The sequence below is a fragment of the Bidens hawaiensis genome, unplaced genomic scaffold (assembly GCF_021521415.1).
Source record: "Bidens hawaiensis isolate Kalapana, Puna unplaced genomic scaffold, B.hawaiensis_p1.1 tig00023156_1, whole genome shotgun sequence".
Lineage (NCBI taxonomy): Eukaryota > Viridiplantae > Streptophyta > Magnoliopsida > Asterales > Asteraceae > Bidens > Bidens hawaiensis.
The window spans coordinates 303,037-373,398 of record NW_027493623.1 but is presented as its reverse complement, the minus strand read 5'-3'; the positions used below and the strand labels follow the sequence as shown (position 1 = coordinate 373,398).

General features: G+C 36.7%; 2 protein-coding genes across 2 annotated transcripts; both read left to right on the top strand.

The window, feature by feature from the left end:
- Positions 1-486: 486 nt before the first annotated feature.
- LOC143566976 (lupeol synthase-like) lies at positions 487-8,551 on the top strand (the record flags this gene model as incomplete). The annotated part of the gene is made up of 4 exons (XM_077053514.1): positions 487-664; positions 750-830; positions 8,177-8,260; positions 8,372-8,551. Coding segments are annotated over 4 exons (454 nt in total), but the record flags the coding sequence as incomplete, so codon positions are not given.
- A 43,314-nt stretch (positions 8,552-51,865) lies between these two features.
- Positions 51,866-64,817, top strand: LOC143566975 (lupeol synthase-like). The gene is made up of 17 exons (XM_077053513.1): positions 51,866-51,964; positions 52,072-52,161; positions 52,252-52,452; positions 52,580-52,664; positions 53,567-53,733; positions 53,821-54,009; positions 54,089-54,202; positions 54,283-54,402; positions 54,486-54,608; positions 54,695-54,793; positions 54,892-54,948; positions 55,058-55,104; positions 55,206-55,349; positions 56,065-56,242; positions 56,328-56,408; positions 64,410-64,493; positions 64,605-64,817. Exons 2-17 carry the CDS (start codon positions 52,099-52,101, stop codon positions 64,713-64,715), a joined length of 1,863 nt encoding a protein of 620 aa, XP_076909628.1. The 5' UTR covers positions 51,866-51,964; positions 52,072-52,098; the 3' UTR covers positions 64,716-64,817.
- Positions 64,818-70,362: the final 5,545 nt, after the last annotated feature.

The following is a 70,362-nucleotide window of genomic DNA, read 5'->3' as shown; positions in this document are numbered from 1 at the left end:
CATGACTTAAAACCGGAGGCAAATCTTTAATGACAAATCGGAGCTGTAGATGATGGAATTTAAGTCTGATTGTTGCCGAACTGCCTATTGTCGTTTGTTATCCGGCTCCACAAGACCTTTCCGTCCACTACTTAATGATTGATTTGTAACTCCACTGCCCACTGGTAGCCCAAGTTATGTTTTTCTATATGTTGGGGCGCTTTCTGTCTAGTTTATCATTGTCTAGATTGTCCAAGTAGGGGTCGTCTAACCCTTTGTTCAACTCCGTATCAAATTATTTGACTATCCCTCACTCATTGGAAGTACAAGAAGTAATTAGGCCATATAGCCGTATACTCGTACTATATATTGCGTATGCATGGTGAGGTCGTTCTTATTGTTATATTAGTTTATCAACCCTTAATTTTTAGCTCAGTTAAGATTGGAAACTAGCTAATTTGCACATGAAGTTTAAAATATTGACATGTAAGCTTGAAATCTGTGTAGGTATGGTTGCTGGGGAATATGTTACACCTATGGTACATGGTTCGCTGTCGATGCACTAGTAGCTTGCGGTGAGACCCTTAATAACAGTCTCACCCTTCGAAAAGCGTGTGAATTTCTGCTATCCAAACAACTTCCTGATGGTGGATGGGGAGAGAGTTATCTTTCGAGTGCAAATAAGGTAAGAATGGGATGATAGAAACTTGTAGGCCGGGTTTATTTAACAAATAGTTGGTCTAATGTCTTGTATCTCTTGTTTGATATAGGAATATACAAATTTGGATGGAAATCGATCGAATTTAGTTCAGACATCATGGGCTTTAATATCACTTATAAAAGCCGGACAGGTTCGTTATGCTTATTTAATTATAAGGTCAACTCATCACAACTTGGCTACAAATCTAGATTTTTTTGGAGGGAATGTGTAGAAACTCTATTTAATTTACAATATTCTAGACATTTTCAAGTGGTTAACTTGCCTACCAGAAACCTTAAATGGAAGAAAAATTATTGGAAAATCGTTATTGTACATTAAAAATCCCTTATAAACTTAAAATTAGAATATTGGGAAAATCAGTTAAAACAACCAAAACCACAACATATATAATGACGGACTTTAATGAAATTTTATTGTTAATTGAGTAATGTATTAACTTGGGTTTTCTATCAAAATGGGTTCAAGTCAGCACAAGCCGTTTTAACACCTCGAAACCTGGACATGTTATAAACTGGTTTACACACAACAAACATTACGGAAGGCGTTTAATACCATCTCATAATTCGTGACCATTACAAATTCAAAACTTTACAAAAGAAAAAAACTGTGAATTTAATAAAAATACATTTAAAGCAATTCACTATTCGACAATGTCCTCTCTGGTCTTGTCAAATAGCCAGAGATGTATCCACACGGACTAGCTTACGGATAAGTTTAATATAAAATATAAAAGCTTTAAATTTCAATATTTGTAATTCTTCAAAACGCTTCATTATAAATATCGCACTTTTGCATCACCAAACTAAGTTTGTAAATGAACCGAACGAACACAAACAAGAGTTTTTACATGTTTGTTCATCTAACTTCAAATGAACATGGACACACACACAAACACAAACACTTAATCAAACAAATATTCGGTGTTCATGCTCATTTGTTTTGAAAATGAACATGCCCGTGTTCGTTTATGCCTGTTTATTTTAAAATGGAGTATTGGTTTTTAATACTCCCAACTTTAACTTGTTGGTAGATATCACTCCCAACTTTCGATTTGTTATCCAACACTCCCAACTTTTACCCTGTTTGTTTCTATCACTCTCGAACTTAACGAACTCTAACTCCGTTTGTTTTCTTGCTGATGTGGCATTGTTTCAGCTGATGACGTGGCATTTTCTAATGAAATTATAATAAAAAAGTGGGACCCACACCACTACCCAACCCCACTGGCCCTTATAACCTCCACCATGAACCTTTTTTTAATAAAGAACTTACAATAATCTTACCATCATCATCATCATCTAACATCACATCCCACCATAATCACCACCCTCCACCACTGTCTCCCTTTCTTTCCCATTTTTGTTGGTCACAAACTGAAAACAAATTAAAACAAAACTTCATCTTCTTCATGTATTAACCCTAGGAACCATCCCATTTTCCTTTAAATTAATTTCAGATATTCAAATTAACAGTCAAGACTTTAGGGCTTTTATTCGGTAAATGAAAACGACTAGAGTGATGGTATTATTACCTCGACTTGGTTACGAATCGATGATAATGGAGCTTGGCCGGAAGAATCGACGGCAGCGATGGCAAAATGATAGCATAGGTGACCGATTTTGAGTAAGGGAAAAGGACAGCGATGAAGGTTGATTTGAAAACAAGAGGAATTGTCGGATTCTACAGGGTTATGGTAGCGATTGTAATGAATTCGGGTGTATTTGGTTTTGATGGTGGTACTCCGGTGTTGAGTTGTTGACGACAGTGGTTCTGGCTATTAGCTAGTTGATTATGATTGCAGCTAAGTAGTGTGTTCTCTGAAGAGCAATAATGATGATAGAGGTGTGTTCTTGGTTTATATAGAGAATGGGATGTTTGTTTGAAGCTATGGAAATGGAGAAGTAAGATGGGTAGTGGTGGGTAGTAATGGTGGGTTGTGGTGGTGCAACAAAACACCTTTGGCAAAGACAAATCCACGTCACCAAGATCAATGCAATGTCAGCAAGAACAAAGCCACGTCAGCAAGAAAACTAACGGAGTTAGGGTCCGTTAAGTTTGGGAGTGTCAGAAACAAATAGAGTGAAAGTTGGGAGTGACGAGTAACAAATTAAAAGTTGGGAGTGGTATTAACCAACGGATGAAAGTCTGAAGTATTAAAAACAATTACCCCTTTAAAATCAAACCAATAGTTCACGAACATAAATTAGCATAATTGAACATATATGAACATGCTTAAATGAACACATACAAACATAAATGAACACAAACAATCATATAAGAACATAAATGAACATATGTGAACAAACACAAGTGAAACATGAATGAACAAACATATACGAACGTTCACGAATATAAATGAACAAACGGAACCTTTGTTCATATTGGTTCGTTTATTATATAAACGAAATCTCTTCTGAACAGTTCACTAAACGCTCGGTTCAATTATAGGTCTACATCAAACTATACACCTGGCATTTTTTATCAACACGAGATAAAAACCACCCAAGTTATTGCCAGTAATCCTATTACATACCTTTTCCTATCCTCTTATCAAAACGAATCCATTTAAAGAAGGAAATTTGGATTTTAATAATCTCAACCTAAAGCAGTTGGCCGATAATAATCCCAACTTTGAAAAGAACTGTTACTGGTCCCAACTTTCACACCGTTCGTTTTCATTGGACCCCTGTTAAAAAAATTAACGACGTTAAGCTTTTCTCAAATTTCAAATTGATGTTTTAGGGCTTTTGATCGAAATGAGAATACTAATTGATTGTTGCAAATCTTAACTTGAAACGATGCTTCAAACAACTTGATTTTTGTTAATTTTAAAAGTTTAAACACCAGAATTTAACCATCCTATAGTCATTTGGACCACTGCTTGGAGGTAACTTTTACAACAATCGACTCGTATCCTCATTCTGATCAAAAACCCTAAAATATCAGTTTGAAATTTGGAAAAAACTTAGCGTCGTTAAGTTTTTTTTACCGGATGTTCAATGAAAACAAATAGTGTGAAAGTTGGGACTGGTAACAACTATTTTCAAAGTTGGGATTATTATCGACCAACTTCATTAAGTTAGGATTATAATCCAGCTTGCCTTTAAAGAATTGTGAACCTATATCATTCATAAAACTTCTTTCATTTTACAAAGCTCTTTTCAGCTCGAATTATACATGCCAAAAAAAAGTTAGTTTAAATTTCTATCATTTAGGTTACTCAAGTTTGTCCTACACATATATACTATTAACCAAAATGCTTGCCTAACTTATGACTTATGAGAAGTCCATACTATTATGCATGGAGGCAGTGACGAAGCTTAGACTAAATCATAGGGGTGACTGATGGGAATGAGCTATGATAGAAAAGTAATTAATATATATGCATTCTTAAGGGGGCAAAGGGAAAATATTACAAGTGACTGAAGTGTAATACGGGGAAGGGGTAGTATGATGAATGGCTTGTGGGGGTTAGGATTGGGTTTGTTTATATCATTAAGGCTCCCGTGTGATGCATGTAGAGACGGCATAGCCCTGGAATATCTTGTAACTTTCCCTTTACATGTCATTAATACAATCATTCGGTCTATTTTGTTCTTATTATCTTCCCTAGTTCCAATCTATCACAATCAATACATATCAATTCCTATCATTGGTCCGACCTGCTCTTGATCTGCCGAGATCATGGTGAATCAGAATTCTCGATTGGATGCTCATGAACAATATATTCAACAATTACAATCTCATGTTTATGAGACTAAAAGCTACACTAAAAGCATTGGAGGTTGATCGTGGTGAATCTAGCGAATTTCGAAACGTGGTGATGAATTGGATGATACAACAAGAGAAAAAGACTGGTTTGGGGAGGTAATTTCAGTGAGGTACTTCCCTATTCTCATCCCAAATATGTTTCCAATATGGATATGATCCAATATCTGCTTTTGACGGGGATTTGGTTGGTGCTCTTCCGTCTCTAGTAGCTCAACTGGAGGCGCACGCTTCCAGGTCTAAAGAGCTCTTGCATAGCTATGGACATTTGATGTCGACTAATCATACAGATTCACGTTCTTTAGGTTATGATTCTAAACTGCTGAATCCATGTACTCTAGTTTCTTTTGTCAAATATCCGTTAAACCAATTGAAGACTATGGCTATAATCTCAAGATCTAGCTCCGGTATGACTATTAAATCATTACGCAGGGTGGAGGACATTCCATTCTGATCCTAGTGCTTCTAACTGTATTTCCATCTGTTGATTTAGGGTTGCTATCGAAGTCAAATTTATTTAAGGGCATGCCCACCCAATTTGTTAGGGGTGTTCACGGTCTGGTTTTCGTGGTTTTTAGGTCAAACCGTGAACCAAACTGTTTCTAACGGATTTTATTTTTGTAAACCAAAACCAAACCATAGCACTCTTAAACCGAACCGAACTAAACCGTTAGTAACGGTTTGGTTTCACGGTTTAGAGTTGGGTTTATATACAAGAAACCCAAATCAACATATGATATATCTCCGGTAGAGTTGTCAAAATTTCGAAGAATTTAACACGTTTAAACATAAGTTGTCCATATATAAGAAAAACACAAATCTAGCAACATGCCCACAAGGTGTCCAGTAAATTATTTGTATACATTTGGGCTTCACTCATCTTTTACTTAACTGTTACTGTTAAGTATTTAGTAATATATCTAATATACATTTAAAAATTTTAATATAAATATGTGTAGTAATATATTTGAATACATACATATATAAATATATAATTTGAATTTTAAAAAATTTAAATAACTAAATCACACGGCCCGATCCAGTTTTATGCGGTTGGTTTTTGGTTTAAACGTAAACAAAACTGTTCGTTACGGTTTGAAAATTTAAAAACCGACCGACCAATAGCTATAAAAAAAACCAACCGTGAAACCAAACTGGTGACCGGTTTGGGTGGTTTTACGATTTCGAACAGAACCGTGAACACCCCTACAATTTGCTGGTCGATTCGGGGTTCCAATAGGGATGGCAAAAAAGCCCGAGCCCGACGGGTTTAGCCGAAACCCGAAACAAATGGGACGGGTATACCCGAAACCCGATGGGTATGGGCCGGGTAGGAGATTAGGATTTAAAAATTTTCGTGGGTACGGGCCGGGTATGAGATTAGATGATACCTGGCCTGATTACCCGAAAACACATACCCGTTTACCCGAACTATATACCCGAAAAATTCTTCGTATTTCATAGGTTGTGAAGCATACATATAAAAATACATATAAACAGTATAATGATATTATATATGTATTGTCACACATATATATATGCAGTGTATTATATTTAAAGTTGTAATAATTGTTGTATGAATAAAAGGTATAAATTAATTTTAATACTAAAAACAATGTACTTGAAATTCCCAACGGGTATGCCCGATACCCGACGGGTAATTACCCAACAAATACCCGACGGGTAATGAGCCGGTTATGGGACACGATTTTACAATCGGGTATGGGCATGGGATTACCAATACCCGGCCCAAACCCGACCCATTGCCATCCCTAGGTTCCAAGAACTTCTTAATCACTGTAATTTTGTTTTAGTAACCTCCATCGCTGACAAAATAACTTCTGATGGAAACAGTGGTGTTCGATGTTCAAAATCAACGATCGACGTCTGTGTCCCAAAGGAGGGATTGCACCCTACATCTTGAATCTGGATGCCACATATCACAAACCTCCTATAAACATATGTTGGACTTTTTATTGTAGTTTAGGTATCACCTCCTATACCCTCCATTCCCTTTGTGATTGTGTCCCAACTAATAACCCAGGGTTCTGTTGCAATCATGGCACTCTGTAATTTGATTTTGGGTCTACATCTAACTATTACAGTCTCCATCATGAAATATTCTAGACCCCCAAAGATTATGGTCGGTTACATTCCACCTTTTAGAGTAGGTTTTAAGGGAATAGCACACTGTTTGGTTGTTATTTCAATCCTCATCGCCAACCTTCACTGTTATACCTTGATTTTGGTCAATTACCGTGTTATTACGGCCCCGATTATATGAATTTCTTCTTTTTCCCATGGTTCAATTGCATGTTCTTGTACACCACATCCCTTGTCACTCAACATCATGGTCACTTCCCTCCTAAGTTTAAGTTTTGCATTGTTAGCCAAAACCATCAGATCCTTATATCCCTCAAACTTCATATCTTGTCCAAACTCTTCGGCTAGTTTCCTTTCTTGAAGTTACCTTGAGAACAACGTGGACCTCCACTTGGATTTGGAGTTAGTTAACTAATCCGAGTCTTGAGGATAAGACTGTTTTGAATTGGATTTGGAGTTAGTTAAGATATCCGAGTCTTGAGGATAAGACTGTTTTGAATGGAGGAGTAGTGATGGGAATGAGCTATGATGGAAAACTAACGTATACGTATTCTCAAGGAGGCAAAGGAAAAATAATACAAGTGGCTAAAGTGTAATATGGGGTAGTACAAGTATTATATGGATGGTAAGGATTGTGAGGTTAGGATTGAGTTTGTGTATATCGTTAAGGCTCATGTGTGACGCATGGAGAAAGGGCATAGCCCAAGATTATCTTGTAACTTTCCTTTTACATTTCAGTATTACAATCGTTATGTATATTTTGTTCCTATTATCTTCCCTAAATCCATTATATCACAATCAAGCCATATCAATTCCTATCAGTTACTGAAGTTATTGAGAGGTGACCGGGCTCAATATCTAAAAAAGGTTTCGGACAAAATACCAAAAATTTGCCCGACGAAGCGAAAAAACGACCGTAACCGGGAACACCCTACCCTTCTTTAAAGTTACGCCGCTGCGTGAAGGCCTTTCTATCTTACGAGGACTTTTCCATGCCATATTACCCGCCTGAAGACCCTTTAATAATGTTGAAAGAATACTTTAACCACATAGTGACATATAAGTTTTAATACAATTAATATACATTAACAATTTTTAATCAATTACTTGTCTGTTACTACCTAACCATGTCATTAGACTCAAAGTCATAGCGATATCTTTTCTAAAATTTGGTTAATAAATTTTTTATCCGTCAAAAATATGTTGGAAAAGATCACTTGGCTGAAGAAGTGACGTTGATACTTGGTGGAGTGGCATAGACGTGTAGCAGGAGACAAGGTTGTTATTTTTTTATTTACTTTTGAACAGTTCCTAAACTACACCTGTTAAATATACTGAAAACCCCTATTATATTAATAGAATCCTCATACCTAAATACAAAGGGGGTACTTGTATCATTAGGCTAGATCCCTTCAGTTATTGTAACATTTAGTACGATCATGTTGTGATTTTCATTTGTAAGGTTATTGTGCACCTTGATAACAACTGAATGTTAAAGAGATATATAGTTCATATATAAGAATTGAATTTTGGGGTTTATTGTTTTATTCTCTCTTTCGTGTATAGTCGAAACCAAATACAATCGGTTTTATTTATTTTGGCCAGTCTAAAGTTGATCATACACCTATAAAACGTGGAATCCGGCTCCTCATAAATTCACAAATGGAAGACGGGGACTTCCCTCAGCAGGTTTATCAATGATGTTTTTTAGTTATTCCTCAATTTTGTAAACATTTTGCAATTGATCATATGCCTAAATATCATTTTATGATCCGAAAACATCTTATCTTTGAATTACAGGAAATCACAGGAGTTTTTATGAAGAATTGCACCCTCAATTACTCATCATATCGAAACATATTCCCAATATGGGCTCTTGGGGAATACCGCCGCATCGTCAACAATGCATGAAACTCTTTATATTACTTATGTTCTCTTTTTATGGACATTGATCTTGTATTTGACGGGACTTTATGAATAGCACTAGCATACATGTAAAATAATGAGATTAAGAGCAACACTTTAAAAGTATTATGGTTTGAATTTTTGAATAATATCATTAACCCAAAAAAAACTGTAGGGCTCCATTACCGGTGCCTTACTTTAACGTTGGATTTACTCATAAACACAGTTCACAATATCAGAGTTAATAAAAACATTCGCGGAATATTAAAACATTCAAACCATTATATTACATACCCATCCATTCTTGTCTTAACGGGCATTCAAAACATTTAATCATAAAATATTGTCTTTAAAATTACATAACTTTTCTTGAGATGCCAGCTTCTTAAAGATCATGTCATGTGCTCCCCCTTAAGCAAGCTGTCTCAATCTACTCACCTGCGTGCATACTAAAAGTCAGCTACGCTGAATGAGTTTTAGTTAATCACACGACATACAATCTGTTCACATACTTGCGCACATGCCCGAAGGTGTGTACATTATTCATACTTTATTTTACTTGCATAAATATCCATACTATATAAAGAGCCTTCTGCCTTATAACCTCACAGATATTATAAGGGTCTGGTCCCCAACATCACAGATATTATTAGGGTCTGGTCCCTACCATCACAAATATTATAAGGGTCTGGTCCCTATCCTCACAGATATTATTAGGGTCCGGTCCCTATCCTCACATATATTATTAGGGTCTGGTCCCTATCCTCACTGATATTATTAGGGTCTGGTCCCTTTATATTGTGCTACTGTAACATACTTGTCCTTTACATACTTGCCTTAATAACACGTGCAATATCCATACATATATCATTCATACATCATATCATACATATAACACGTGCAATATCCAACATACCATACATATATCATTCATACATCATACATGATTCATACATACATCATTCATACATCGTATATATCATTCATATCTTTAGCTACCACCTGACGGCCCATGCAATATCCGAAGATCGTTCATGCACCGTCAAGCAATCATCATACATAATTCATATAAGGCATACACTTACCACTTAAGGTAAATGTATTAACTATCACATCGAGTATGCACACAGCCCCGAAAACATAACAAAGAAGTGGGACTAGAAACTCACCTAAACGCGATTACGTTCACCGGTTATAGTTAATCCTTTCCTGAGCTGAGCACGACTAACTGTATAATCATACATGTTTTAAATACGGCTCTAGCTCTTCTTATCATTTACTTAATTGATCTCATATATCTAAGCCGGTTTTACTTCATTGGATCATTACCGATTAGTTAATCGTTACTCGATAACCTTTAAAGGTATCTTTTGTATATTATCAAAGTCCAACGGTTATTGTGTAATTATTTCATTCTTTACTAAGTCTAGGGACTGTTCTTATCATTTATCAAACTTCTAATTCGTTACTGGTTCATAACGAATTGGCTTATCTTAGCGAACTGGTTCTTGTAACGAATTGAACCCTTTAACGAACTGGTTTATAAACGAATCAGTTCATATGACGAATAAGTCCAAGTAACGAATTGGACCTTCCAATTTGTTATCTCCTTTAATGAATGATCACATCTAGTTCTTCCTCTTATCCTTAACGAATCGCTTGACGAATTGCGTTTAATTCGTTAACTTCACCGCTAACGAATTACCTCTAATTCGTCAACTTCCCGTTAACGAATAGGGTTAGGTCAAAGAATGTCAGAACATTCTCTGACATCTCTTAACCTCGTATTGCCTTTTCCGGCGCCGCCTTTCCGGCGTTGTCGCCGGAAAACCGCGGATTCGCCGGAAAAACGAGTTTTGACTCGTTTTTCGCAGTTTTTCATCCCGTTCGATCCAGATATGAGCTAGGGTGATCCCTAAGCTCATCTTAGGTTCGGTTTATACCCGATTCCACCGGATCTCAAGACTTAAACGGTTTAACGGTATCGGCTCGTCGTTTCGTGACCATATCTAACGGGTTTAAGCTCATACAATATCATACTATCATTACCTTGGATCAGGATCGGTTTCTATCTTGGATCGGCTAGAGAAAGGAGAGAAATTAGAGAGAGAGCTTAAGTGTGTGTTTTGGTGGTGTATGGAATAGGTGTGAAATGAAATTAAATGGGTGATTAAAGGTTTATATATTTATGGATCATGGGCTTAACCCCATGGTCTTTCCTTCTTTTCTTCATAACCCAAGTCCATAACCTATATCCATTTACCCAACACTAGCCCGACTCATAATAACTCGTATTATCATTTATTAACCGAAACTAGAAAACGGGATGTTACAAAAACCCAATATATAGGGTAAATATTACAACTAATGGGCCAAGAATAAAGGACTGAGATGAATACAAATAAATAAAATCTACACAAATATATTCTTATAATCTTCCCTGTTTGAGTGGTAATAGTACAAACATTCAAACTAGATATGAAGCCCTGGAACAAATGTTAAGGGAGCATGTTAGTGAAGATACTTGCATATCTTCACGAACACAATGGATGTGCATCTCGGCATGCTAGATCCACCAATCTTCAAATGTTTTCTTTGAAGGTACACTTCATACATGTTATCGTACATAGTAAATGATGGTAGCTTTGAGAATGGAAATAAAAGGCTCAAGGAGTAGATTTCGTGATCAATTAGCTTTAGCGATCTTATTTTAAAAAACAATAAAACACAACCATAATAGTATTAATCAGAACATAAGAAGCTTAGCCTCGACGGTCCAAAAGAAAGGCACCATCACTTGGTTTAATCATACTTTTTGACACTCGACATATGATGAAACGTTTTGGAACTATTGAAACTCGATCAATATAATGTGAGGTGAGGAGTGGAATCAATGAGAAATTAGGAAATGATATCCTCTATTATTAAGAAAATTTTAGTCAAGCATGGCCTACCAACATGTGCCACTCAGGCCATTATCTATGTTCACATAGATTATTGTACCACATGACAGTTTCTTTTAGCACAAGTGTACCTTTATTCGAGCACTAGCGTGACTTCCAATAATCGTGTCGACCCAACCATGTCATAACGAGGCAAAATCATAAAAACTCAACCATGCAAATGCAAAGGCACAGTCATCCATATTTTATAATTGTGTCGACAAAGTCAAGCTCTTGGTCGGCGCAATTGTGCTTTTTTAAAAATCATGTTGTTCAAACCATGTTCCTATGTCATCACAGTCGTGCTAATCTGTTTGGTCAATGTTTTGATGACGCACAACTCGTGTTTCGTTCCAGTATCTTGGAGTAGCATGATTGATCGATGTCGAAAGGTTAATCAAAAATATTTATAAAATACATTTACCAGTAAGGGCAAGTAAGGTGTCGAATCTATAGAGAATTAGTTGAAAGTGATAACAAGAGAAATTGTTTACTAATTATTCAACTAAGGGTATACAAACGATTTCAACCATTTTAAAGATTTGATTATGAGAATACTTTGATCAAAATCTTCAATATAACTTTTGAAATCAATGAGTGAACTAGTGACCAAACTTTAGGTTCAAGTTACGCATGAACTGACTAATTATAACTTTTACCAATTGGAAAATCACATGGATGTGATTTTGTTCATTAGAACTAATATATAATTACCAAACGTTGTAATTTGGATATGATGATTTGCATAAGTTAACCCAATGAATTGACACAACTCAACAAGGTTTACCTAATTACTAGCACGTTTGTATAAAACCTAACAACTATCAATTCATTGTTGATAAATGGTTCAATGATAAAAAGAACTTAATCCTATATGTTGATGACCTCAAACAAAATAACTGATATAATTATAAACCCCAGACAAAAAGTTGATTAATCAATTAAAAATAGCATAAATTCAATTAACTAGAAGACTAATCAAAACATAATACAAATGCATGTATAAATCACAAAATAATCAGTTCTTAGCACAAACCCCACACCCGAGTGGGTCACGGATGGTTTGGCCTTTCTTTTGCATCAACATTACCTCTATTGTTAGTTGGAATCTTGAAAGCATGGAAGAATTGATTATTGGGAAGTGTAAAAATGATGAAGAATTGATCCAAAATTGTCCCAGATGACTGACGTATCAAGAGCATACAACTTAATGTGAAAATAGACCTTACTCTTGAAAATCATGAATATCCAATTTTGCGCGTCCAGAAGGTCGTAAGCTATGGCACGATCGTAGCTTACGTTGGTTAGCCCTACCTTACGACCATCACAGACTGCCTTATGGCCTTCCCTTATGCCCAATCAGGGCCTTAAGCTACCAGCCATTAGTCATACGTCCCATTTTTCATTTTATTGATGCTCTTGATTTGTTCAAATCCTCCGGTTGCTTTCCTTTTTCTATTTGATTATTCAACATCTTGAACACTCCAAATTAGCTCATTTAAGCTCCAAACACCTATACACATAAAATCAATCAAAGTAATCATGTTCGATATAAATAAACAACTAAAATACACGATATCAAACACTGGAAACATATTCTTTTAACCACTTATCACATCACCACACTTAGCCTTTTTCATCCCAAAAAAGAATTGCAATGTAAGAATAATCAGATATTGGCTTTCAAAACATTTAGGTTACTTGATTAATAACAGATTAACACAAAAGTTGCGAATGCCGGTATTTTTGTCCAATTAAACCCAGTCACTGATTTATCAAGCTCAAATTGCAGTAGAATTTAAGCTTTGACTAGATCATTAAATATATGTGTCTCTCACTTAAAGAATCACAGCTCCCCCAACCCCATCTCACGCATGTCTTAGCTAGGATAAAAGCAGACTGGCTCAACCTATCACCGTAAGAAAATAACTCTTGAATGATATGAACCAATTGAACTTTGCTGGTTTTAGGATGAATGAATGGTCATATGCAGGTGTCACACCCTGTCATGGGGGCCTGGTAGTATCATGGACAAATTGCTACCAAATGTAAGCAGCGGAATATTATTGATGAAAATAATCAACGTTTGCATTATGTACATAATACAAGGTGTAACTATACAACTATCTAATCTCTGACACTGCTTCGATCTCGTGTTAGGTTATGCTAATCTTCTTGGCATCTAATCTCCATTGTTCATATTCGACATACGCCTCTATCCTTATGCATACGCATTACAGTGCTAATCCAAATTTCTATCCACAAGGTACCTGAATACATGCTAAAATGTATCAACTAAAAGGTTGGTGAGTTCGTGAGTTTAGCTCACATACACATAATACAGTTTAGTTATAAAAGCGTAAAAGTTTGCGTGTATGTAAGTATAAATCATGGTGCACATTAATCAAGTCCCATTCAATCCTACATCTGATCATAAGTCCCCCTATACATACAAACGAGCGTCACCCGCCCCCGATTATTAACCTGCCAATCAATAATCAAATGTTTAGGTCATATGCTACAACGATCCGTTTAACCCAACTTTAGATCAATGTGTATGGGGATCTCCCAAATAGTACTACCCATACGAGCCTTAGGTTCACACCCTGAGTTAATTATTATGTAATTTAAAGTGGCATAAAATCATGGTAGAAAACAGTTCTTGATAATCATCACACCATAAGTAAAATAGTTAAAAATATGTATCCAACCCAAAACGTTTAACTAAAAAGGGCAGCACGAAACTCACGTGAGTCCGTATGCAATATTTGTAAATGAAAGACAATTTATGAGCTTGTAACTACGCTAAGAACCACCAAGTACGCCTTGTATATATATTAATAAATAGTAAGCTATGGACAACAACATAAAATGTATGCGTATTGTGTACTAGTTAATTCTAAGTGCTAGCCAGTTTGTTGGGTGCCTGGTGAATAAAGTTTCCTTTATTGAAAGTTTACACTTAAATAATTTTATAATATTGGTGTTGTGTGTTTAGGTATTATAGTTCAACTTTTGAGAGTTTTAGTTAGCTCAATTCAGTTGTTGGGTTTCGATAAAGTTTTCATTTTCGGAAAGTTCTGGCCTTCGGTTGGCTTTTGAGTTACCATATGACCATCAAAGCTATAAAATTAATTTAATATTTCAAACAAAAATACCACATATCTTCTCCAAAGATACATTTGAAAATGAATCATAGAGACAACCTGAACCAACCATTCTTTTGTTTCGGGCAATACCATACTCCGCAAAACCTACAAACTAATTCCCCGAACAGCCGGAACTAACTGAATCTAAATTATCCATGGCTCGGTTTCGGGCAACACCCAACTCTGCAAAACCAACGAACCAACTTCCAGAACACCGGAAACCAACCGAACCTAAGCTACTCATTTCCTTTCCCCGGCCCGAACTTAAGCATGTATGCCAACTTGCTCAACCCCCAAAACCCCACGCCGGTGTTACGGTCTAGCCAGCCGGAGCCGGTGTAACATTCATTAATTTTCAAACCCAAAAACCCGACCCATTTTAAAATTCAGATTGTTGTTTATTAACAAAGTTGAATATTTATTGAGTACTTATGCATGTTATGTTTTGGGAATGTTATGTAATTATTTACAAGTTGAATTTCATGTATTTTGAACCATTAATAAGTTTAAAACAAAGTTTAGGGACGTGCCGTGTAGCGCGACAGAGTCAGAAATCTCAACGGATACATTGTATCGCGCTACACGACGGAGCCACCCCCCGGTTCATCACGATACGCGACCAAAGTCGTCGTTAGGAATTTTTGTTTGAAAACGAGCATTCAATCCAAGTCATGGACAATTTAATTAGTTTTCTATTTTGATTGCCTTTGTTATGAATCCATAACATCCATTGATCATATCTTTTTTATTACAATTACAAAGTGATGATTACATTCAAAACTTTTAAAAACTTTTAATCCAATTTAATTCCTTGACCAACTCAATCAAGTTGTAACATCTTTGGCTCAGTTTTCCTATAGTTTGAACTCATTATGTGTCTCTTACCTTTCTACATCAAAATTTACTAAATTTCCTGGTTCTTGAGCTCTCTTTGGTGTTTAGCATAAGTTTGACTTCAAAAAGACAACCCGACCCAAGTTCTAAGTTTTATCTATGTCTTGTGTTCTTTACTCGGGTTAGTCTGTTAATTTTTTATGAAAGTTTAATTTGTTTAGGGCGTTATGACTTTTTAAAATATCCGTCAACGACTTTCGACAAACCGAAAACGAACTCAACTCGCTTATGTTTATTTAGGATAAAGTTTGGTTTTTTTTTTCTACATATAACTTTAAAATCATAAACCACTAAAGTTTTAACCAAAGAATAACATTCTAATTATGATGGAAACGAACCCTACATAAAAACCGGGTTCAAGTCCGACTAAAAACGAACCACTCTCTTAAACCGTTTTCTTACTTTTTAGGCCCGTTTGACTTTCTTGAACAAATACCGCAACCCAATTCTTAAATAAAATTTACCACTCGGTTGACGAGAATGGTGGTATCACTATATTCTCGAAAGGTAAATCGACAAACGTGTCACACGCACACACCCCCCAATATACGTAAAACTTATAAAAAGTTCACCAACATGTGTTGTTGACAAAAATATATTATTTTAAATGTATTGCAGGTTGAATTCAATGATGTGCTACGGACAAAGATCATTAGTCGACCTTAGGATATTTAAATAAAGAATAAAATGTTGTTTTATTAGGATGTAATGATATTTGTCTTATTATCATTAGTCGACCTTGTACCGTCAAGTGATAGTTAAAGGCATGATTGATGTATATATATGATAAGTGAAAGATGTATGTATGTTATGATGATAGTACATGAACGATCTTCGGATATTGCATGTGCTGCCGGGAGATAGTCAACGATATGATTATATATATATATATAATATGTAAATGAGGTATGTATGTTATGATGATGGTCCATGAACGATCTTTGGATATTGTATGTAATATTAAGAAAGGTATGTAAAGACAGGTATGATACAATGTACTAAATATAAGGAACCGACCCTAATAATGTCGGCGAATGTAGGGAACCGACCCTAATAATGTCGACGAATGCAGAGAACTGACCCTAATAATGTCGGCGAATGCAGGGATCCGACCCTAATAATATCGGCGAAGTTTATAGGGCAAAATGCTCTTTAAACGTATATGTATGAATGAAAGTATTTATGTAAGTATGAAAGAAAGAATGAAAGTATATGTGTATGTAAGTATGTAAGTAAATATGGAGGTATGTACCTTCGGGTGCATATGTAATATGTGATTGTATTGTATGTCATCGGATTTACTAGAACTCAATCAGCGTAGTTGACTTTAATATGCACGCTGGTGAGTAGATTGAGGCAGCTCGCTTGAGGGGATACACATGGCATGGGGTTGAAGGCACTGGTATCTCCGTGAAATGTTATGTTATTTAAAAGACATGTTTTATGTTTAAACGATTTAAATGTTAGTTAAGACAAGAAATGATGGTTATGTAATATAATGGTTGAAGGTTTTATATTCCGCGTAAAGTTTTAAATAACTCTGATATTTAGAACTGTGTTTATGAGTAAATCCAACGTTAAAGTAGGGCTACCGGGTTCGGGGTCTTACAACTTGCAACACCTTCCGATGCTCATAACTTCCACCTCGCTAACGAAGACGAGGTTAATTTAGGGAACGACGACATACAAGAGTTGCGTCGACCCTCTGGGAGAGGAAGAAAAGAATAGAAAAAATGTGGAGGGATCGTCTTCGATACGAACCGATGTGGGAGCTCACGAATATTTGGACCGACTAAATGATATGCTTGGTCATTTCGAAACCCAAAACGTGAAACATTTTGCTAACTTCTATGCTAGCACCAAAGCCAACGATAAGTTTACCAGTGTATATGAATTCCGGCCAACGGAACGAAACCACGATTACCTCATCTCAAAGGGGCTTATCGAAGAGGCTGCATTATTGGAAGAACGACGATTACAAAAATACGTGAAGTTTACAACATATGAAAGTAGTTTTGGTTTTATGGTTTTTTTCTTTTATATTTTTTTTATTTCGGTATTTCTTTTTTAATTTAATTAATTTAATGATTTTTTTATTATTTAATTATAAAAAGAAAATAAAAAGAATGACGTGGCGATGTGATGGAGCTACAACACCACTACACCCTTAAAATAAAAATTGTTCTCCTCCTAACGTGACGCTATGTATCAAAAGTCCCTCTCATTTTGTAGACCTCCACCACACATAGTCTAACACTACACAAGTTAATTAGTTAATTGGTTATAAAATAGGAGAGCGTTTACTGTACATTAATCCCTTATTTCGTACAAACCGTACGCGACAAATTCAAGCGTCCGATCAAAAATTTAAAACACGCGCCTGTATTCTTCTATAAGGGTAAGATCGTCAAATAGTCTCCATTACTCTACCTAAAATCACTGGCAATAATCAACCTCTAATCAACTGATCCCGGCGACGATTTAACATACTCAGAAAACTACTGTAAATCAACTGAACTATACTACATTCAAGCATAACGAATATGGATAAAAAAAAAGAACCCTAACTCATCTGATTCGAGCAAGGAACGAATATCAAAGCAAAAACAAGATAAACCTCGGATTACTGATAAATTAGGTGTTTGTTTATTATTCCTGTAATCGTTTTAGGTTTTAGAGAGGTTTTAACCGTTGTTTTCGTAAGCGTTTGACAAAAATCTGTAGATGAAATCGTTTTAGGTTTTAATTGTTATTATGATTTGGCGTTTAATAAGAGTTTTGGGATGATTTGTTTTTTTATTATTGGTTATTTCATTGTCAATTAATCTGTGATTTTAAGCGTTTGATAAGCGTTTGGGATGATTGCAACATATGAATCTGGCCAACCAATGTGAATGTAATGTTAAACGTTTAGTAAGCGTGTTTGTGATGACTGGGCAACTGGATCTGTCCAATTCACCTGAATCTAGTCATATGCGTTTGATAAGCATTTTGGGATGATTGTAACATCTGAATCTGACCAATTAATGTTAAGCGTTTAGTAAGCGTGTTTGTCAATAATCTGTGATTTAGGTTTAAATTGTTAGTATGATTTGGCGATTGTGATAACTATAACAATTGAATCTGTCCAATTAACCTGAATCTGTCTTATGTGTTTCGTAAGCATTTTGGGATGCTTGAAACATATGAATCTGTCCAATTAATGTGAATGTAATGTTAAGCGTTTAGTATGTGTGTTTGTGATGACTGGGCAGCTCGATCTGTCCAATTAACCTGAATCTAGTCTTATGCGTTTGATAAGCGTTTTGGGATGATTGTAACATCCGAATCTGACAAATTAACGTTAAGCGTTTAGTAAGCGTGTTTGTGATGACTGAACAACTGGTTCTGTCCAGTTAACATGTATCTAGTCTTAGGCGTTTGATAAGCGTTTTGGGATGATTGTAACATCTGAAACTATGCAATTATTCTGAGATTTATGTGTGATTAAGTTAAGCGAAAGGTTAAAACAAAACAAGTTGATGCCGGAGTGAAAAAGATTAAAACAAAACATGTTGAAGCAAACTCTGTTTCGGACTTTGAAGTTTCAATAAATAAGTTTTTAACAAAGAAGAGGAAAGAGGTAGAAGGCTTTAGTTTTGACTCGGACTTTCAAAAACCAAGGAAGAAGGTTGTTAAAGAAAAGAAGTCAGCTGGGAGGATACAAAGGAAACCTTTTATTGAATTTATAGACATAAAGTTACGAGTTAGATGTGCACCATTTAACATTGTGGATGCAGTGAGTGCAATGAACTCTAACCAAAAAGTTTGTTTGGAAAAAATGGGATTTGGGTCAATATTAAGACTACAAGTAAATCAAACTCCATCAATGTTAGGGCATTGGTTGCTGATTAACTATGATCAGCGGTTTAATATATTGAACATCGGCAGCCATGTTATTAAGATAATAGCAACAAAAGTTCATGAAGTGTTGGGGATACCAATGGGTAAAATACTAGTTTTAGACAGAAGTAGACCAATATTGGGGGATGATGCAACTACAGATCTGTTCAAGAAACAATTCCCGACTATAAGAATAAGTATAAAGCATGTGAGAGAGAAGTTGACGGGAGATCAATGAGTTGGTGACTTGTTTAAGATTAATTTTCTTGTGTTGTTCAACACATGTATAGGATTTATAACAAAATCAACAACAATCAACCAACGATTCATCACCGCAATCGATGAAGTCATAGATATTCTAAATATGGACTAGTGTAGCTATGTAATTCAAAACCTGAAGATGACAAAGGAAGAATGGAAAGATGTCAATGAACAATACCACGGTCCAATCACCTTTCTTGCGATGCTTTACACACATGAGTACCAGAAGAGATAAGAGATATGGTCCATTTGGGGCTCCGGTCACAACACCTGCAGTCAACTACATAACAACAACAACTCTTGCAAAGATGGAGAGATACTTGTATAATAATGGACCTCCTTTAGTGATGATTCTGAAAACGAGGATTACGCTCCTGCGTATGAGAATGTTGAAACGGTTGGTGTGGAAGCTGATGTTGAAACTGCAAACAAAGGATTGATTGAGCCTACAACCGATACTACTGATGTTGGAACTACTGCTGGTAAATATGATGTTGCAGCTGCTGGTGAGATTGCATCTACTGGTGACAAGATAATTTCCAAGACTGCTGCTGATAATACAGTTGATATTGCTTCTGCTGATAAACTTGCAGATATAGTTGGTGAGGCAGCTGCTGGTGACAAAGTGATGCATTAGCCTGATGTAGATGGTGACAACCAAAAACATGGTAACAAAACTTGTTATTTTCATCTAAAAACTCTCTAATGTGTATTTCTTCTAATGATACATTTATAACACAGCATCTGTCGGGGACAGATGGGGGAAGTGAAACAGAAACAGATAATGTCGGTCACAATGCCGAAGGCGAATTTGATGATGATGATGATGATGATGATGATGATGATACGTATTCACATTTGAGTTTGAAAATGCCAATGGGAACACACACGCAAGAGCTGGTCGACTTTTATATAACCTCACTTCAGCTGTCTGGAATATCTACTTACATACCACCAAAAGAAACAAAGGAAGAAAAGGTGAGACATCCATCAAATCAGAATATCTTAAATTAATTAATAACTATATTTTCATTTACAGTCTTGGAATAATGCAATAGATAAAAAGTTGAAGAAATTTGAAATACTTTGCCCAGTAATCAATGAATTGGTCCATGAAGGAAAGGACAAACATCTATCAAATTGCAAGATCTTTGCCAGGTGTTGTGATTGGGAAGACAGATTCAATCCTAATGTGGTTCCCAAAACACAAGAAAGCGAAACCGTGAAAAAAAACTCACTCCTTAATTTAGGTGAGAAAACAATATAATTTTCTTTCAATTTTCAACCATATGCACTTCATTCAATATATATATATATATATATATATATATATATATATATATATATATATTTGAAAGTTCCCACTTCTTATACAACTGCCGCGATTGATTCAGTTCATTCAGATGTTGTAGTTGGTTATGCAGTAGTTGGTTCAGATACTGTAGTTAGTGAAGAAGGTAGTGGTACTATTCTATATTCTTATATAATAAACGCTCAACAAACTCTGATATTTAAATTTTTAATCCCATATATTCCTGAAGTTTATAATCTATCTGAAGAAAATAAAAAATCTGGGAAACTGTTGGTGATGCAGGGGTTAGTGATGCAGTGGTTACTAATGCAGGGGTTGGTGATGCAGGAGTTGGTGATGAAGTGGTAAATACAGGGGTTAAGGGGGCTCAAGAAGGTATATAAATTATATAACTTATTTTATACAACTTAAAAGCTCAAAAAACGCTCAGATTATTATTTAAAAGTTTATATGACAGACGCAGCTGTCATTGGTAATGAATCTGAAGTAAACAATGATGAAGTTATTATAGTAACAGAACTAGAAGGGAATAATAAACTTGATTTAGTTGTTACTACAGTACTTGCATGGGATAAGGAAAGTATTAATATGGTTAAATTTATCTTCATACAACTTGAACGCTCATCAAACGCTCGTGTTAATATGTTTATATTTTATATGAAAGATACACAAGTTGGATCGAAAGAGGACAAGATGGAACACACTGTTACAAATAGTCTAGTGTGTACTGAAATCCCAAAAGAAGCTGAAGGTATCAAATTTTTGTTAACATATTCATACATAAAACGCTTATTAAACACCCACACTTATTGCTTCACAGCTATCTCACTTGGAGCCGGTATGGTGCATGTTCATACAAATGCTCAGGAGTCTAGTGAACAAAAAGGATGTGAAACCAGAGATGATGTTAATCTCATAAACACTGATGAAACACTAGAAGATATCATAGGTAAGACACAGAAAAAAAATGCATTGGTTTATAAAAATAAATTTAGAAAACTGCTATAGTGAGTTGTCCTTATTGTTTTTCAATTAGTAAAGTAGAAGAGAAAAACCAAGAATCAAAGTTGACACTAGCTTTTCACCAAGTGAAAATTTCATAACACCGACATCAAATTCAAAGATGATGCCCAGAATTACATCTCCGGATCATTATTACAAGAAAATGAAGACAAAGAGTTGGTGAAAGAAGAAAGAAAGAGAAAGTTAGCTCCTGCGTTGAAATCACCATATCTTTTAAGAGAGGTTGACATAGGCAAAAATGTCATTTTTGAAGAAAAAATAATTTCAGAGTATATATTTTTTTTGCCTTAAAGACATATGGGAAGAGGTTTTCAACTCTACTTACACAGATTAATTTAAGGTGATTTTTGAGAGTTTTTTTCCGGTTTGTATTTAACAACAAATGCAATGGATGCATTCTGTGAACTGATGAATTATGAAGAAAATAAAATATCTACAAACTCACCATTCAGGCTCTCGGTACAAGCACACTGCTGGTATGCTTTAATCTACCTATTATCTTTAAACGCTTATTAAACGCTTGAACATATATTATGTATCTACGCTTATCAAAACACTTATTTGAATTCTTATGAAGACAAGTAACCATTATGATGAGGCATTTGGTCACACATACGAACAAAGACTCGAAGTGTTTATGGACGACATTGACACACAGATGATGAGGAGTGAGGTCAAAACAATGAAGGAAGTTGCTATATTCCTTGTGCCAATTCTACAAAAGGATCACTTCTAAGTGGTTGCTTTCAACCTTCAAACATGAGTGATAGATTTTCTTGACAACAGTGCACATCAGGAAGTACCGGCTGATAAAAAGTTTAAAAGGCCAGAGGACAAACAAAAAGCAATCAGAAGACTTTTTGAAGAAAGATACAACAAGAATCCTCAAATCCTGGTAAACTCTCAACAATATGTATTATAAATTTGTGAAATACTTAAGTGCTTTTAATTTGTTTTTAGAAATTTGTCTTTTACATGTATCTTAAGAAAATCAATCACCCAATTACTGATCAAATCCGAAAGGCTCCAATCACAAGATTAAGGATGGCATGGAGAACAACCGAAAATGTGGTAGACTGTGGGGTTTTTGCTATGAGACACATGGAGAAGTATGTAGGTTCCCAGCCGGATCTACACGGAATATCTCGTTCTACGTAGGTGCGGAATCCCTACGTAAGACGATACGAGCGTAGAAGACGATACACGTTAAACACAAGCAAACACACGTTACAATAAACAAAGAACACGTTGTATTGCAACTGATAACACGTGATATATCAATCACCGATTACACGAATTGAACAACTCTCACCAAACCTAGCCGCAGCTAAACATATATAACATATGACAACTTCGCCTAACATGTTTAGGCGAAGTTGTCACTAACTTCGCTTGTTCCACAAGTTCGCCCATATCAGGCAAACTTGTGAGACAACTTCGCTTAATCATAAATACAAAACATACTAACTCGATTACAGACACCAGATACTGAACTACTGACATCATGTACCAACAGACTCCCCCTTGGCAGTAGCTTCATATCTCTATCTTCAAACACGTGTCTCGTAATCCCAAAAATCTTGTATCTTCCATCTTCAAGCATGAACGCCTTCTCGTACACAAACTGAAACTACTCTTTGATATTTCTTTGCTTCTTCTTTCCAAGCAGGAATGTAAAATATCCTTTTCTCGTTCAGCACCTGCAGATCAGCTTGAGACAAATTCACTAAATGCATAGGATCTTATACTCTCATCAGCTCTTGTTCATCTTCATCCTCCATTACTGCTTCAGCTGTTTCACTATCAACGTACCACCATTTCAGATCTTTGAGCACATCCTTGGGCATTTGTTTCATCGGCACTTCTTTTAGACACCGGATCGGCTTATACTTCATTATCATCCAAGGCTTGCCATCTGCTCTCATTCCTCTGTCTTTGTCTTCAACGAGCTTTCCTTTCTGTGGTTTCAACAGCTCGAACTTTTTCTCCTTTATGCTTTCCTTCCAGACTATCTTTCCAATGATCCTAGCCATGTTATCATCACTCCTGTTGATCAACCTCAACCTGGCTAAGTCCTTCACTTCACATTCAGGCAACGTATTCAACGATCTCAACAACCTCTTGAAATACTGAACCCCATCATACCGTTTAATCACAAAAAGTCTCAACTGCTCATCATATAACCAACATATAATCCCCTTTTTCGATTCAGCATAACCCCTGATGTTGTAACTTTTCTTGAACATAGTAGGGACCGCCTGTTTCTTAGTCTTTACGAACCACTGAGCGTAGCCTTCTTTCCATCTTGGCTGCTCCTCCCATTCTGTCTCATCACATCCCGTATCTTGACCCAAATCTGACTTTTCAACTTCTGGAATTTCATTTTCAACGTTCTCTTCCACAATCTCTCCCTCTTCGACTTCACTATCAATCACGATCTCAGCCCCTATCTTCTCAATCTCTTCAAATGGTAACACATCATCATCACCATCTAACACCTCCTCAGCATCCACAACCACCACATCATCACCCCCTGAACCGCCAGCTGCACTCGTTGACTCCCCCTGAGATGTGGAAGTCCCAAGAGCTTGTTCAGTTCTTGGCAACTCTCCACCTGCACCTTTCGATGCATTGGGATCATCGTCTCGATCGTTGCTCTTTTTTGTCCTCAGCTCGTCACCCTTACAGCTCGTCTCCCCCTGAGATGCCAAGAACTGTTTCAAGGCATCAATTATTTTACCATGCTCGATCAGGAGGGACGACTGAATTTGATTCTCCGCAACGAGGCGCTGAATAGCATGAGTCTGGATAAGATTTACTCTTGATTGTTCTGCCACGACCCTTTCAAGCGCTGCTATTCTTTCCGAATCGGATAAGGTTGCATCGAAATCAAACCTCATAGGTGATATGTCTTGAGCGTACGGAGGAGGGATTCCCAATGTAACCGGCACCTCAGAAACAGGTGGAAACGTAACCGCAGGTGGTATCGTAACCGACAACCCTGCAGTGGCAACAACTGTCGACTCAACAAACCTTGCTACGACCTCCGATGGAGTAAGAGTTGGAGGTGGCAGGGACACAATCTCCAGAGCCGAGAGCTGGAATGTAGTAGGTGGTATGCCAAACGAAGATGAGGTAGTCACCACGGGAACATCCGTGGCGCTTGGCCCTGTAACTGGCAATGGTGTAGGGACAATAGTCATACCAGACAGTGCGGGTAGAGTGAAACGAACCACCCTTGAGCTCTCACCAGCTCCCGAACCTGCACCTGCCCTTTCCCTTCTCGATCTACGGACCAACTGATGTAAATCTTCCTCAAAGTCCGAATCACTGTCATCAGTGTCTCTCTTCCTCTTCCCATGAATTCTTTCTTGAGAGATCAAAATCTGTCTAGCCTCAGCCACATCATCATTCGAAGAATCAGAATCAGCCTCCGTCGTACCTGCCATAGCCACATCCACACTAGTAACCCGTGCAACCGAGACTTGCACCTCTTCCTCTGGATCAACACGTTCCATATCGAAGAAACCTTGACCGCCAAACGCAGCTTCAAGGTCTACATTTTCCTCCGGTGCCACAACAGGAGCAGTAGGTAAAGCTTGTTGTACCTCAGGTGGTGGTTGAGGTGCTCCAGCCTGTTGTGGTGCCGGATCCCGAAACTCGTCCCCACGAGCTGGAACATACTCTGGGTTGATCAAGTACCCAAATAATGGAGTATGTCGAGGACGGAGCTCAGGCTTACTTCTTGCACTTGATGATCTACACTGAGCGAAGATCCTCTTGCTTACACTCTCCACATATCTAATCGGGCGGCGCTGAGGTAACGTGGGAGCAACGTGATTCAAGCATTTGAAGGAATCTTGGATACATCAGGAATCTCTCACGCACCACCGCTCGTCTTTGACTGTCTATCTCGTAGAACACCATCTGACTAAAGCTATAACGCTTATTGTAAGTCAGTGATGTCATCGCCGACTGCATCGTCGCACCCATTCCATCCGTACCGGCCTTTCTCCCAGACATACACACGATCATCACGTGCATGAGAAAGCACCATTGGTCTAACAAGAACCCCTTTCGTTTTTGAGTATCCCCCAATGGACCAGAATAGCCCATTCTCAGAAAAGCACCATCTCTGAATGGAGCCACGAAGTCGGTAGGATCGTCTCTCGTTTCATCCCCAAACTGCAAAGCCACCCTGATCTGCTCAGACGAGAACTGTACTATCTGATTGTTAACCGTTGCACGCATAACTGGGGGCTCGACTCGACAGTCATATTCCACTGTCTGCCAGAAATCTTCGATGTTTGGCAAAGAGATGGGCAGCGTTGTAGTAATAGCGTGGAAGATACGCGAGCGGATAAGAAACGTGATGATCTCGCGGAAATCATCAACACCGCTCGCATCCGGGTCCAAATTTATGTACATGTTATGCCCCGGGAAAAACTGCCGATTGTTATCTCCTCCTTCGTCACCACCTGCACCACCTGCTCCAGCTACAGCTGCCATTTCTGCAACAAAAACAGTCTAAGTTAGAGAATCGTCAAGTCGAATCACAAGTTCGCCTTTTACCATGAGCGAAGTTATGATTTACTCTGTATAGGCGAAGTTAGGGGTGGGGCGAAGTTGGAAACAACTTCGCCTTAACTTTAACTTCGCCTAACAACATTTAATAATAAAAAAATTAAAAGGGCCAGGCGAAGTTAATGATAACTTCGCCTAACCACAACTTCGCCTCATATACTGTTAAATAATTAAATATCAGACGAAGTTAAACCTTAGGCGAAGTTAAGGATAACTTCGCCTAAACTGTAACTTCGCCTGAATCTGAAGCGGCAACAGTATAGACGGCCAAACGAGGTGAAATTGGATAATTTGTTGATTGTGGACTCTTAAACACATGATTTTATGGAGATCTAGACGATCAATATGATTACGACCACGTGAAAATAAGTGTGATAAGCGGGTGTTAAGGGTTTGAATGAACGGGGTCACAAAACGGACCAAAACGACCTTGATAAACACCATTGTCAGTGATTATACGATATGATGACACTACACACCTTTAAATCGGGTTGAAACGGATTAGAATTAAGGTTAGATTGAGTAGATAAGTTCACCGAAGATGATGGGTGAATAAGTTCGCTTGAATATGAACAGGTGTTTGACCAAAAAGCTCTTTATATATGTCTGACATTATACAGGCGAAGTTAGGGTTAACTTCGCTTACCCCATAACTTCGCCTGTTCGCATCTTTCCTCAACTTCGCTCAATATGAAACTTTACCAAACAGACCCTTATAAATTGAACTTAATGCCATTAACTTTTAAAACTTCCTTTAAAGAGTTAACTGATCCGATCAAGAACCAAGTAACCAGGTATAAAATCATAAAACGACGTAAGTAGAATAAATTTTAGAAATAAAGTACACGGGATCAAATTTCAGTCTAGTCGGGGACCAACATGTTTTAGAAAAGATCCGAACAGGAATCATACTAATTAAGTGACTGTCACATAGATCCATGTTTAGCTGTATTATGACATAAAGAAACAGGTTGTAAGCAGGTAAATAACTTAAAATGGTTTTCATCGTTTCTGTGATACGGGTTAGGTTCAATTAAGCTCAAAACTTAAATGGGCAACACATCAGAGATTGTGATGCCTCCTATCTATTTTCAAAGCGTATTTGGCTTTCCCCAAGTCACCCTGAGTTAACCTCGACCCGTAGTGTCTGATTAAATAGTAAGTACACGTCGATCTGTAGAGTCTTCTTCCCTATTCTCTTTCTTGCATCTTGATTGAGAAGTATTAACATTATAAACTCTAGAATGTCTCAATAACACATAATGATTTTTTTTTTAATAAATATTTACACAGTTTCAGAAGAGTAAACAACTGCAAGTCCCGAATCTGGATCACTGCAGTTTCTTGACACGCTATCTTCACAGGAATCAGAACACTCACGGGCTCGTGTATGACTGCGTAATCGCTTTTCTGCCTATCATTCGGAAAGATATATATGGAGACATGCACAACTCTTAAGGAGTTTCCACGTAAAATCGATGAGATTTAGTTAGTATCACTTCTACTTTTACGCACCATAAAAAGCTACCATGACATACAATGACTGTTCTAAAGTCTTTTAGGCCTAATAACTTCACTAGTTAAGCACACAGAATCAGTTTGTTCATCACTTTCCAAGGTTGGATCAATTTTCTTTATCACATTGTATAGATACTTCTTACGAAGCAGTAGACTTGAAAAATTATTTCATCTCCCCCTTAAAAAAATTTAACTTCTATCGCCCCGATCAAGTCGAAGTCTTCAGGTAAACGGCTATCCTGAAGATCCAATAGATCAGCTGGACCGACCACATACGAGTATGTGTCCTTCTAACTAAGTATGAACGACTAATTTTCAGCGAAAGAATAAAAACACATAATAAACCGCCCCGGTCACTTTCAGTCATCTGGTTAATGGCTATCCTCATACTCTACAGGTAGAAATGAGGACCAAACATATCCGAAGATATGTCCTTCAAACTGAAGCAACCGATATAATTCTAAGCGATAGTGACGTTTTTTTTTTTTTTTTTAACAAAATAAAAACGAAAAACACGGTTACTCGGGATTGATCATCCCATTTAGCTCAACAAGGTTTTGAAAACGAGTTTTGTCAAACGCTTTTGTAAACAAATCAGCGAAATTATTTAACGAATCAACCTTTTCGAGCACTATCAATTTCTTCTCAGCACAATCCCGTATAAAATGATGACGGATGTCAATGTGTTTAGTTTTGCTATGCTTTATGGGATTGTTAGTTACTGAGATAGCAGCAGTGTTATCTATGCAAATAGGAGTATGAGTGAAATTCAGACCGTAATCGCGCAATTGCTGTTGTATCCAAAGAACCTGGGAGCAGCAGTTCGATGTTGCCATGTATTCTGCTTCACAGGTAGAAATGGCGACTGAGGTCTGCTTCTTGCACTGCCATGACACTAATCTGCCCCCAAGAAACTGACATCCACCTGTTGTTGACTTCCGATTCTGATTGCATCCTCCATAATCAGAATCCGTGTAGGCGACTAACTCCAAGTCTCCTCCTTTCGTGTACCACAACCCTAGCTTAGGCTTGCCTTTGAGATATCGCAATATCCTCTTCACACCCTTCATGTGAGATTCCTTTGGGTTTGCCTGAAAACGAGCACAAAGATAAACTGCAAACATAATATCAGGTCTAGATGCAGTTAAATACATTAAAGAACCTATTATTGCCCGATATTGGGTGGGGTCCACGTCTGCATCACTGTCTGAATCAGCACCCAATTTATGGTTGACGCAAACTGGAGTATCAAATGGAGTGCAGTCCTCCATCTTGAAGCGTTTGAGAACGTCTTGGACATATTTAGTCTGATGAATGAACATCCCATCTCTCTTCTGATCAACCTGCAATCCTAAAAAGAAAGTTAGTTCACCCATAGCACTCATTTCAAACCTCTTTTTCATGACGGTTTCAAACTCCTGACACATGGCGACTTTTGATGCAGCAAAGATGATGTCGTCCACGTAGACTTGAACCAGAAGAAAGTCCTTTCCTTTTCTCTTAACGAACAGTGTGCTATCGATCTTTCCCCTTTCAAATTCATTCTCAAGCAAGTAATCGGATAGAGTTGCGTACCAGGCACGAGGGGCCTGATGTAGCCCATATAGCGCTTTACTTAGCTTGTACACGTGATCAATAAAGTCTGGGTCAGGAAAACCCGGAGGTTGCTCAACGTACACAACCTCATCGACTTTAACGTTAAGAAACGCACTTTTCACGTCTAACTGGAACACCTTCATCTCCTTGTGTGCAACAAATGCCAAAAACAATCGAATCGCTTCCAATCTCGCTAAAGAAGCAAACACTTCATTGTAGTCGATCCCTTCTTGCTGATTAAAACCTTTTACAACCAGCCTTGCCTTGTTCCTGATAATTATCCCTTTTTCATCTCTCTTGCATTTGAAAACCCATTTTGTGCCAATAGCATGCACATTTTTCGGTTTTGCAACCAAATTCCATACCTCCATCTTCTTGAACTGGGCTAACTCTTCTTGCATGGCTTCGACCCACGAGCTGTCCTTGAGAGCCATTTGATAGTTCTTTGGTTCAATCTGGCTGATGAAGCAGGTGTACAAGCATTCGTTAATGATGCCTGTATCTTTAATGCTTGTGTAAACACAAGTGTGCTCATTCAAGCTTCGTCTTGTTTGTACACCGTCGGACAGATCACCTATCACGTTCTCCAAAGGGTGATTTTTGTGAACACTCGTAGTCGGAACCGAACTGACTTGCAGATTGTCTTCCAGGTTCGAAGATAGCTCATCAATGGGTGATTGTTGTTGAGAGTGAAAAGGATTGAAGAATTCCTCTTCTGTAGAGGTAGCAGGGGTATCGACAGCATTTGACGAGGAAGGTTGACATTCATCGTACTTCGGTCGTTGCACAAAATTTTCTTCCTCATCATAAAGCATCTTCTTAGCTATTCTCTCATCAACTTCTGCACAATCCAAGTAAGGCAAATTAAAAGATTTAAAAAGCCTATCATAGTAGAAAGCCCCAGCGGGTCCCGTGCTTGGTTTTGGTGATTTGTAACTTGTGATGTCAGTGTTACACACCACCTCAACCTTCCTGGTCGATAGATTAAAGACTCGTCTATTGGGTGTTCCAACAACATATCCGACTAAAATACCTTCGTCGGCTATCTCTCCAAATTTTGAGTTTGTCTTTAATATCGAACACGGGGACCCGAATGGTTCGAGACCACTCAAGTTAGGCTTTCTACCATGCATAAGTTCATAACATGTTTTATTCAATCATTTAACAGTTAAAACTCTATTAAGGATATAACAGGCTGTTGCAACAGCATCAGCCCAGAACACCACAGGAAGTTTAGAATCAGCCAGCATGGTTCTGGCTCCTTCAATTAGCGTTCTGTTCTTCCTCTCAGCCACCCCATTTTGTTGCGGAGTATACGGAGCGCTGTACTGGTGGTCTATCCCTTTCTGTAAGCAGAATATCTCCATCTGATAGTTTTTGAACTTGTCCCATTGTCAGTCCTGATGTATTTAACCTTTTTCCCCATAATATTCTCAACCTTGGTAATCAAATTCATTACCAACTGCACCGTTTCATCCTTTGTCTTCATAAAATATACCCAAGAATATCGAGAGAAATCATCAGTTATCACCAAGCAGTATGATGTTCCACCTAGGCTTTTTACATTCACGGGACCAAAGAGATCCATGTGAAGTAGGTCTAGGGTACTGACTATTGAATTAACCTTCTTGGTGTGATGAGATTTCTTGTGTTGCTTTCCCTTTTTGCACGATAAGCATTGGTCTTCAAAGTTGAAGTTTTTCAAGGGAACACCCAGCACCAGCCCATTCTTGACAATGTAGTTCATTTTTCAAAGATGAATATGCCCCATTCTTCGATGCCATAACTCGGACTCCGATTCAGTTGCTTTTGACAGAAGACATGATTCTTCTGTTGCCATCTCAGTCGACCTCATGTCCATAACATATGTATTCTTTTCCCTTGGAGCCTTCATTACTATCCATGCCTCTGGTATCCTGAAACCAGGATACAGTACGATCGCTTCATTTTTGGTAAAGTGCACAGTGTACTCTTTGTCACAGATCTGAGACACACTTAGCAGATTATGCTTCAGCTCTTCAATGAAAATCACCTTTTCTAACTTCATTTTACCATTAGTCACCGTCACAATTCCAGTAATTCTACCACCACTCTCTCCAGCAAAACTTACTCTACCTCCCTGAACAGGTTTCCATTCGTGTAACAAATTCTTGTTACCCGTCATGTGCCAGGAACAGCCGCTATCCACAACCCATAGATTGTTTGCAGCCCTGTTCAACTGTTCCTGCACGATTAAAGCAAAGGATTAAAATCTGGGGACCCAAGACCTATTGGTCTTGGGTCGATTAAATCTGTTAAAATGCATCCCGTACTTTGGCTGTCCAAAGTTAGTATTATAATGATTTCTGTAAGTCCTAAAAGGATACCTTCTAGTAGATTGACTATGAGGCCATCCAAACCTTCGTGAATTAAATGAATTATGACTAATGATTTGGTTGTTAACAGGGAAAAACTGAGATCGACTTCTTTGAAAACCTGGATTAGTCCAATATCTGAACTTTGATGAGTTTTCATTCTTACCTTTATAGTAATTACTGTTAGTTCTATTCTCAGTTTTCGAATGCCTCATACCTCTGAATCTCTGATTCAGAGAGCAATCAGCAATCAGGTGTCCTATTTGATTGCATCTGAACAGATCATGTGTTCAACTTTCGTCTCAACAGTTGTTTTAGATGTTGAGGTTGCATTACTGCCCGTTTGTCTAACATATGGTGGGACATACGGGTTTAGTGGAGAATTCTTTTCAATTGGTTTATGTTCCTTTCCACGTTTTAGTAACACTGCCTCTTCTTTTGTCTCACTAGACTCAGATGTCTTGTCCGAATTTGATGAGACAGAACTAGGAACAGAAATCTTAACATTTGAAACAGGCTTACTCGTTTCGCTTTTACTAACTTCTGGATCTTTAATCGTAACTTTAACAGGAACTGTCTGACCAATTTCAACATCAACAGATTTCTGATTACTAGGATCATAAGTATAGTTATGATTATAAGGTGGTGGAACTTCAGAAAATCCAATTCCTCCCCTTTTAACTGGGGAACGTTGATCACTTACGAGGTGATCAAGTATTGCGGAGGAATTTCTAAATTGCTTAAGCTTTCTGTTTAGTTCCACCACTTTCACCTGGTAATCAGCTATCTGTTTATCCCTTTCAGCAATTAGTTTGGTTTTCTCTTCTAACACTTCATAGCTAAGATCAATTACTTGTATTTTTTCAGCTAGACTGGCTTTAAGACTTCTGATATCTTTCTCACTAGCTTTTATTTTTACCGTGTAATTTTTTTCTCTAGTTTTAGTGTAATAATGATCTTCTTTTAATGTTCTAAATTGAGCATCCAAACTAACAAACTGATCAGTTATTGTTTTCAACTGTTCAGACAGATTTTCACATTTTGTACAAGGGAGTTTAGAACTTACCTCAGAAAGCTGATCTGTCACCTCTGCCATATAAGCTTGATCTTCTCTTGTCTCTCTGTTTTTTCCTTCAGTTTCGATGTTAACCAAGTTGGCCTGTTCGAACGCTTCCTCAACTTGCAGATTCCAATTGTATTCCCCGTTCTGTCTGGATATCATCGCCCTATTCTCGTTACTTCCCCCATTCGGTTGTGTTGGCCTGTTCTGACTACGTTCTGCTCGTTCATTTGTGCATTCTTTAGCAAAGTGTCCATTCTGTTGACTGTTATAACACCGAACCTTTGACTTATCAAACCCTGGTCTTTCGCCAACAAACTTTCTACCAGTCTTTTTCATAAACCTTTTGACTCTTCTTACTATCATCGCCATCTGCCACTGCAGATCCATCTCCTCCAGATCATCAGCATCGATCTGATCATAGTCTTCGTCTAAAGTTGCAGGGTCAACGATTTTACCTTTAATGTAATTTTCGTAAGAAGCAATGAAAGATGCATAGAGAGCAAACTGCTGTTCAGCAGATTTAACACTCATGGGCTTCTGAGAGTAGTTGTGTTCGGAACACTTGAAGAAAAACTACCCTTTGTTGTTTGAGGTTTAGAAGTATTTGTTCCACCAGCTACGAAACACACATCACCATCCATGTTGAGAGTTACATGACCTTCACGAGTTGAGTTAGCGCTCGAGTCTCCCTTTGAGTAGTAAGCAGATGATTCTGACTTCGAACTTGAACTTGAATTAACTTTCGCACCATACATTCCCGGATCCTGAACCTGATCAGTTGGTGTCTCTTTTCGAACCATGTTAAGTTCAAAAGTTCGTAGTTTGTTGACTGCTGTTTCCAAGTCAATGTTGGCAAACTCTTTATCTTCTCTCATCAAGACAGTGTACATCTCCCATTTCGGTGGGAGAGCATCAAGAAGTTTTTCTACGGTCTCCTCTTCTTTGTAAACAATGGAATAATTGCTGAGTTCGGTCATCAGGTGATAATATCTTGTGATGATATCATCAAGTGATTCATTCTTCAAGTACTTGAACACCGAGAATTGGGTTTTGAGTAGCTTAATCTTGGATGCACGTATCCCCACATTACCTTCAAATCGGTTTTCAAGCGCTTCCCATAACTCTCTAGCGGTTTTATATTTCCTAAAGGTGTGAAGAATCTCTTGTGGAAGAGCCATTGTTATCGCAGCATGAGCTTTGCTTTCAGCCTCATACATCTTCTTTTCTTCCTCTTCCATCTTATTGTATTTCTTAATTTGGTCACGACCCTCATACAAAGCCGTTGGTGGAATGTATCCATCTTGAATGCACACCCACATATTAGCATCTTGATATTTAACATACTGCTCAAGCCGATCTTTCCAAGCCACGAAATCGGTACCCTTAAGCATTTTCGGTGCCTTAGTAGCTGAACCCGCTTCCACTTCCATTTTCACCAGTTCCGTAATATTTATAGAAGTCATCTTTGGAAGAAATACAAACAAGCACTCAAAGAAATCAAAAATAAAAATTTATTCTGAACAGTACTGTAGGCGAAGTTAAACTAAGCGAATTAACTTCGCTTAAGTCTTAACTTCGCTTGAATTCTTAACTTCGCTCCTTTTTAAATTCGCCTGATTAGGCGAAGTTGTAGATAACTTAGCTTAAGTTAAGCGAACTTGTGAGGTAGGCGAAGTTGTTAATAACTTTGCTTAACCTTATATATTCGCCTAAACCCTACAAACAGTAGCGGCAACTTCGTCTGATGAACAATTGTTTTTGCAGGTTTGATTTTGACGTTTTGCGAGGTATGCGAAGGTGTAATGGGTTGTATTTGATGGTGGGAGGTGAGTAGGACACAAAAACTCGGTATATTAACGTAAACTCGTCCCGCGAATAGTCGAACGGAACGATTTCTACACCCGTGTGATAATCCCGAACCACACAATCACGAGCAAACGCTCTGATACCAATTGTAAGTTCTTGAGGACATCATGTTGGATGATGTTGACCGAGCTCCCACCGTCAACTAGGATCCTGCGTACATAATGGTTAGCGATAAATAAAGTAATAACCAAAGTGGTGAGGATCCTGGATGTTTAGTTTGTCTTCCTCATCAAAGAAGATCCTTCTGTCTGTCGTCAAAGTGGTGGATACTATTGGTCGGTCTCCGTTATCCAACTTGATCTCTTTGGCGAACCTTTTTGCTGCGGAGAAGGAAGTTCCACATATGTCGGATCCTCCAGAGATGAAATTAACCATTCACACATCCAGTTCATCCTGGTGAGGATACTGGATACTCGAATCGAAGAATATTCTCTCATCAGTTATTCGAGTAGTGGGGATGAGTGGTCTTCTTTCATCGTCCAACTTGAACTCTTCTGCGGGTTGTTCTTCTGCAGAATAAGAAGTTTGAAATATGTCGTAGTCTCTAGAGATGAAGTTGATCACGTGAGCATCTAGTGGTGGTGGTGTTGCTTTTTTTGGAAGATCTTCAGGATTAGGGGTGTGCAAGAATCGGTCCGACCCGAAATTACCCGAAAACCAGACCGAAAATTAACCGAAACCGAGACCGATATGTTAATTTGGGTTGGTCTTCGGTTCTCATATATATGCAAAAATGTGGGTTCGGGTCGGTCCTCGGGTTTGGATTCAGTAAAACCAAGAGAATACGAACCGACCCGACTTCTAATAATCTCAATATTCGAAATGAGTTCGTGTATCAGAGTATGCTTGTTGGTTTTGGAAGACTTAGGTGAGAGGACCTACGAGTATTGATGTATCGATGGGTTTGCAGATGTGAAGCAAAAGGATTTGAGAAATTACGAAGAAGAAGAAGAAGAAGAAGAAGAAGAAGAAGAAGAAGAAGAAGAAGATGGGGGAGATGGAACTACAAACAATGATATTATAATGTGAGAAGTTAATTCCCCCCTTTTTTTATTTTTAGACACTGATTTATAACATAGTGGAAACCAGCTGGCTTTCATTTCCCAATGTTTTCTTATTTTTCTATATAAATTTGATAAAACAAAAACTTCTTATTTGAAAATATGGGCTTAATTTATCTAGATGGAAAACCCAACTTTACACAAAACAAGACGTATGAAAAGTTTCTGACATTTAGTATTGAATTAATATTTTGTTCTCCTCTCTCATCTCTCCTCAACCATATCAAGATTAACAATACTCTGTTTTTATATCCTTCTTAAAACCTTCAATAACTCAAAAGATGAAATTACCACCACTAGCTTTCAAGATGCTTTTAGTTTCAAGGCTTCAACCATATGCTTCTCAAGTGTCTCACACACCAGAAATAGTTTAGAGGTGACTTATGGATGTTTATTTGAAGTTTGGTTTTGAATCTCAAAGATTCCTCTCTATTTCTAACAGTTGTCAACACCAGCACCGTAGTCCTAGGGGATATCATCGGTCTTGGTCTTTGACGGGTTACCCGAACAACCGAACCCGAAAGACCGGGTACCCGAATTGCATGTTAAGGTCCAGTAATCGGTTCTTATTTGTATAGGTTGTCGGTTATCGAGTCGGGTCAGGTTCAGCCCGGTTCGATCCGGTTATCTTCATTTGCACAGCCCTATTCAGGATCCTGGATCTTGGATTTCTTCCTTCCCAAGAGCTCTTTGAAGTGGCCCTTACTCAGGAGATATCCAATTTCTCTCCTTAAGCCAATGCATTCGTCTGTCATGTGGCCAAAATCTTCGTGGAAGGCACACCACTTAGACTTGTCTTTGAAGGTGGTTGTTTTCTCGTTCTTTCAGGGCCACCTTGCTTTCTCCCCTAGATCCTTTATGGCACATATCAATACATGGGTTTCTATGGAGAAACAATACTCAGAGATGTAGGGATAGTCTTTATCATCATCCCCTTCTTCAACTGCTCGCACGTTTTGATTGTTGAACTTGTTGTACGGCTTTGAGTTGTTATTCCTATATGAGGATCTTTTATTCTTGTCAGGGGATTCTTGTTTTGTCTGAGCCCCCAATCTTTATTGGATCCTTTTGTCATCTTCCAGCCGTATAAACCTTAGTGCTCTGTTCCTTACTTCATCTAGAGACCTGCAAGGAGTCATCACAATATCATCATAAAAGGAGGAGCCCCTATGAAGTCCCATCTTGAAGGCTTCAACAGCAGTAGCCATGTCAAAATTAGGGATTTCTAGAGCTTCCCTGCCGAACCTCATGACAAAATCCCTAAGGAATTCATCACTTGGTTGGATAACTCGGTATAAATCACTAGTTAACTTCTCAAATTTCCTGCTTCAAGAAAATTGACTGTTGAACAAGTTAACTAAATGTGAAAAAGAAGTGATTAAGAAGGGAGGAAGACTTAGCAGCCATTTTAATGTTGATCATGTCAGTGTGGATCCGAAGCCTTTGCACAAACAAGCTTCCTTGAGTCTCTCAGGAATGGGATTGATCTCCATTCTTTCTCTGTATTATGCCACATGCTCTTCAGGATCAGTGGTTCTGTCGTAAGTCTTCATGTTGGGGGTTTGAAATCGCTTCGGGATTTCAGCTTCACAGATAAGTGGAGAAAATCTGGATAACTTGTGGCTTCCTTTGGTATCTCAGGAATTGGACGTATCACCCCGAGAACATTGGATATCATATCCTTGAGCTTCTGTAGCTCCTTGGCCATAACCTGGTTGATACCTGTATCCTGCATAGAACCACGGTTAGTATCTAAGGATATAGGATCATACAAGTTACCTCTTTGTTGGGTGAAGGTCGGCATCCCGTATGAGTAGTTGGGATAAGAAGAATCTGCGATAGGAGTTGGTCCTCCAGAAGCTATGGTCTGCATGGGGATTATATCTCCTTCATGGACTTCGGATGATCGTTGATGTTGTATTCCTGAGTATCCTTGATTCTGAAAGAAGGATCCTTGAGGTTGGGAATTATAGGATCCTTGGTGATATAACCCATAGGATCCCGGTTGAAGGATGGATGATCCTTGTGGGAAAGTTGAGGATCCTTGAGCTAGTTAACCCATGGACACCGGTTGAATGATAGATGATCCTTGCTGGAAGTATAAGGATCCTTGAGTTTGCTGACCCGTGGACCCTTGTTGAAGGATAGATGATCCTGGCTGAAACAGTGAGGGTCCTTGAGTCTGTGGACCCATAGACCCCTGTTGAAGGATAGATGACCCTTGAGTAAACTGAGCCATGGATCCTGGACTGGTGAAACCAGCATCCTGGGTATCAGGGGAGTGTGATCCTCCACTGGCCTCTTATTCTTCTTGAGATCTTCTATCTCACGAAGGATCCACTTGTTGATCTTGTTCTGCTGCTCCATGTATGCTTTAACCTGCGAAAACATAGATGAAACATCATTGTTAGTACTAACCACCGGCATGGCAGCAGTGGCTCTTGAGCTCTGGAAGACTGGCAGCTGTGTTTTGCTTCCAGCAACTGCAGGCCGTGGTGCTCCCGTGATTGGCGGAGGCATCGGCGGAAAAGTCCTTGATGAGAGAGGAACCCTAGACGGCATGGTTGATGAAGCAGAGGTTGATTGAGAGGCCATTGATAGTGATATGGGTATGAAAAGGTAGAAAATGATAGGGTATTTTCTGGATTATGGCACCAATTGCCCCACGGTGGGCGCCAAATTTTTTTGGATAAAAATCAGCTAAGGATAATGTATCCAAATCTGTCAATGTAAGGACTAGTGTTATGGTAACAACGACAATTATATGAACCAAAATGGAATGAACACAATGATTTGTTGCGAGGAAAAACCTTTTGACCTTGTTCAGATCAAAAGAAAAAAACCCCGGGTGATGACAACTTGTCGATCATCGGTTTATTAATATCAAAAATAGGTTACAAAGGTGGAGTTGTTGATCAACGAATACAATGAATGCTATGTGTGTGTGATTACAAATAACTTAGCAGCTAGAGTAAGTGCGAATGTGTGTCTAACGTTGATCACAACTTAGTATATAAAGAAAAGAAAATAATAACTAACTAACAAATAGGTCCTATAAACTCGCTAGTCTTCCACTCTTCTCCATCGTTTCCTTTGACCACGTGCTTATTGAAGCTTAATGACGAAATAAGTGGTAGACGAAGTCTAGGAGCCGTTGCTGTTATTTAAACATCTCTTCATACGAAAATCATCCATTAATAGCAAATTGAGTAAGGATCCTGGATCCAGACTTAGCCATAGAATTCTTGATTTAAGCACGTCTTCAAGAATAATATATCATGTCCTTAGTACTCATCAATTGGTGACTCAGCAATAAGTCCTCTTATTCTTCCACTTCTCCCGTTAGTTTAGTCTTCAGTCCCGAGCATGTATGTAGGTGACTTGTAACAAAATATATGGTAGACTAGATCACAAAGTTTCTATACCTGGCTAACACATCACCATTCAAAATGCAATCATTAGTAAACAAATAATACCGAGGATCGTTGATCCTTCATAACCTTAAACATATCTTAAGGATAATCTATCCACAAGATATTCAAGGATAATGGATCCTCAACATAAAATTCATGCCCTAACAGCGAGCATAGATCATAGAGAAAGCATGATAAGAAGAAGAGGAAAGTTGGTGAGTCCTCCAAAGGATCTGTTGTTGTTGCTGCTGAGGAAGAAGAGGAAGAGGAGCCTGAGCGTCCTCCTAAAAGGTTGAAGAAGGCAAAGGACTCCAAGTAGTCTTCTCCTTCTAAGTTACCTCAAATCAAGGTAACCTTTCCTTCGATTTCTGAGATGATAACCCACTCCTTAGCAACCCAAACCACATCACCATAAACCACCATTCCCGACCCACGCATAGGATCACCCAGGACTTTAGCCACCTAAAAGCCCTCCAAGACAAACAAATCAAAGTCACCAAAACCCAAACCCAAACCCCAATCTCACCCAAACCAAAACCCAAAACCAAAATGACCTCGCCCAAAGCCCCAACCAAACCTAGACCTAGAATAATCCTTAGGAAAAAGGCCAAAACCCAGAAACCATCCATTGTAGATGAACCGTTCACTTCACTCGAAACCTCCCCAGCCCGCTTAAACGAACCAATGTTCTCAATGTTTGAGGACATACCTATAACCATCCAACCTAGGACCACCATACCCGTCACCTCACCCACATACCAATTTGCCTCACCTATTAGGGATACCTCATTTTGGTCATCTACATTCACCACATCCAGCCAAACCCAACCCACCTCAACCACCATAGAAACAACCACCACACCAACTAGCCTACCCCTAACCATAACCACATCCTTCCCAACCTTAACCTTAACCTTAACCTTACCCATCCCAACCACACCACACTAAAACATTTCAAAAACACCTCCCTCAACACTTAGGAGCCCTATGATTACCGCCACTCCCATCTCAAGTGGGAAATCGAAGAAGTCTCCCGTGTTCAAAGATCCTTTCCACGATAGGCTTGTGGCACTGGAAAAGGCTAATGAGAACCATGCAAAGCGGGAACTCATTGATCAAATTCTTGAAGGATCAACAAGCCATCAACCAGGAGGTCACTCGTCAATGTGATGCCTTGGCCGATCAATTGGCCATTCTTCAAGAAAGACGTGACCTGGATCAAGACAAAATCAAAAGTCAGCAAAACTGGATCAACATGTTGCAGAAAAGAATTGACAATCAGCAGCAGTTAATCAACAAAAACTCTCTCCAAAACGTTGATCAACACGTTGACATGGAAAGGCTTGAGTCTCGAGTTAGACATTTGGAGACTGATCTTCCTTCCTCTTCTAACTTTACTGATAATTTCATAAGGGAGATTGAGTCTACACTTGATAAAGTGTGGATTGATTTTGAGCGGTTGAGCTCAAGGGTGAGTGGGTTGGAAGGTTGTGAGAGTCAAGACTTGAGCAGGGTTATGGGAGAAAGTGTGAGGCTACAGAATCTTGTTGAGCAGCTTAAGGAAGAGTTGGAAAACCAACGCGTTGAACAAGGGCGCATAAATGAGTCGTTGGTTAACTGATACCAAACTGTGATGGAGGTTATGCGATTAACCGATGAGGATGTTGAGAACCTATGTGTTCACTTGATGGGGACCTTTCGAAGGTTTCTTTGTGTAGTCGAGCCAAGGGCTGAGCAAGTCAACCGACGACAAAATATGCTTGCTCGTTTAGCCACTGATGCCGAGAGGGTCAGAGTTCTTGGAAGTGTACATGGCTTCCTCTACACGGGAGAACCTAATAAGGATGGAGGAGAAGGAGGTTCCGATTCAAATGCTGCTGATGAGCCTGAAGTTGTTGTAGGAACCGTTGCCGGCACTAAGCCTGTAGCTACTAGTGTTGTTTAATCTGAGCAGGTCAGTACTACAAGTTCACCACTTGTTGCACCCACCACGAGTATGCAAGTAAGTGTTGTGTTCACCACTGCTATGATTGTTCATCCTAAAGCACAACGATTAGCACAAGGTGATGGTGATGATGGTGATGACGGTGATGATAATGATGGTGATGACGGTGATTATGAGGATGATGATGACGATTCTAATGGTGTAGACGAGGATGATGATGAGGACAATGGTGATGAGGATGTTAACCACGAGTACGATAGCTTTGATGATACTCGTGGTGGTGGAAACGGTGACGGCAGTGGTAGTGATAGTGGAAATGGTAGCGGTGATGCTACCAGAAATAAGGCAACTGATGATGACCCGCCAAAGGAGGCTTAGAAGACGAGGGAATCGAATGTTGTGGTGAAGGCTGAGCTCGCCTCTTTACTAAACGTTTGCTCTTTTGCAGGTACCGTCCCGACAGTTGAGAAAGCCGTGGATGAAAATAAAGAAGATAGTGATAATGGCATCAATTATTCCCCCAACCCCAACACACCACCAGTTAGGGAGAATGTTGAGTCGGCTGCTGATGAACCTGTTGTCACTCCTATTGCTACTTCTGCTCGAAGAAAGTAGAGAAAGGGCACCAAGTACTACAGGGTGAGAAGAATGGGAAGCTTGCGATGGAGGTCGAAGCCTTACCATGATTTGGATCTTATTTTGTACGCCAAACACCACAATGATAGCAAAAGTTGGGCTATCCGACGTGCAAATGGAGATCTGCCATATCATACTTACAAATATATGCACACTTTGTCTCATCTCGACATGAACTACTTTCGCAAGACTATAGATCGAGATTATAGCAAAGACACTATCGAATCATGGTTTATGAGGGTAGGTCATACAAGACAAGAAAAATCAACCATTTACTAACAAGCCATCCAAGGGTCGAAGATACAAGATACCTGATGATCATAGCGAGCTGACCTGCCATAGGATGCCCTTCGAGGACGACTTTCTCTACGACTTCATCGCCTGGGAATTTGACAACGAGCACGGTGAAGTCATTATTCACAGCACACGCACTCACGAGCTGCGGTTCTTTGATGAGCATGAACTTGCAGGATTTGGACTCAGCGACCTCAAGAAGCTACTGGAGACGCCACTTTGTACTGTTGAAGACGTCCGTCGTGACAACACGAACACTATCATCAGAAACTTCAACAAGTTTGTCAAATTACTTGTTGAAAGGCAACCATTTGTTGAAGATCCAGATGTTGTCTTCAACTACGAGTCCGAGTGAGAGTGATGATGGAAGAAAATAAAGCAAATATTAAAGACTAGAGGGAGATTGTAAGGCCCATTTCTATATTAGTCTTTCGTATTTGTATGTAGTCTCGTTTATGTTGTTAGTTTGTTTACTTTTGTATGTATTGTGCCCAAGGCCTATTGTATTTGGAGCCCATTGGGCATGTTATATGAAAGAGGTGTATGGGAATACACACACATATATATAGTGTGTGTATCACATACACCAAGTAACCTTTTGCAAATTATCTTTCTTACAAACTCACAAACTCTCTTTCCCTCTCTCTACCTTCGGCCCTCATTACCAACATCACAAGATCCGAGATCTCGGTCCTAGCTAGTTGTTTTCGCCAACTAGTTGAGAGGTTGATCCAAGACGACTAGAACTTAGTTTGTTTGTTGTTTGATCCGGTCACGGGACCTACATTGTATAAACGAACATATATTAACGTCTACGAACATAAATGAATAAACGAAACAAATGTTCATGTTCGTGCGTTTAATTAAACGAACACAATCTTTTTGTTCATCTTCATACATTTATTAAATAAACGAACTTCCTGCCAAACGATTCACAAACAATTTATTGAACGTTTGGTTAGTTTACATGACTAATAATGCATGTAGAATCATCTAATACCGACGTAATATATTAAAAAATAGAGAATTGCGAGTATACTGAATAACCATATACAGTATAATATGTAATAGCGTTAACTATGGAGGCATATTTAATAATCATCCCAACTATATTTTAAAAGCTAAAGTCCGTGTCTTTTTAATTAATAATAACTATATAAAAGAGTAAAATGTGGTTTTCGTCCCTATGATTTGTTCAAATCTGCGATTTTAGTCTAATAGTTTTAATTTGCGATTTTCATCCATGTGGTTTCATTTCACTTGCAATTAAACTCGTCCCACTAACCCCGTTAAGTCTGGTCGTTAAACCCGTCAGCGTGCCCCTCACGTAAAGGGCAATTTTGTCTTTTTCCTCTCCAAATAAATCTCGTTTAAATTCGCAAGCACCCTCACGTGAGAGGTTGTGGTGAATTTGGGAAAAAAAGGGAAAGTCCGCCCCTCATGTGAAGGGAACGCTAATGAGTTTAACGATCAGACTTAACAGGGTTAGTGAGGTCGAGTTTAATTGCAAGTGAAATAAAACCAAAAGAGCGAAAATCACAAATATAAAACTATTCGACTAAAACCGCAATTCACTCTATATAAAATGAAAAACTTTGATGATAACCTTTATTGTTTCCTAACCTTATCTTCATAATTTAACAAAATTCCTTAACAAGTAATAACTCATCTTTCTCATCCCCTATCTCCGTACTTCAACCTTACATTTTTAGAGAAAAACATACACATCGTGCACCCCACATCTATTTTTTAAAATTGTTTGTGAGTGAATGTGAACAGATGGGAAAGAAAAAAAATAATTAAAAAAAAATAAAAATGTATTGTTTAATTGAATAAGGATAGACTTGCGGGGTGAGATGTAATAGCATCCATAATAACAAACCGTCATATTATCGTCACATCAGATTCCAAACTTTTCTTAATAATATTATTGTTTTTCCACAACAACAAACCTCTATAAACCTATTAAAAAAATTATTAAAGTTATATACATATAATGTGTATATATGTATGTGAGATAGAAAAAGAGAGTGAATATGTCACATAAAGATTTTTTGAAGTTTGCAAAAGCAAAATTTCCTCTTAAAGACCTCTCTCCATAGTGGTGGACTTGACTTTTCTCAAGTTTGCCGCCAGCCACGTAGATCCGGACCTATGGAGATGGAGCTTGTTGTGGATTCTCTAAGAAGTTTTTAAAGAACGAGAGATATATTAAAAAACCGACATGTTTTAATCAAAATACAGAGATGGGAAGGAGATGGCATATGTATGCTCTTATGTGTTCGTAATCCCATTGATCTCCATCGGAAACAGAAATTGATTTGCAACCCTGTCGAAACCACATTGGCAACAACAACTGGGAAACCTTAAGAGTCCAAAAATAATAAATAAACTGACTAAATCTCATGAAAGATTTTGACAGATCACTCTAATGATTTATATGTATTTAAAACACATGTAAATGATTGTACATTAGTAATCAATAATCATCCCAACCATATTTTAAATGCCGAAGTCCTCGTGTACGCCTTTTGAATTTATAATAACAAAAATTAAAAGTTTATATAAATGAGTCAAGTTATTCTACAAAAGGTAACAAAAATAAGAAGTGTGAGATAACATAAATAATTGACATGTGTCAAGTGGGGACCAAAAGAAAAAGGATATAGAGGTAATTGTACACATTTTCTCTCTCCACATTCAAGGCATATGTTAATACCCCGAACATTTTAGAACGTTTATAACTTTTTCGTATGATATTTTTTTTAAAAAAAAAGTTCATCATAATAACAAACGTTTTTTTATCTTTAATATGAGTATGATTTTTGTTATATAAAATTTAAAACAAAAATCACATAAAGATTGTTTCAAGTTTGCAAAAGCAAACTTTCCTTTTAAAGACCTCTCTCCACAGTGGTGGACTTGACTTTTCTCAAGTTTGCCGCCAGCCACGTAGATCCGGACCTATGGAGATGGAGCTTATTGTGGATGCTCTAAGATGTTTTTAAAGAACGAGAGATATATTAAAAAACCGACATGTTTTAATCAAAATACAGAGATGGGAAGGAGATGGCATATGTATGCTCTTATGTGTTCGTAATCCCATTGATCTCCATCGGAAACTGAAATTGATTCGCAACCCTGTCGAAACCACATTGGCAACAACAACTGGAAAACCTTAAAAGTCCAAAAATAATAAATAAACTGACTAAACCTCATGAAAGATTTTGACAGATCACTCTAATGATTTATATGTATTTAAAACACATGTAAATGATTGTACATTAGTAATCAATAATCATCCCAACCGTATTTTAAATGCCGAAGTCCTCGTGTACGCCTTTTGAATTTATAATAACAAAAATTAAACGTTTATATATATGAGTCAAGTTATTCTATAAAGGGTAACAAAAATAAGAAGTGTGAGAAGCCATAAATAATTGACATGTGTCAAGTGGGGATCAAAAGAAAAAGGGTATAGAGGTAATTGTACACATTTTCTCTCTCCACATGCAAGGCACATGTTAATACCCCCAACATTTTAGAACGTTTACGTTTTTTTATCTTTAATATGAGTATGATTTTTGTTATATAAAATTTAAAACGAAAATCACGTCATTGTGTCTTTTCGCACACCATTGTGTCTTTTCGCTTATCATTGTGTCTTTATTCGTCATTGTGTTTTTTCGCACACCATTGTGTCTTTTCTCTTATCATTGTGTCTTATTTCTTCATTGTGCCTTTTCACACACCATTGTGTCTTTTCGCTTATCATTGTGTCTTTTTTCGCCATTGTGTCTTTTCGCAAACCATTGTGTCTTTCCGCACACCATTGTGTCTTTTCGCTTATCATCGTGTTTTTTTCGTTATTGTGTCTTTTCGCACACCGTCGTGTCTTTTCGCACACCGTTGTGTCTTTTCGCACACCATTGTGTCTTTTCGCTTATCATTATGTCTTTTTTCGTCATTGTGTCTTTTCGCACACCATTGTGTCTTTAACTTGAAACGTAAAACATAATGGTGAATACGTATATCACAATGACCTAAAACGTAAAAAACAATGATGAATACGTATAACACAATGACCTGAAACGTAAGACACAATGGTGAATACGTTTAACACAATGGCCTAAAATGTAAGACACAATGGTGAATATAATGAATTGAAAAGTAAAACACAATGGAAACAACATATTACACAATGACACAATGAACAATAAAAAAACACAATTAAAAAACCCATTAATTTTTTTTTTATTTTTATGTAACAATATGATACTCATATTAAAGATAAAAAAACTCTTATTATTATGGTGAATTTTTTTAAAAAAAAATAATGTCTTATGAAAAAGTTATGGACATTTTAAAATAATAGGAGAATTAACATGTGTCTTGCATGTGGAGAGAAAAAGTCAACAAATGTGTGTTATTACATTCATGTCATTTCCATCAATTTTTATTTATTAAATTAATCTCAGCCATTCAAATCTAAGATTAATGAACAAAATTCCTTCTCACCCTTCTCATTTTTGTTGGCCGTTGTATTTTAAGTTAACCCTATATAAATTGATAAAACTTCAATGATATAATCCTTTCCTATATAACCCATTGCTTATATGTGCTTTCTATATAAACGGTGCATTGTGTCTTGCTCTCCATCATCCATATCAGAGCCCACTAAGTACAAGGTATTTTCACAAAAGATACCTACCAGTACCACTTATTCTCCCTCTATGTATGTATTTATGGTTGGGCAAGTATTATTAGGGTATGTGCATGCAATAGGTTAACAATCAACTGCACGTCGACCATGGATATCAAGATGTGTAAAAATGTGTCATTAATTATTTCTTATGTGATTGAAAGTTTGAGTCTAGTGGTGAACAAGAGACTAAATTTAGAAGTGCAATTACCGAGTCCGCGCTAGCTATTCAAAAGAAAAAAATTATATGTGTAATAGGTTAAACAAATCGTTGTTTCTCTTCTATTGGTAACAAAACTGCTGATGAATTTTGAAGCAGGAACATGTGGAAGTTGAAGATAGCAGAAGGAGGTGGTGAAGAGCGGCTAACAACCACCAACAACCATATTATATATATATTATATATATATGAAGAATTTTGAGAACTTGATGAGTTGTAAGAACTTCAAGAACTCAATATGGATCACACAATCAATTAAATGAATATTGAATATGTGGCTGAGAATAAATTTGATTAAAAAATTAATCATGAGAGAGAATAAAATTTTTTGATAATTACACAAGTTTAAATGTTAAATACACATATGTAATAAGTTAATTCGGTGTGTAAAAAAATATTATAATTTTTTTTACGTTACTTACACTTACGTATTATATATGTATAAAAAAAGTTCAAAAAAAAAACTTGTTACGTTGAGTTCTTTCGAGTTCTTAAAACTTAAAGTGGTTCTAAAAAATCAATCATATATATATATATAGGGTTAGTATCATTTGAGAACTTCAAAAAAGTTAAGAATTTCTAGGAACTCATAAGAAAGAAACATTTTTTTAATTTTGTTCATATATTAACATTGTTTAAGACTAGTTTTACCATATTTTATATATAAATTTATTATTATATATATAAATCACAAGTTTATATATGTGTAAAATTTATGTAATAACAAATTTACATATATGCAGAAAAAAGTTTAGATATGTGTAAAAACTAATTTTCTTAATTGTAATCGTAATTATAAATATAAAAAATGATAAAACTACACTCCAATAACACCAACTTACAAAAAAATTTGTAAGAAACATTAATTTTCAAGGGTTCCTTCAAATTCTTAAATAATTTAAGAGTTCTGTAATAATATTAATCCTCTATATATATATATATATACACACATTTTTGTAGACATGTTAAAAAACAAAACTCATAGATAACTAAAACTATATTGTATCTTTATTATTAAATTCAAACAATTGACGTATTTGTGTTGTGTAATAGAAATTAACTTGGTCCTATCTATTTATTATGTGACCTGACCCGACCCTAACCCGAACCAACCCAAATAGAGACAAAAATATTTTAATATTTAGCATACATATCAGACACTTGAATAGTTTCGACCCCTGTGAAAATATTTTCTGGATCCGTCACTGGCGTTTTTTACAGAACTCTTACGTTGCAAAAACTTTTAAACATTTTCAACAACTGACCGTTGAAAAACGGTCATATTACCGTTTGTTTTAAAACAGTTTTTTTATATATAATCATCTTCATCCCCAATCAAAACTCACCAAATATATAAACCTTTATTTATTAAACTTTATATTTTCTCACACCAAATTCTCTATAAAACCTAATCTATGGATTCTCCCACTTTTATATATAACCAACTTTTCGGCCCGACCGACAAGCCGAAGACGACGCGGATAAAGAGGCGGTTACGAGTGCGATTGTGCTTGCGAAAAGTTATATGAATTCTATTAGCTCCCCCCCCCCCCCTTTCAAAAAGAACATATATTGAACGATACCGTATTTTCGCCAACGACCAGTTGATGGCGAATTACTTCAACGACTCGCCGAGATAGAAGAACCCGAAGACTTTTATGAGTCACTTTCGGATGTCTAAAAATTTATTTATCCACGTCACAAAAAATAAAATTCACAATAATAACAAGCGTTTTTTATCTTTAATATGAGTATGATTATGTTATATAAAAATAAAAAAATTACGTTGTTGTGTATTTTTGCTTACCATTATGTCTTTTTCATCATTGTGTCTTTCTGTTTTTCAATGTGTTTTTTCGCCATTGTGTCTTTCAACTGATCATTATGTTTTTTTAAATAAATATTAATAACACTGTTGTGTAATAATATGTAGATATAATGAAAAATACCAACAAATTATCTAATACATAAAACACAATGATGAATACATATTACACAATAAACTGAAACATAAAACACAATAATGAATACATATAACACAATGACCTGAAACGTAAGATATAATGGTAAATACATATAACACAATGACCTGAAACGTAAATCACAATGGAATCTACTATTACACAATGACATGAACGTAATACACAATGAACATAATACTAATTTTCTCAACTTAAGTGAATGTTAAGCACAATAAATAAAACACAATAATAAGTAGAAAGACAAATGTTGAGCATAAAGACACAATGACGTAATCTTTGTTTTAATTTTTTTCTTTAATATGAGTACCAATTGAAAAACACAATAACCAAAATCTATAACAAAATGCATAGAAAAACGCAATTAAAAAACACAATGGACAACCAAATAACACAATACAAAAAACATACTAACTTTTTTTATTTTTATATAACAATATGATAATCATTGAAAGATAAAAAAAACACTTGTTTTTATGGTAAAAAAAAGTTTCTAAAAAAATGTCGCATGAAAAATTATAGACGTTCTAAAATGATGGAGAAATTGACATATTTCTTGCATATTGAGAGAAAAACTCATCATAATTGGGTTATTACATTTATGTCATTATCATAAATTTTTATTCTTAAATTAATCTACATCATCCAAATTTAAGATCAATAGATTAGATTCCTTCTCAACTTCACATTTTTATTTTAGTTTGTATTTTAACCTTACCCTTATATATAATAATGGTAAATTGGTTTTAAATAATCCATACTATGCCATATTATAACAGTTTCAATTTAACATTTGGCTAGCGGTGGTCCAAACTAAATACGTATTTGTTTTCAACGATCCTCTACTAATATATGGTTAGCTTCGTTAGTCTCTGATGTTTACGTGACACACTTTGTTATAAAAAACTTGATTACATGGCATTTGTCTCACCACCACCACCACCCATCCACATTCTTCTCAGGCCGCACCTTGTCGGAAAATCTGCATACCAGTACTATGGAGACGGACGACCACGTGAAGAGTGGATTCTTATTAGATGTTGTAGTCGGCCAAAGTCTAGACATCTTCAAGTTGTTTATACCGGCAAAGATCAACCTCCCCTATTCCGATGGAATTCCTTCCTTGTCTTGGATCTTGGCTCTGACATTATTGATAGTGCCAGAGCTTTGGACCTTAACGCCTTGTTCTTGAGTTTTTTAACTAAGGAAAGAAAATGAAATGAGATGGAAGGATAAGAAAGGGAAGGGAATGGAATTTTTTTTAATTAGGTGTGTTATTGAGTTGGAAGGAAATTAGAGGAAAGAACGGATAACTATGTTAAAAGTAGTTATAATTAGTAATCATCCCATTTTTTAGAGGATAACTTATTGGGAAAATACATTAATATAATCCCTCCCAACTCCTACTCCTTTCCTTTCCATCCTAAAAAAACTCAAGAACACCCATTTTTTAACTATAGTTAGTTTTTTCTTTCTTTTCCCTCCTTTAAAAAAACTCAAGAACAGAACGTAAGATTTATGGTCTTGCCAGTTAGGCCTTTACAGATTTGTGTATGTTCAATTTCAAATCAATACTGTTGTTAAGAACAAATTGAAAGTATTTGACCACAAAATTAGACAACTACTGAACTACACATTAATCATGAAATTAAGATCAATAAACAAAAACACCTAAATTTACAAATCAAACCCTAAGCCTAATTTCAAGAATAGTATAATCCATCGATTTGTGAATTCAATCGGAAAATCTGCTAAGAATCGTTGAAATCCAGATCGATAAAATTGATAAAATCAAGATCAATAAACAGGTTGGCCTCAATTAACAAATCAAATCCCATAACCTAATATCAACAACTCTATGTTCTACCAATTCACAAATTCATTGAATCAAAATTGAAAGAAGAATTATTCATTTAACTCTTTGAATATAAACAAAACACTACTGAAAAAATGAGTGTGTTGATTATTAGGTCAAAACTAAACAAAACACAGCTGAATTTGTCTTCGCAATAGATTGTATGAGTTGCAGGTTTCCGGCGTGGTGCGGCTGGAAAAAAAGTTGGATGGGTGGTGCTGGTTTCTAGTAAGCTGTCACATGATCAAATTTTTGACAACAAAGCGTGCCCATCGGACTGACGGAGTTAACCATCCGTTAGTCATGGATTGTGGGAAACAAATAAACCTTTAGTTAGAACTCTCACTTGCAAAGTGTTAAACTAAGATTGTTATTTGTTTTCATAGCTCTCGGGCCTATTCTATTCATTACAGGAGAAAGTCTTTCTAATAAGATGTAGTTAAGATTATTTAAAACCAATTTACCTTTAATAATTGAATTGTTACAAATTGTAACTCAAAGCTGGTAAAGTTAAATCCATACAAGTCACCACAAAAGTTGTTGCATGGTTTATTACTAGTCTTCATGCATGGTTTGGTTATCAAATTAAACTCACATTGCTGATGACACCGATCCCGGTTCAACTGCATTTACCAGCTAGTCCAGTCCGAATTTCCAAACATTGGCTATTATTTCGCCCACTATACTTTCCTCCAAAAAAAATGTCATTTTTTTTATCTTATTTCAATACTTTCTATCTGTTTGTGAACTCAGTTAAAAAAGGAGAATCCAGTTAAAGAAATACCAGAAGCAATAAAATTGGAAGAAACAGACGAGGTAACAAATGAAGCAGTCACAATTACACTCAGAAAAGCCATTAGCTTCTACTCCACTATCCAGGCCCATGATGGCCATTGGCCTGCTGAATCTGCTGGCCCTTTGTTCTTCCTTCCTCCACTGGTAACAACGTTAGGATCATTAATCGTACACGCTAATAATAATATGCATCTATGTTACCCAAGTATATAATATTTGCCTGATTTAGTAATATGTGTATATATACACAGGTGATAGCACTATATGTGACAGGAGACATGACTGCAATTCTAACACCTGCACATCAACTGGAAATTAAACGCTACATATATAACCATCAGGTACTATAAAGATTTTTGTATACTTTTGAAGTATATGTTATGATTTTATATTCCATTCGGTTTTGTTTTGATTTCGACTTTTTGTAACAGAATGAAGATGGAGGTTGGGGATTACATATTGAGGGTCACAGCACAATGTTTGGATCCGTACTTAGTTACATCACCTTGAGATTGCTTGGAGAAGAAGCCGATAGTAGTGCAGAGAACATGGCGGTGGTTAAAGGTCGTAAATGGATCCTTGACCATGGTGGTGCAATTGGGACTCCTTCGTGGGGGAAGATTTGGCTTACTGTCCGTTTCTTTGGCTTATGATGATTGCACATTGTTTTCGCTTTTGTTACATTAACATAGTTTATATATGTATGTCAACTGCAACGTTTTAGAAGATATATATCCAATATCATTTGTGCCTTTGTAGGTACTTGGAGTATACGAGTGGTCAGGTTGTAACCCTATGCCACCTGAATTTTGGCTCCTCCCTAAATTTTTCCCGATTCATCCAGGTTAGTTTCTTTTATATCTTGCGACCTCTTTCTTGGATAATTTTTCTCGTTGGTATTACTTAATTGTTAAGAATATTAAGCATCATAACATTAGTTAAAGTAGCATTTCTGTGGTTTATTATTACCATATATTGATAGCTAATTTTAATGTAATGGGTAATTGAATATTGACATATTGCTATCATACATTAACATTAATTACATATTATGTCACAAGACCTCCAGAGCCTAGATTATTGTAAGCTAGTTTCTAATTTCTGTAAATTTTAATATCAATATGGGGACATATGGATTCAAACGCTAAAGGTGACTGAATCATTTCAGTTTGTTTGAATAAGTACTGACCCGAAACTTTAATGACCGGAACCATAAAATACAACACTAGTCTGCAATGTAAAAGAAGACGTATGAAGAATAATGGACAGGAAAAAAGGTGAAAGCTCAATGACAAGATCATTCACATTTTATTCCCAACTTTGAGTCAACTTATCATGGTTGTTTTTTGTTGCACTCTTTTTTTTTTCAAGCTAAACATCGAATCTAAATCACGTTTAGCTAGACGGCATGTTAGAATATTAAGCGTCATAATATTAAATAATAATTAGTATTTATGTAGTTTATCATAATATTAATTAATAATTAGTATTTCTGTAGTTTATTATTATCATGTGGTGATTGTTAATTGTTAAGTAATGGGTATTGCCAAAGTGCATGTGGTTAATTACCATGTATATGCATTGTCTTGTTATGCTTTGAGTGAGAAAAGAAACATCAATGTCATACTATGTCAATATCTTCTCCCTGTCCTATATTAGTCTAGGCTAAGTTTTAATATTTCTCTTTGTACTATATTTAATCTCAATAAAATTCAACTAATAATGTCATTGATGTAAAACACACAGGCAAAATGTTATGTTATTGTCGCTTGGTTTACATGCCAATGTCATACTTATATGGCAAAAGATTTGTGGGAAGAATAACTAGTTTGGTTAAAGCGCTAAGGCAAGAGATTTATAGAGAGCCGTATGAAGACATTATTTGGAATAAAGCACGAAATAGTTGTGCGAAGGTTTAATTTATCCTGAAAAGGCTCAGATTTCTCATTTCAATCTAACAAAATATGCCAAATATATATCATGTGGATGATGTATTTCAGGAAGATCTCTACTATCCGCATCCTCTTGTTCAGGATATGGTATGGGGCGTTCTTCATAATGTTGCTGAACCGATCTTAGCACGTTGGCCCTTTTCGAAATTACGAGAAAAGGCCTTAAAAGTCGCAATGGAGCATGTTCACTATGAAGATCAGAGTAGTAGATATCTTTGCATTGGATGTGTGGAAAAGGTTTTAATTTGTTTCCATGAGAAAAACATAACCTATTTCAGTTGTCACAACTTTAACAAGCAAAAATTAATTTTACTAGGTTGTATGCTTGATTGCGACTTGGGTGGAAGATCCGAATGGGGATGCATATAAGCATCATCTTGCAAGAATACCAGACTATTTTTGGGTTGCCGAAGATGGAATGAAAATGCAGGTTTTAGTCACTTATTACCAAATTTGGTCATTCATTCATGTGCTATTTTTAAATTTTTTGTTAAGCAGTTGATTTTTCAGAGTTTTGGCTGTCAAATGTGGGATGCGGCCTTTGCTATTCAGGCGATTATGTCAAGTAATCTAACAGAAGAATACGGACCAACTCTTAAAAAAGCACATGACTTTGTGAAATCCTCACAGGTATGACAACAAGAATAAAGCTTCTTAAAAAAATATAAAGGGTTATACAAATTAAACTGTGTATACGTATTAAATGTTTTCAGGTTCGCGATAACCCCCCTGGAGATTTCAGTAAAATGTACAGACACACTTCCAAAGGTGCTTGGACCTTTCCCATTCAAGACCACGGTTGGCAAGTTTCAGATTGTACAGCGGAAGGCTTGAAGGTTCTTGTTTAGTTGTAATAAGTACTAATGCTTTTTGATAATGATACCATAATCTATCTTCTTTAAAATTGATGTTTGTTTTATAGGTTGCACTTTTATATTCAGAAATGAGCCAAGAACTTGTTGGTGAGAAACTTGAAACTGAGTGTCTCTACGATGCTGTCAATGTTATTCTTTCATTGCAGGTATGTCATCAACATTGTTCTGTTATATTGGCATTGTTCAATATTAATTCAACGTTTGGGATATTACTCTGATGTAATGTTCTGTAAATTAAATGTAGAGTGAAAATGGTGGATTTCCAGCTTGGGAACCAAAGAGAGCATATTCTTGGCTGGAGGTACTTAATTTTTTCTTATTTGAAACTCTATATTTAGTGAAAACACAAAACAAAACTAGCATGCCAAAAATAAATCGTAACTACATTGTATGTTAATTATAAATTACAGAAGTTCAATCCAACAGAGTTTTTTGAAGACGTGTTGATAGAAAGAGAGTATGATTCGCACCTAAATTATTTTGTGTTAATGCTCATCATGTTTAAATGGTTTTTGTTTCTCTAAAATAAAGAATTTACTAAATCTATTGTTGTTGCAGGTATGTGGAATGCACATCATCTGCCATCCAAGGTTTGGCACTCTTCAAGAAGTTGCACCCCGGGCATAGAACGAAGGAGATCGAAAATTGCATTTCAAGGGCTCTGAAGTACATTCATGACACACGAAACCCTGATGGTTCATGGTAAGCGTGTCTTCTTTCAATTCGAGTATGATGCAGAGTGGAAGCACAAAAGATAAACAAAAACAAATTCCAAGGAAAAAACGTACTTTATCTTTTAAATTTGACAAATAATGCTAAATCATCGAAATTGAAAACATACTTAATTTATGAGATTAAATACATAAATAACCATGTAAGTTAACTCAATTAGTGATATTCATGTCTCAAATTAAATAAGGATAAAATTAGACATGACTTAAAACCGGAGGCAAATCTTTAATGACAAATCGGAGCTGTAGATGATGGAATTTAAGTCTGATTGTTGCCGAACTGCCTATTGTCGTTTGTTATCCGGCTCCACAAGACCTTTCCGTCCACTACTTAATGATTGATTTGTAACTCCACTGCCCACTGGTAGCCCAAGTTATGTTTTTCTATATGTTGGGGCGCTTTCTGTCTAGTTTATCATTGTCTAGATTGTCCAAGTAGGGGTCGTCTAACCCTTTGTTCAACTCCGTATCAAATTATTTGACTATCCCTCACTCATTGGAAGTACAAGAAGTAATTAGGCCATATAGCCGTATACTCGTACTATATATTGCGTATGCATGGTGAGGTCGTTCTTATTGTTATATTAGTTTATCAACCCTTAATTTTTAGCTCAGTTAAGATTGGAAACTAGCTAATTTGCACATGAAGTTTAAAATATTGACATGTAAGCTTGAAATCTGTGTAGGTATGGTTGCTGGGGAATATGTTACACCTATGGTACATGGTTCGCTGTCGATGCACTAGTAGCTTGCGGTGAGACCCTTAATAACAGTCTCACCCTTCGAAAAGCGTGTGAATTTCTGCTATCCAAACAACTTCCTGATGGTGGATGGGGAGAGAGTTATCTTTCGAGTGCAAATAAGGTAAGAATGGGATGATAGAAACTTGTAGGCCGGGTTTATTTAACAAATAGTTGGTCTAATGTCTTGTATCTCTTGTTTGATATAGGAATATACAAATTTGGATGGAAATCGATCGAATTTAGTTCAGACATCATGGGCTTTAATATCACTTATAAAAGCCGGACAGGTTCGTTATGCTTGTTTAATTATAAGGTCAACTCATCACAACTTGGCTACAAATCTAGATTTTTTTGGAGGGAATGTGTAGAAACTCTATTTAATTTACAATATTCTAGACATTTTCAAGTGGTTAACTTGCCTACCAGAAACCTTAAATGGAAGAAAAATTATTGGAAAATCGTTATTGTACATTAAAAATCCCTTATAAACTTAAAATTAGAATATTGGGAAAATCAGTTAAAACAACCAAAACCACAACATATATAATGACGGACTTTAATGAAATTTTATTGTTAATTGAGTAATGTATTAACTTGGGTTTTCTATCAAAATGGGTTCAAGTCAGCACAAGCCGTTTTAACACCTCGAAACCTGGACATGTTATAAACTGGTTTACACACAACAAACATTACGGAAGGCGTTTAATACCATCTCATAATTCGTGACCATTACAAATTCAAAACTTCACAAAAGAAAAAAACTGTGAATTTAATAAAAATACATTTAAAGCAATTCACTATTCGACAATGTCCTCTCTGGTCTTGTCAAATAGCCAGAGATGTATCCACACGGACTAGCTTACGGATAAGTTTAATATAAAATATAAAAGCTTTAAATTTCAATATTTGTAATTCTTCAAAACGCTTCATTATAAATATCGCACTTTTGCATCACCAAACTAAGTTTGTAAATGAACCGAACGAACACAAACAAGAGTTTTTACATGTTTGTTCATCTAACTTCAAATGAACATGGACACACACACAAACACAAACACTTAATCAAACAAATATTTGGTGTTCATGCTCATTTGTTTTGAAAATGAACATGCCCGTGTTCGTTTATGCCTGTTTATTTAAAATGGAGTATTGGTTTTTAATACTCCCAACTTTAACTTGTTGGTAGATATCACTCCCAACTTTCGATTTGTTATCCAACACTCCCAACTTTTACCCTGTTTGTTTCTATCACTCTCGAACTTAACGAACTCTAACTCCGTTTGTTTTCTTGCTGATGTGGCATTGTTTCAGCTGATGATGTGGCATTTTCTAATGAAATTATAATAAAAAAGCGGGACCCACACCACTACCCAACCCCACTGGCCCTTATAACCTCCACCATGAACCTTTTTTTAATAAAGAACTTACAATAATCTTACCATCATCATCATCATCATCTAACATCACATCCCACCATAATCACCACCCTCCACCACTGTCTCCCTTTCTTTCCCATTTTTGTTGGTCACAAACTTAAAACAAATTAAAACAAAACTTCATCTTCTTCATGTATTAACCCTAGGAACCATCCCATTTTCCTTTAAATTAATTTCAGATATTCAAATTAATAGTCAGGACTTTAGGGCTTTTATTCGGTAAATGAAAACGACTAGAGTGATGATGGTATTATTACCTCGACTTGGTTACGAATCGATGATAATGGAGCTTGGCCGGAAGAATCGACGGCAGCGATGGTAAAATGATAGCATAGGTGACCGATTTTGAGTAAGGGAAAAGGACAGCGATGAAGGTTGATTTGAAAACAAGAGGAATTGTCGGATTCTACAGGGTTATGGTAGGGATTGTAATGAATTCGGGTGTATTTGGTTTTGATGGTGGTACTCCGGTGTTGAGTTGTTGACGACAGTGGTTCTGGCTATTAGCTAGTTGATTATGATCGCAGCTAGGTAGTGTGTTCTCTGAAGAGCAATAATGATGATAGAGGCAGTGGCGGACCCAGGATTTTTTGTCAATGGGGTCCCAATTTTTCCGGTTTACAAAATTTTTCGGGTCGGTCGTTATTCGGGTCGGGTCGAGGCGAGGAACACAATAAAACACGGAACTATGGTGTCATTGGAAACGAGTAAGTAGAAAGAATCTAAATTACAAACTAGATGAAACATACACTTTTAATTCATACCCGAAAAACATGAACATAATCTATATATATGGTCTTACATAATTGACCAAAACATGAAAAAATAACTCTAACACAAATAAATGATTAATTATAATATACATACACAAGGTAAATAATAAAAGAATATGCAAAATCCATGTTAACATTATATATGTTGCATGGTGATAATGACTATATGAGAGAAACTAACAAAAAGCACAAATACCCTAATTGAATAACTAAGACTAGGATATTAAAAAAACAACAAAAAAGGAGTATGGTGGGGCTTGAACCTACAACCTCTCACAAGTAAAACAAGAGACTTTCCACTGTACCAGTTCAATCTTAATAGTATGGATTCCAAGTATTAATTTTTATGGGGTCCTTACAAAATTTAATATACCGTCTCTAAGTAATTTTTAAAAAACATCGGTGTCCCGGGACCCCGATCGGACCTATGTGGGTCCGCCCCTGGATAGAGGTGTGTTCTTGGTTTATATAGAGAATGGGATGTTTGTTTGAAGCTATGGAAATGGAGAAGTAAGATGGGTAGTGGTGGGTAGTAATGGTGGGTTGTGGTGGTGCAACAAAACACCTTTGGCAAAGACAAATCCACGTCACCAAGATCAATGTAATGTCAGCAAGAACAAAGCCACGTCAGCAAGAAAACTAACGGAGTTAGGGTCCGTTAAGTTTGGGAGTGTCAGAAACAAATAGAGTGAAAGTTGGGAGTGACGAGTAACAAATTAAAAGTTGGGAGTGGTATTAACCAACGGATAAAAGTCTGAAGTATTAAAAACCAATACCCCTTTAAAATCAAACCAATAGTTTACGAACATAAATTAGCATAATTGAACATATATGAACATGCTTAAATGAACACATACAAACATAAATGAACACAATCATATAAGAACATAAATGAACATATGTGAACAAACACAAGCGAAACATGAATGAACAAACATATACGAACGTTCACGAATATAAATGAACAAACGGAACCTTTGTTCATATTGGTTCGTTTATTATATAAACGAAATCTCTTCTGAACAGTTCACTAAACGCTCGGTTAAATTATAGGTCTACATCAAACTATACACCTGGCATTTTTGATCAACACGAGATAAAAACCACCCAAGTTATTGCCAGTAATCCTATTACATACCTTTTCCTATCCTCTTATCAAAACGAATCCATTTAAAGAAGAAAATTTGGATTTTAATAATCTCAACTTAAAGCAGTTGGCCGATAATAATCCCAACTTTGAAAAGAACTGTCACTGGTCCCAACTTTCACACCGTTCGTTTTCATTGGACCCCTGTTAAAAAAATTAACGACGTTAAGCTTTTCTCAAATTTCAAATTGATGTTTTAGGGCTTTTGATATAAATGATAATACGAATTGATTGTTGCAAATCTTAACTTGAAACGATGCTTCAAACAACTTGATTTTTGTTAATTTTAAAAGTTTAAACACCAGAATTTAACCATCCTATAGTCATTTGGACCACTGCTTGGAGGTAACTTTTACAACAATCGACTCGTATCCTCATTCTGATCAAAAACCCTAAAATATCAGTTTGAAATTTGGAAAAAACTTAGCGTCGTTAAGTTTTTTTTACCGGATGTTCAATGAAAACAAATAGTGTGAAAGTTGGGACTAGTAACAACTATTTTCAAAGTTGGGATTATTATCGACCAACTTCATTAAGTTAGGATTATAATCCAGTTTGCCTTTAAAGAATTGTGAACCTATATCATTCATAAAACTTCTTTCATTTTACAAAGCTCTTTTCAGCTCGAATTATACATGCCAAAAAAAAGTTAGTTTAAATTTCTATCATTTAGGTTACTCAAGTTTGTCCTACACATATATACTATTAACCAAAATGCTTGCCTAACTTATGACTTATGAGAAGTCCATACTATTATGCATGGAGGCAGTGACGAAGCTTAGACTAAATCATAGGGGTGACTGATGGGAATGAGCTATGATAGAAAAGTAATTAATATATACGCATTCTTAAGGGGGCAAAGGGAAAATATTACAAGTGACTGAAGTGTAATACGGGGAAGGGGTAGTATGATGAATGGCTTGTGGGGGTTAGGATTGGGTTTGTTTATATCATTAAGGCTCCCGTGTGATGCATGTAGAGACGGCATAGCCCTGGAATATCTTGTAACTTTCCCTTTACATGTCATTAATACAATCATTCGGTCTATTTTGTTCTTATTATCTTCCCTAAATCCAATCTATCACAATCAATACATATCAATTACTATCATTGGTCCGACCTGCTCTTGATCTGCCGAGATCATGGTGAATCAGAATTCTCAATTGGATGCTCATGAACAATATATTCAACAATTACAATCTCATGTTTATGAGACTAAAAGCTACACTAAAAGCATTGGAGGTTGATCGTGGTGAATCTAGCGAATTTCGAAACGTGGTGATGAATTGGATGATACAACAAGAGAAAAAGACTGGTTTTGGGAGGTAATTTCAGTGAGGTACTTCCCTATTCTCATCCCAAATATGTTTCCAATAAGGATATGATCCAATATCTGCTTTTGACGGGGATTTGGTTGGTGCTCTTTCGTCTCTAGTAGCTCAACTAGAGGCGCACGCTTCCAGGTCTAAAGAGCGCTTGCATAGCTATGGACATTTGATGTCGACTAATCATACAGATTCACGTTCTTTAGGTTATGATTCTAAACTGCTGAATCCATGTACTCTAGTTTCTTTTGTCAAATATCCGTTAAACCAATTGAAGACTATGGCTATAATCTCAAGATCTAGCTCCGGTATGACTATTAAATCATTACGCAAGGGTGGAGGACATTCCATTCTGATCCTAGTGCTTCTAACTGTATTTCCATCTGTTGATTTAGGGTTGCTATCGAAGTCAAATTTATTTAAGGGCATGCCCACCCAATTTGTTAGGGGTGTTTACGGTCTGGTTTTCGTGGTTTTTAGGTCAAACCGTGAACCAAACTGATTCTAACGGATTTTATTTTTGTAAACCAAAACCAAATCATAGCACTCTTAAACCGAACCGAACTAAACCGTTAGTAACGGTTTGGTTTCACGGTTTAGAGTTGGGTTTATATACAAGAAACCCAAATCAACATATGATATATCTCCGGTAGAGTTGTCAAAATTTCGAAGAATTTAACACGTTTAAACATAAGTTGTCCATATATAAGAAAAACACAAATCTAGCAACATGCCCACAAGGTGTCCAGTAAATTATTTGTATACATTTGGGCTTCACTCATCTTTTACTTAACTGTTACTGTTAAGTATTTAGTAATATATCTAATATACATTTAAAAATTTTAATATAAATATGTGTAGTAATATATTTGAATACATACATATATAAATATATAATTTGAATTTTAAAAAATTTAAATAACTAAATCACACGGCCCGATCCAGTTTTATGCGGTTAGTTTTTGGTTTAAACGTAAACAAAACTGTTCGTTACGGTTTGAAAATTTAAAAACCGACCGACCAATAGCTATAAAAAAACCAACCGTGAAACCAAACTGGTGACCGGTTTGGGTGGTTTTACGATTTCGAACAGAACCGTGAACACCCCTACAATTTGCTGGTCGATTCGGGGTTCCAATAGGGATGGCAAAAAAGCCCGAGCCCGACGGGTTTAGCCGAAACCCGAAACAAATGGGACGGGTATACCCGAAACCCGATGGGTATGGGCCGGGTAGGAGATTAGGATTTAAAAATTTTCGTGGGTACGGGCCGGGTATGAGATTAGATGATACCTGGCCTGATTACCCGAAAACACATACCCGTTTACCCGAACTATATACCCGAAAAATTCTTCGTATTTCATAGGTTGTGAAGCATACATATAAAAATACATATAAACAGTATAATGATATTATATATGTATTGTCACACTTATATATATGCAGTGTATTATATTTAAAGTTGTAATAATTGTTGTATGAATAAAGGTATAAATTAATTTTAATACTAAAAACAATGTACTTGAAATTCCCAACGGGTATGCCCGATACCCGACGGGTAATTACCCAACAAATACCCGACGGGTAATGAGCCGATTATGGGACACGATTTTACAATCGGGTATGGGCATGGGATTACCAATACCCGGCCCAAACCCGACCTATTGCCATCCCTAGGTTCCAAGAACTTCTTAATCACTGTAATTTTGTTTTAGTAACCTCCATCGCTGACAAAATAACTTCTGATGGAAACAGCGGTGTTCGATGTTCAAAATCAAGATCGACGTATGTGTCCCAAAGGAGGGATTGCACCCTACATCTTGAATCTGGATGCCACATATCACAAACCTCCTATAAACATATGTTGGACTTTTTCTTGTAGTTTAGGTATCACCTCCTATACCCTCCATTCCTTTTGTGATTGTGTCCCAACTAATAACCCAGGGTTCTGTTGCAATCATGGCACTCTGTAATTTGATTTTGGGTCTACATCTAACTATTACAGTCTCCATCATGAAATATTCTAGACCCCCAAAGATTATGGTCGGTTACATTCCACCTTTTAGAGTAGGTTTTAAGGGAATAGCACACTGTTTGGTTGTTATTTCAATCCTCATCGCCAACCTTCACTGTTATACCTTGATTTTGGTCAATTACCGTGTTATTACGGCCCGATTATATGAATTTCTTCTTTTTCCCATGGTTCAATTGCATGTTCTTGTACACCACATCCCTTGTCACTCAACATCATGGTCACTTCCCTCCTAAGTTTAAGTTTTGCATTGTTAGCAAAAACCATCAGATCCTTATATCCCTCAAACTTCATATCTCGTCCAAACTCTTCGGCTAGTTTCCTTTCTTGAAGTTACCTTGAGAACAACGTGGACCTCCACTTGGATTTGGAGTTAGTTAACTAATCCGAGTCTTGAGGATAAGACTGTTTTGAATTGGATTTGGAGTTAGTTAAGATATCCGAGTCTTGAGGATAAGACTGTTTTGAATGGAGGAGTAGTGATGGGAATGAGCTATGATGGAAAACTAACGTATACGTATTCTCAAGGAGGCAAAGGAAAAATAATACAAGTGGCTAAAGTGTAATATGGGGTAGTATAAGTATTATATGGATGGTAAGGATTGTGAGGTTAGGATTGAGTTTGTGTATATCGTTAAGGCTCATGTGTGACGCATGGAGAAAGGGCATAGTCCAAGATTATCTTGTAACTTTCCTTTTACATTTCAGTATTACAATCGTTATGTATATTTTGTTCCTATTATGTTCTCTAAATCCATTCTATCACAATCAAGCCATATCAATTCCTATCAGTTACTGAAGTTATTGAGAGGTGACCGGGCTCAATATCTAAAAAAGGTTTCGGACAAAATACCAAAAATTTGCCCGACGAAGCGAAAAAAACGACCGTAACCGGGAACACCCTACCCTTGTTTAAAGTTACGCCGCTGCGTGAAGGCCTTTCTATCTTACGAGGACTTTTCCATGCCATATTACCCGCCTGAAGACCCTTTAATAATGTTGAAAGAATACTTTAACCACATAGTGACATATAAGTTTTAATACAATTAATATACATTAACAATTTTTAATCAATTACTTGTCTGTTACTACCTAACCATGTCATTAGACTCAAAGTCATAGCGATATCTTTTCTAAAATTTGGTTAATAAATTTTTTATCCGTCAAAAATATGTTGGAAAAGATCACTTGGCTGAAGAAGTGACGTTGATACTTGGTGGAGTGGCATAGACGTGTAGCAGGAGACAAGGTTGTTATTTTTTTATTTACTTTTGAACAGTTCCTAAACTACACCTGTTAAATATACTGAAAACCCCTATTATATTAATAGAATCCTCATACCTAAATACAAAGGGGGTACTTGTATCATTAGGCTAGATCCCTTCAGTTATTGTAACATTTAGTACGATCATGTTGTGATTTTCATTTGTAAGGTTATTGTGCACCTTGATAACAACTGAATGTTAAAGAGATATATAGTTCATATATAAGAATTGAATTTTGGGGTTTATTGTTTTATTCTCTCTTTCGTGTATAGTCGAAACCAAATACAATCAGTTTTATTTATTTTGGCCAGTCTAAAGTTGATCATACACCTATAAAACGTGGAATCCGGCTCCTCATAAATTCACAAATGGAAGACGGGGACTTCCCTCAGCAGGTTTATCAATGATGTTTTTTAGTTATTCCTCAATTTTGTAAACATTTTGCAATTGATCATATGCCTAAATATCATTTTATGATCCGAAAACATCTTATCTTTGAATTACAGGAAATCACAGGAGTTTTTATGAAGAATTGCACCCTCAATTACTCATCATATCGAAACATATTCCCAATATGGGCTCTTGGGGAATACCGCCGCATCGTCAACTATGCATGAAACTCTTTATATTACTTATGTTCTCTTTTTATGGACATTGATCTTGTATTTGACGGGACTTTATGAATAGCACTAGCATACATGTAAAATAATGAGATTAAGAGCAACACTTTAAAAGTATTATGGTTTGAATTTTTGAATAATATCATTAACCCAAAAAAAGCTGTAGGGCTCCGTTACCGGTGCCTTACTTTAACGTTGGATTTACTCAAAAACACAGTTCACAATATCAGAGTTAATAAAAACATTCGCGGAATATTAAAACATTCAAACCATTATATTACATACCCATCCATTCTTGTCTTAACGGGCATTCAAAACATTTAATCATAAAATATTGTCTTTAAAGTAACATAACTTTTCTTGAGATGCCAGCTTCTTCAAGATCATGTCATGTGCTCCCCCTTAAGCAAGCTGTCTCAATCTACTCACCTGCATGCATACTAAAAGTCAGCTACGCTGAATGAGTTTTAGTTAATCACACGACATACAATCTGTTCACATACTTGCGCACATGCCCGAAGGTGTGTACATTATTCATACTTTATTTTACTTGCATAAATATCCATACTATATAAAGAGCCTTCCGCCTTATGACCTCACAGATATTATAAGGGTCTGGTCCCCAACATCACAGATATTATTAGGGTCTGGTCCCTACCATCACAAATATTATAAGGGTCTGGTCCCTATCCTCACAGATATTATTAGGGTCTGGTCCCTATCCTCACATATATTATTAGGGTCTGGTCCCTATCCTCACAGATATTATTAGGGTCTGGTCCCTTTATATTGTGCTACTGTAACATACTTGTCCTTTACATACTTGCCTTAATAACACGTGCAATATCCATACATATATCATTCATACATCATATCATACATATAACACGTGCAATATCCAACCACCATACATATATCATTCATACATCATACATGATTCATACATACATCATTCATACATCATATATATCATTCATATCTTTAGCTACCACCTGACGGCCCATGCAATATCCGAAGATCGTTCATGCACCGTCAAGCAATCATCATACATAATTCATATAAGGCATACACTTACCACTTAAGGTAAGTGTATTAACTATCACATCGAGTATGCACACAGCCCCGAAAACATAACAAAGAAGTGGGACTAGAAACTCACCTAAACGCGATTACGTTCACCGGTTATAGTTAATCCTTTCCTGAGCTGAGCACGACTAACTGTATAATCATACATGTTTTAAATACGGCTCTAGCTCTTCTTATCATTTACTTAATTGATCTCATATATCTAAGCCGGTTTTACTTCATTGGATCATTACCGATTAGTTAATCGTTACTCGATAACCTTTAAAGGTATCTTTTGTATATTATCAAAGTCCAACGGTTATTGTGTAATTATTTCATTCTTTACTAAGTCTAGGGACTGTTCTTATCATTTATCAAACTTCTAATTCGTTACTGGTTCATAACGAATTGGCTTATCTTAGCGAACTGGTTCTTGTAACGAATTGAACCCTTTAACAAACTGGTTTATAAACGAATCAGTTCATATGACGAATAAGTCCAAGTAACGAATTGGACCTTCCAATTTGTTATCTCCTTTAATGAATGATCACATCTAGTTCTTCCCCTTATCCTTAACGAATCGCTTGACGAATTGCGTTTAATTCGTTAACTTCACCGCTAACGAATTACCTCTAATTCGTTAACTTCCCGTTAACGAATAGGGTTAGGTCAAAGAATGTCAGAACATTCTCTGACATCTCTTAACCTCGTATTGCCTTTTCCGGCGCCGCCTTTCCGGCGTTGTCGCCGGAAAACCGCGGATTCGCCGGAAAAACGAGTTTTGACTCGTTTTTCGCAGTTTTTCGTCCCGTTCGATCCAGATATGAGCTAGGGTGATCCCTAAGCTCATCTTAGGTTCGGTTTATACCCGATTCCAACGGATCTCGAGACTTAAACGGTTTAACGGTGTCGGCTCGTCGTTTCGTGACCATATCTAACGGGTTTAAGCTCATACAATATCATACTATCATTACCTTGGATCAGGATCGGTTTCTATCTTGGATCGGCTAGAGAAAGGAGAGAAATTAGAGAGAGAGCTTAAGTGTGTGTTTTGGTGGTGTATGGAATAGGTGTGAAATGAAATTAAATGGGTGATTAAAGGTTTATATATTTATGGATCATGGGCTTAACCCCATGGTCTTTCCTTCTTTTCTTCATAACCCAAGTCCATAACCTATATCCATTTATCCAACACTAGCCCGACTCATAATAACTCGTATTATCATTTATTAACCGAAACTAGAAAACGGGATGTTACAAAAACCCAATATATAGGGTAAATATTACAACTAATGGGCCAAGAATAAAGCACTTAGATGAATACAAATAAATAAAATCTAGACAAATATATTCTTATAATCTTCCCTGTTTGAGTGGTAATAGTACAAACATTCAACCTAGATATGAAGCCCTGGAACAAATGTTAAGGTAGCATGTTAGTGAAGATACTTGCATATCTTCACGAACATAATGGATGTGCATCTCGGCATGCTAGATCCACCAATCTTCAAAATGTTTTCTTTGAAGGTACACTTCATACATGTTATCGTACATAGTAAATGATGGTAGCTTTGAGAATGGAAATAAAAGGCTCAAGGAGTAGATTTCGTGATCAATTAACTTTAGCGATCTTATTTTAAAAAACAATAAAACACAACCATAATAGTATTAATCAGAACATAAGAAGCTTAGCCTCGACGGTCCAAAAGAAAGGCACCATCACTTGGTTTAATCATACTTTTTGACACTCGACATATGATGAAACGTTTTGGAACTATTGAAACTCGATCAATATAATGTGAGGTGAGGAGTGGAATCAATGAGAAATTAGGAAATGATATCCTCTATTATTAAGAAAATTTTAGTCAAGCATAGCCTACCAACATGTGCCACTCAGGCCATTATCTATGTTCACATAGATTATTGTACCACATGACAGTTTCTTTTAGCACAAGTGTACCTTTCTTCGAGCACTAGCTTGACTTCCAATAATCGTGTCGACCCAACCATGTCATAACGAGGCAAAATCATAAAAACTCAACCATGCAAATGCAAAGGCACAGTCATCCATATTTTATAATTGTGTCGACAAAGTCAAGCTCTTGGTCGGCGCAATTGTGCTTTTTTAAAAATCATGTTGTTCAAACCATGTTCCTATGTCATCACAGTCGTGCTAATCTGTTTGGTCAATGTTTTGATGACGCACAACTCGTGTTTCGTTCCAGTATCTTGGAGTAGCATGATTGATCGATGTCGAAAGGTTAATCAAAAATATTTATAAAATACATTTACCAGTAAGGGCAAGTAAGGTGTCGAATCTATAGAGAATTAGTTGAAAGTGATAACAAGAGAAATTGTTTACTAATTATTCAACTAAGGGTATACAAACGATTTCAACCATTTTAAAGATTTGATTATGAGAATACTTTGATCAAAATCTTCAATATAACTTTTGAAATCAATGAGTGAACTAGTGACCAAACTTTAGGTTCAAGTTACGCATGAACTGACTAATTATAACTTTTACCAATTGGAAAATCACATGGATGTGATTTTGTTCATTAGAACTAATATATAATTACCAAACGTTGTAATTTGGATATGATGATTTGCATAAGTTAACCCAATGAATTGACACAACTGAACAAGGTTTACCTAATTACTAGCACGTTTGTATAAAACCTAACAACTATCAATTCATTGTTGATAAATGGTTCAATGATAAAAAGAACTTAATCCTATACGTTGATGACCTCAAACAAAATAACTGATATAATTATAAACCCCAGACAAAAAGTTGATTAATCAATTAAAAATAGCATAAATTCAATTAACTAGAAGACTAATCAAAACATAATACAAATGCATGTAGAAATCACAAAATAATCAGTTCTTAGCAGAAACCCCACACCCGAGTGGGTCACGGATGGTTTGGCCTTTCTTTTGCATCAACATTACCTCTATTGTTAGTTGGATCTTGAAAGCATGGAAGAATTGATTATTGGGAAGTGTAAAAATGATGAAGAATTGATCCAAAATTGTCCCAGATGACTGACGTATCAAGAGCATACAACTTAATGTGAAAATAGACCTTACTCTTGAAAATCATGAATATCCAATTTTGCGCGTCCAGAAGGTCGTAAGCTATGGCACGATCGTAGCTTACGTTGGTTAGCCCTACCTTACGACCATCACAGACTGCCTTATGGCCTTCCCTTATGCCCAATCAGGGCCTTAAGCTACCAGCCATTAGTCATACGTCCCATTTTTCATTTTATTGATGCTCTTGATTTGTTCAAATCCTCCGGTTGCTTTCCTTTTTCTATAACTTGATTATTCAACATCTTGAACACTCCAAATTAGCTCATTTAAGCTCCAAACACCTATACACATAAAATCAATCAAAGTAATCATGTTCGATATAAATAAACAACTAAAATACACGATATCAAACACTGGAAACATATTCTTTTAACCATTTATCACATCACCACACTTAGCCTTTTTCATCCCAAAAAAGAATTGCAATGTAAGAATAATCAGATATTGGCTTTCAAAACATTTAGGTTACTTGATTAATAACAGATTAACACAAAAGTTGCGAATGCCGGTATTTTTGTCCAATTAAACCCAGTCACTGATTTATCAAGCTCAAATTGCAGTAGAATTTAAGCTTTGACTAGATCATTAAATATATGTATCTCTCACTTAAAGAATCACAGCTCCCCCAACCCCATCTCACGCATGTCTTAGCTAGGATAAAAGCAGACTGGCTCAACCTATCACCGTAAGAAAATAACTCTTGAATGATATGAACCAATTGAACTTTGCTGGTTTTAGGATGAATGAATGGTCATATGCAGGTGTCACACCCTGTCATGGGGGCCTGGTAGTATCATGGACAAATTGCTACCAAATGTAAGCAGCGGAATATTATTGATGAAAATAATCAACGTTTGCATTATGTACATAATACAAGGTGTAACTATACAACTATCTAATCTCTGACACTGCTTCGATCTCGTGTTAGGTTATGCTAATCTTCTTGGCATCTAATCTCTATTGTTCATATTCGACATACGCCTCTATCCTTATGCATACGCATTACAGTGCTAATCCAAATTTCTATCCACAAGGTACCTGAATACATGCTAAAATGTATCAACTAAAAGGTTGGTGAGTTCATGAGTTTAGCTCACATACACATAATACAGTTTAGTTATAAAAGCGTAAAAGTTTGCGTGTATGTAAGTATAAATCATGGTGCACATTAATCAAGTCCCATTCAATCCTACATCTGATCATAAGTCCCCCTATACATACAAACGAGCGTCACCTGCCCCCGATTATTAACCTGCCAATCAATAATCAAATGTTTAGGTCATATGCTACAACGATCCGTTTAACCCAACTTTGGATCAATGTGCATGGGGATCTCCCAAATAGTACTACCCATACGAGCCTTAGGTTCACACCCTGAGTTAATTATTATGTAATTTAAAGTGGCATAAAATCATGGTAGAGAACAGTTCTTGATAATCATCACACCATAAGTAAAATAGTTAAAAATATGTATCCA

What these genes read in the sequence shown, in the direction of transcription:
- LOC143566975 (XM_077053513.1), top strand. Translation starts at nt 52,099, where the DNA reads ATGACTGCAATTCTAACACCTGCACATCAACTGGAAATTAAACGCTAC. An exon ending in GTACAGCGGAAGGCTTGAAG is followed by an intron (nt 54,609 to 54,694) that starts GTTCTTGTTTAG and finishes TTTGTTTTATAG; the next exon opens with GTTGCACTTTTATATTCAGA. An exon ending in ATGTTATTCTTTCATTGCAG is followed by an intron (nt 54,794 to 54,891) that starts GTATGTCATCAA and finishes AATTAAATGTAG; the next exon opens with AGTGAAAATGGTGGATTTCC.